The 72,089-nt window shown below is 35.8% G+C and overlaps 5 protein-coding genes across 6 annotated transcripts in view; 2 read left to right on the plus strand and 3 right to left on the minus strand.

Annotated features, from left to right (window-relative positions):
- Positions 1-430: 430 nt before the first annotated feature.
- On the minus strand, positions 431-13,288 carry LOC106062692 (spermatogenesis-associated protein 7 homolog). 2 transcript variants are annotated; one of them, XM_056024878.1, is made up of 7 exons: positions 11,927-11,969; positions 11,208-11,297; positions 9,915-10,070; positions 9,751-9,798; positions 8,609-8,712; positions 3,879-4,708; positions 431-865 (listed from the first exon to the last, which is right to left on the minus strand). In XM_056024878.1, coding segments are annotated over exons 4-7 (1,011 nt in total). In that variant the 5' UTR covers positions 9,752-9,798; positions 9,915-10,070; positions 11,208-11,297; positions 11,927-11,969; the 3' UTR covers positions 431-789. The 2 variants fall into 2 exon arrangements, with proteins under 2 accessions (XP_055880853.1, XP_055880852.1); XM_056024877.1 differs by lacking the exon at positions 9,915-10,070 and adding an exon at positions 13,138-13,288 and having other exon boundaries at positions 432-865; positions 11,927-11,968.
- A 6,613-nt stretch (positions 13,289-19,901) lies between these two features.
- LOC106062697 (phospholipase B1, membrane-associated-like) lies at positions 19,902-36,268 on the plus strand. Its single transcript, XM_056025174.1, has 15 exons — positions 19,902-19,945; positions 20,372-20,467; positions 20,659-20,813; positions 21,299-21,396; positions 21,855-22,062; positions 22,487-22,545; positions 23,980-24,047; positions 24,165-24,208; positions 25,843-25,942; positions 26,772-26,898; positions 29,984-30,138; positions 31,809-31,989; positions 32,312-32,410; positions 33,726-33,797; positions 35,699-36,268. Exons 3-15 carry the CDS (start codon positions 20,744-20,746, stop codon positions 35,975-35,977), a joined length of 1,560 nt encoding a protein of 519 aa, XP_055881149.1. The 5' UTR covers positions 19,902-19,945; positions 20,372-20,467; positions 20,659-20,743; the 3' UTR covers positions 35,978-36,268.
- A 6,869-nt stretch (positions 36,269-43,137) lies between these two features.
- Positions 43,138-45,147, minus strand: LOC129924921 (uncharacterized). The gene is made up of 2 exons (XM_056022356.1): positions 44,513-45,147; positions 43,138-44,458 (listed from the first exon to the last, which is right to left on the minus strand). Exons 1-2 carry the CDS (start codon positions 44,659-44,661, stop codon positions 43,474-43,476), a joined length of 1,134 nt encoding a protein of 377 aa, XP_055878331.1. The 5' UTR covers positions 44,662-45,147; the 3' UTR covers positions 43,138-43,473.
- Positions 45,148-53,452: 8,305 nt separating this feature from the next.
- LOC106057123 (uncharacterized) lies at positions 53,453-60,679 on the plus strand. Its single transcript, XM_013214206.2, has 3 exons — positions 53,453-53,653; positions 55,131-56,225; positions 60,335-60,679. The coding sequence occupies exons 2-3, from the start codon at positions 55,278-55,280 to the stop codon at positions 60,611-60,613; spliced, it is 1,227 nt and encodes a 408-aa protein (XP_013069660.2). The 5' UTR covers positions 53,453-53,653; positions 55,131-55,277; the 3' UTR covers positions 60,614-60,679.
- Positions 60,680-62,143: 1,464 nt separating this feature from the next.
- The window catches only part of LOC106057124 (kynurenine 3-monooxygenase-like), an 11,361-nt gene continuing 1,415 nt past the window's right edge, over positions 62,144-72,089 (minus strand). Inside the window, exons 2-15 of the mRNA XM_013214207.2 lie at positions 69,861-69,940; positions 69,327-69,396; positions 68,793-68,980; positions 68,466-68,514; positions 68,032-68,119; positions 67,637-67,805; positions 66,881-67,074; positions 66,028-66,085; positions 65,398-65,487; positions 64,960-65,017; positions 64,701-64,783; positions 64,512-64,613; positions 64,362-64,421; positions 62,144-64,244 (exon numbers count right to left, since the gene is read on the minus strand). Coding sequence (XP_013069661.2) covers positions 64,104-64,244; positions 64,362-64,421; positions 64,512-64,613; positions 64,701-64,783; positions 64,960-65,017; positions 65,398-65,487; positions 66,028-66,085; positions 66,881-67,074; positions 67,637-67,805; positions 68,032-68,119; positions 68,466-68,514; positions 68,793-68,980; positions 69,327-69,396; positions 69,861-69,914 — 1,404 coding nt within the window. The 5' untranslated portion in view covers positions 69,915-69,940 and the 3' untranslated portion in view covers positions 62,144-64,103. The remainder of the gene's footprint in view (positions 64,245-64,361; positions 64,422-64,511; positions 64,614-64,700; positions 64,784-64,959; positions 65,018-65,397; positions 65,488-66,027; positions 66,086-66,880; positions 67,075-67,636; positions 67,806-68,031; positions 68,120-68,465; positions 68,515-68,792; positions 68,981-69,326; positions 69,397-69,860; positions 69,941-72,089) is intronic.

Genomic DNA, 72,089 nt, shown 5'->3' on the forward strand with positions numbered 1-72,089 from the left:
TAGACTGAAGACTTTGATCAACAATGTGATGTACAGAGATGCCTAGAGATTTAGTTCTATAGTAGACTGAAGACTTTGATCAACAATGTGATGTACAGAGATGCCTAGAGATTTAGTTCTATAGTAGACTGAAGACTTTGATCAACAATGTGATGTACAGAGATGCCTAGAGATTTAGTTCTATAGTAGACTGAAGACTTTGATCAACAATGTGATGTACAGAGATGCCTAGAGATTTAGTTCTATAGTAGACTGAAGACTTTGATCAACAATGTGATGTACAGAGATGCCTAGAGATTTAGTTCTATAGTAGACTGAAGACTTTGATCAACAATGTGATGTACAGAGATGCCTAGAGATTTAGTTCTATAGTAGACTGAAGACTTTGATCAACAATGTGATGTACAGAGATGGGACATAGCAGAGGATAAAAGCTTTTTAGACCAGTTAATCACTCCACTATTACTTACAGATGAATACTTTATCAGTTGTTACTAAGTCTTACTAAATGATTAATATATGAGACTAAAATGTGGTACTACAATAATGACTGCCTGGTCATGTGGCATGGACCTCAAACTGTCCTCACTATTGTCATGAATTCAAGCACTGCCCATTGCCATCTCCTGGCATCTTGCATCAGGTTTGGTCTAGGACATAATAATCTTCATTTCTAAAGGAACATCCCAAATGTATAAAACAAAGCAATTTAATAGATAACAACAAATAAAAATTTGTTAAACAAAAAGAAATTAAAATAAAATGGTCATAGAACAATGTGTAGATGACTCACTCCTCTAGCAGTCTTTGGCTGATCCAGGATGTTACAGAGTGTTGAGACTCCACTGATTTAAGGGAATGCCAACTTTTACAACAGAATACACAATAATATAAAAATACTGATCAAATGAGCAACAAAACAAAAACAAACAAAAAAGAATTTGCTTGGAGCCATATTTCTAGCCTTTTCCTGCTATAAGAAGAGAGATAGAAAGCAGAAGTCAAGAAGAACATGAAACTTGTTCAAGAAACATACCTCAAGGTTATTAATTTTATAATCAATGTTTTAACCCCGCCCCCCCCCCCCCCAAAAAAAAAAAAAGTTTAGTTTTATTTTAAATTCCTAAATGGAAACAGTTTACACAATTATAATTTCAGAATTACAAGAAAAGAAAAACTAGGACACATCTTGTTAGTTTATAATCTAATGTTTTTTTAACATAACATATAAAAGATAATGAAAAGAAGTTTGAGATCTAAAACAGTTTCAGATGGACACCAATAAAAAAACAACCTGAGAACCACTTTCTAAAGAAATGAAGCTCACAAGGAATGTGGGTTACAATGACAACAGCCTAGCTGGCACATCTGGCAATGACTCCTTAGCTTAACTTGCCAGGTAAAAGCATGGCTGATGGTATGCAGGGCAATACAATGTGAAGATCTTTGCCACACATACTTTAGGATCTGGCACTGATATAATGGCAGCATTTTTTTTCTTTCATCTTTCTGGTGGCTTTTTTTCTACCTACCCCCACCCCCATCAACACACACACTATGATCTCCTCTCCACTAACATTTGTTTAAACAAAAAAGGAGATAAAGAGAAGGTGATAATTTCATAAAGGGCAACTAATTCAGTGATAAAGGGCAACTAATTCATAGATAAAGGGCAACTAATTCAGTGATAAAGGACAACTAATTCAGTGATAAAGGGCAACTAATTCAGTGATAAAGGGCAGCTAATTCAGTGATAAAGGGCAGCTAATTCAGTGATAAAGGACAACTAATTCAGTGATAAAGGGCAACTAATTCAGTGATAAAGGGCAGCTAATTTAGTGATAGTCTAACTAGCAGTATTAAACCTCTCCATCAATGAAAAAAAAAAGAGAATTGTTTTGGACATTTAAAATTAATTCTGTTGTATTCCCTTAATTAAGGAAAGACAACTTTGTTCCAATGAATTGTAAACTCTCTATAGGATGATCAGAAAAAAATTAATTACAAAATTAATGGCATTAGGCAGATTCTTTTACACAACAGCAAAGTTAAGTTTTTAAAAAATACTTTAAAAAAAGCTTATATTGAGTGAAATTGCGTAAATTACTTAGAATCAATCATGTCATTTCTTTTTAAAAGATCTAGATCTTTTTCAAAAGCTTTTTTTAAAAAAAAAAAGTTGCTAAAGTTTGAACTCCATGATGATTGCTTACATGATGAAATGCTTGAGATGTCAGCCACTGAGCTTTACAAGTACTTATAAAATAGTAAGTTTTATAGTATGAAAAAAGTCTATTTAGCAAAAAAAATTAATTCTCTATACAAGGCTTATCTTCCCGTAGCATAGAACATTTCGATATAAAACAAAATTAATTAATTATGACTAGCCAAATAACTAATTGGTTATTTTTTAAATTGATTGGTGTGTTGTTAGAGACAATGAAGTATTGTGGCAAAGTTTCAACTTGATCTGAGACTGGGAAGTGGCAGAAATAACATGTACAAGATTCCACCCAGACAGACAGACAGACAGACAGAGTGAGCTTATAGAGGCTTTGTACCAGACAGACAGAGTGAGCTGATAGAGGCTTTGTACCAGACAGACAGAGTGAGCTGATAGAGGCTTTGTACCAGACAGACAGAGTGAGCTGATAGAGGCTTTGTACCAGACAGAGTGAGCTGATAGAGGCTTTGTACCAGACAGACAGAGTGAGCTGATAGAGGCTTTGTACCAGACAGACAGAGGGAGCTGATAGAGGCTTTGTACCAGACAGACAGAGGGAGCTGATAGAAGCTTGGTAAAAAAAAGCTATTTCATAATATAAAATAGACATAAAAGTATACATTCAGCAGACACTCAGACTACAATGCAAGTGGAAGATCATAAAAAGATGAATTGTTTGTTTTGTTTGTAAAATGTTTGACATGTTTCAGATGTTCCTTCAGAGTTGAATATAATTTACTTCCTAGTCCAAAGCTCCTGCAGGGATGACAGGGGGGGGGGGGCAGCAGGCAGGGTATGAACTCACGACCAAGTGTTTATAAACATGTTCCAGGTGATGTCAATGTTGCAGATAACTTTTAACAATATTTTTGTTCAATTTATTTACACTCTACTCCTGCATTTGCTGGCTGCAATGGAAATCAAAGAATGTGATAAAAAGTACTTCTGGAGTTCTAGTATACCAAGGCTGCCAGGTATACCAAGGCTACCAAGTATACCAAGTACAGCAAGGATACAACAATCAAAGTTGCAGAACTATACCATTTTTATTACAATATTTAATTTTTTTTTTTATTTGCTTGTTTTGCATAATAGATGGACAATAATTTAAAAAAATCACTCTCAAATAAAGGCAAATTACTTGTACAATTATCTGTCCTATATATTGCAAGGTCTGAAAGGGGAATTTTACTTTTACTTATTGTAAGAGACGTTGGCTGAGTGGTAAAATCTGGGAGTCTTAGGTGAAGGCTGGGCTATTGAATTTGGAATTTTTAGGATACACCAGAGTCCACCCAACTCTAATAGGTACCTGTGATTAGTGTGGGAAAGTAAAGGCAGTTGGTATTTGTGCTGACCACATGAAACCCATTAACAGTTGACCACAGAAATAGATGACCTTTACATCATCTGCCCTATAGATTGCAAGGTCCAAAAGGGGTACTTTGATTAATTTTTTTTTAACTCAATTTATTTATTGTTTAGAAAATATATCTAGTTAATTTGGAAATATTTCAGCTAAGAGAAACAGAAAAAAGGTTAATGGTTTGATAGTAAAAAATGAATATTCTATTATGTTGATATCTATACTCTATAGTTTGTATATCTTTTATGCCCTAATAAATATTACACGTTTTTTACTCAGTCTACTTACTTGTTTGTCTTTTCCAGTTTAATGGCATCTCTCAGGTCAGTATTCTTGGACTTCAAAGTCTGCACTTGACTATCTTCATCAGAGTGAATGGAGGACCTCAGTTTACCTTGACTCCGTGCTCTGACCTCTGCTTTACTTGCCTGCTCTTGGAGCCAATTCATGTGGTCCTGGTCCATGGAGATCGCCAAAGGGGGAACCATACCCTTGCCCTCATGTTGTTGGTGTCCATCTCGACTTTGTAGAGTGATGTCCATCAGCATAGATTCAGAAAGATGTGCAGTTTCTGGAGCATCCTGGAGATCTTGATTTGAAGCATTAGGTCTGGGCGACAAATCAGACTTTTTATTCCTGACACTTGAAGGCTTAGATCCAGTGTTCTCCATGGAAGCTCTCGACTGACTGCTGCTCCTACGAGGTGGGTTGTACCACTTGGAGTTCTTTAATTTAGACTCGTGGTTGACTTTAAGTGTCCTCGGAGTGAACGCTCTATCTGGCTCAGTGAAGAGGTGAGGCCTTTTGTCCAGCAAGTCACCCTGGTAAGTCACTTTGGCAGGGTCATGAATGGACACTCTTGAGGTCAGGCTGGTCACAGAATGACCAGACCTTGCTGATCTTAAGGATTGGGTGGACCTGGCTGAAACAGGGCGAAAACTTCTGCTTCCCATCTGAGTATCTCCACCTTGTTTGAGCAACATACTGCTCTCTAGATTATGTGACTCATTCAAGGAAGTGGAGCCATAAGTAGCTTTGTTGCTGGTTCCAGGCTGACCAGTAAGTGTGGCTTTCATGATGGAGTGTACAAGTCTACTATCCTCATCTTCTGGCTCATCCTGGAACCAAACAAAAACATAACAAATCATCTTCTGAAGAAACTATAACACCATAATATTTGTAAGACAGTAATTGTTTTTTTGTTTAATAAATTTGACATGTTTAAAAACAATGATTATTAGGTCATAGGTCAAAACTGTAGGGCAGGGTTCAAACTAGGGACCATTGTGTCCAAAGTGCGAACCACAAAACCAGTCAGCCATCCAAAGTCCTGTTCAAGACCAGCAAATCTGTAAGGCAGGTAATGAACCAATATTATTAAAGAGAACAACAAGTGGCCAGACTATCAATTATTCCCCTTTACTTTGTCCTTAGAGCTAGCTGATGTAGTCAAATCTCCAATGAACCTTTAAATGAGATGTATATCATAACCCTTCATTGATAAATACAGGAGTGAAAGTGGACAATTAGTCTAAAATAAATTTGTCAATGATTGTTCTGTTGTCACAGATTAATAATACATTACTGTAGACGTTACTAATTAATAATGATAATAACGAGACTGTCTTTATCAAGGTAGACATATATAACTAACTTTTCATTTCCGTCCGATTCTTTGCTTTCGCATAAAAGATAAACAACAAACAATGACGTAATATCTTCTAATATTAGCACATCCTTCCTTTTGAAGCTATTATCACATCCTTCCTTTTAAAGTTCTTAATACTTATATTTACAAGGAATTTTGACAACTCGACCACTTCTGGTTGTCTTGACAGGCACAGCAACACTTCTGGTTATCTTGACTGGCACAGCAAGTTCTCTAGATGTTGGTTTATAATTGTCTGTTTCTTTTATTCTAACAGTTTGCTGTTCATTGTCTTCGTCGGTGTCATAGTACCCAGAGATGTCTTCTTCATAGCTCTTGTTTAAAAACCGTTGATTTCGTCTGTCTGTTTTCCCTTCATTTGTCTTTATGATGTAAGATCTGGGTGATGGATGTTTCTTAATGACGACTGCTTTCTGCCATGTTTGTCCTAGACAAACTCTCTCCTTCTCCCCGACAGAGTAGTCTTTGGGTAACCTTGCTTTTGAATCGTATTTCACTTTGCTTTTCCTCTGTCGTTCGTTGAGTAATGTCTCTGCATTTTCAGCTACCGATGGTTTCAATAGTTTGGGATCAGTTGGAATGATGTCCCTGAGTCTTCTACTCATCAGCAGTTGTGATGGCAAATAAAGCAGTCCGCTTATCGGAGTATTTCTATACTCGAGCATAGCGAGATATGGATCTTTCCCACTTTTGTATGCTTTGTTAAATATCTGCTTTACGATACCAACATACACCTCACTTTGTCCATTTGATTGAGGGTACCTGGGACTTGATGTTGTTATCTCCCAGTCAGAAGCAAACTCTCTATATTGATAGCTTTTGAATGGCATATTGTTGCTCACTATTTCTTCTGGTATGCCATGTCTAGCTAAAATACCTTTCATTGCCCTGATAACACATTCTGCTGTTTTGTTCTCCAGTCGTTTTATTTCAGGGTATTTAGAGAAATAGTCCACAACAAGCAAATAGTCATTGTTTCGCCATTCAAACAAATCTGTCGCAATCTTTTTCCATGGTCTGTCTGGTACAGCATGAGGTAGCAATTTTTCCTTCACATTATTTCTTTTGAACGTTGCACATGTTGCGCATTTCATTATTGTCAAAAAAATATCTTTGGACAATCCTGGCCAAAACACACTCTGTTTTGCCTTGGATCTGGTTTTCTCAAGACCAAAATGACCTATGTGCAACTTGTCGAGAATTTCATTTCTCATACTTGAAGGAATTATAATTCTGTTCTCATAAAACAATATTCCATTCTGTCTTTAAATGACCAATACACTTTCACTGTTTCATGAACTTGAGTTTTTATCTTTGGCCAACCTTCTCTGACATAATTCATTACAAGTTTTAATTTAGCATCGGATTCAGTTTTCCTTCTAATTTCAATAATCTTCTGATCACTTCCCGGAAACTGTGCTGTTGCGCTATGAATTCTCATAACCATGTCATCATCTGAATTGTATTGTTCTTGACCATTGATGTACGCACGCGATAACGTATCAGCTATTTGCATTTTTGAACCTGGAGTGTAAATTACTGTTAATTGATATCTCAACAGTCTTAACATCATCAACTGAAGTCTTGGTGAAATCTTATGTAAAGGCTTAGTCAATAGTTTGCAAAGGTTTGTGATCTGATTGTACAGTAACAGTTCTTCCAAAAATATAATGGTGAAAATGTTCAGCTGCAAACACTATAGCTAACATTTCCTTTTCTATTTGTGCATATCTGCACACTGTTTCTGTCAATGATCTTGACGTATACGCAACTGGTTTGTCTTCTTGCATTAAACATGCTCCCAACCAAATCTGACACCATGTTCTGTTGTCACAGATTAATAATACATTACTGTAGACGTTACTAATTAATAATGATAATAACGAGACTGTCTTTATCAAGGTAGACATATATAACTAACTTTTTATTTCCGTCCGATTCTTTGCTTTCGCATAAAACATAAACAACAAACAATGACGTAATATCTTCTAATATTAGCACAGATTGAAATTGTAAATGATATTTATTAATATATTAATTTATATGTTAATAATATTTTTTATCAAAGTTGTTTATTAATAAGCGCAATCCCTAGTCCACTGACTGATGACTAACTTATTCACTCATTACTAATTTCCCCATTGGAGACACACACCCAAAGACACTACGTTGAAGAACTAAGCACTTTTCACATTCAAAGCCACAAGCAATCAGTATAATAAATGAAAGACTCATGGAATCCCCACATTGATGAAACTATCAAAAAATCAAACAAAGCATTAGGGTTTATTAAAGAAATTTCTATAAATCAAATAAGAACATAAAACTAAAATGTTATTTAACCTTGGTTAGGCCAATAATAGAATATGCATCCTCCGTTTGGGACCCCTCAACTCAAGAAAACATTAAGAAACTGGAACAGACACAAAATAGAGCACATATATGCACATTTGACTAGAGTAAAACCTTTAGTAAAATCACTAAATTTAGAAAGCCTTAAGGATAGAAGACTTAAAAAGTAAAGTTTCAATTATACATAAAACACTAAACCTTAATCTTCAAATACAAAAACAAAATTTAATAAAATACTCAGAAAGACACAAAGATAAAGGCACATTCCTTGTTCAATATGCTAGGACAAATCTATACAAATGCTCTTTCTTCCCTAGCGGTATTAGAGCATGGCCTGAGCTAGCCAGGAAAACCAGTGATTTGGCAGAATTTAGGTCATTGGTTAATATGCATGACTAAATGCATGACGCGTAGGACGTAATCATCTTCTTTTTTGAAGTAACGTTTGTATCATATAAGATAAGATAAGATTTCCAAAGTCAATGTTTTCTTCCCTTACTCTTCCCAATATATTTTAACAAGCATGAAATACAAAATGTTTAATAGCACCAAATGATACTTCCTTTAACAAAATACTGAATTGCACACTTAGGCATATAAACTCTTCGTTAAGAAGATCTTATGAAAACAAACTGATATTTCCTCTTTTATTTTCAATACCAGTTTAGCTATGTGAACAAGTATGTTTCAGAGTACATGTTATTAAAGTGTCTAAAGAAATGTTAGAACACCAAGATCTAGACTATATCTAGACTTAGAAGTGAGCACCTGAAGAATAGTCAGAGAGTGTCTACAGCATTTTATGTGGGTGAGAGGGGACTAGCATTTAGAGAAGCCCCCCCCCCTTTACCTGAGGGTTAGATTCAATCTTTTATTGTATCAACCAGGGCCAAGTCAGCTTATCTAAATAGTGTGATTAGCTGGCACATTAAAAACAACACATGAAATAAATCTTGACAGTAAACAAAACAAAATAAATAATAAAGCAGTTACTAACATTGAAGAGGTCATGGTAACTTTGGAGATCACTGTGAGAGCGAGAGAAAGACTTGTGCAGAGTGGGAGTGTTCATACGTGACTCTCTGTTCCTTCTGTCTCGCACTGACATGGAGAGGAAGCAATTACAATAATATAATAGAAGTTTTCTTACAATAATAGTAGTTTTCTTAAAATAATAGCAGTTTTCTTACAATAATAGAAGTTTTCTTACAATAATAGCAGTTTTCTTATAATAATAGCAGTTTTCTTATAACAATAGCAGTTTTCTTATAATAATAGCAGTTTTCTTACAATAATAGCAGTTTTCTTACAATAATAGCAGTTTTCTTACAATAATAGCAGTCTTCTTACAATAATAGCAGTCTTCTTACAATAATAACAGTTTTCTTAGAATTTTTTTTTTCAATTCCTACTTACTTCATAGTAAAAGAAATCAAGGTGCAAGGTCAAATTTTGAACATAATAGTAGCAGCTCAATTTGTTTAGGGACATTCTAAATCTCAACCTCCATTTTTTTCTATTAAACAACCTAAGAATATAAAATCTGGGCATGTTTAATTGTCTATCCAATGTAGGGTGAATGCTAGCAACCCAGCAGATACGCTTCTTTTTCTTGCTTTATTCTTTGTACATAATACCAAAATGTATACACACTATGTTACCTGAATTAATCCAGTCCTAATAACCAGCTGGTTGAATTAAACAGATTCAATCATATAAAAGAATTGCTTTCTATCTGAATAAGCTTCTGAACTGATTAACTGGTGGTTCAATTAACTAGATTTGACTGTATTTGAATGTATCACAAACATTCACATATTTAAAATTATGATTATTTTGTTTATAACTAGGAACCAACCATTCAGACTTTTAGATCATGGGTCATTATTACAAATAAAGAAAGAATTTAAAAAAAATTATTAAAAATTATTTTTTTAAAATGATAATGAATAGATCTTGTATTATCTAGAGATACAAGCAACTTATTGCGATCAAATTCACACAGTTCATCAACATGAAAGAATACTTCTTAAACTTTTGGCAATATTATTGTTAAACATGCTTTCAACTGGATATATCAAGCATCTATGAATTTCAATAAAAAATTCTGCTGTTAAATTATTGCAACTAAAAACTTACTTTTCTGACTAGTTGTTAAACTCTTTGGAGGCTTGGTATCAATAACAGCTGCAAAACAGACACAGTTGTAGAAAATAGAATTCAATAATATAAGTACTTACAATAAAAGTAGTAATTCAGAACTTTTTACATAGAGTTTATATTAAACCTCAGACACTACTTACCACTTTTTGTTCACATTGTAAAAGTTGCTAGAGTGTTCCTTCAAATTAAATAGTTAAACCACTATCTGCTGTAAACATATTAGAGTCACAAAAGCCATTGCTCAACCCTCTGAAAGGCTCTAATGGCAGGAGTTTTGAACTACTATCCGGAACCACCTACAATAAAAAGCTTAATGATAATCTAGTGATTACCAATCATCATCTCATCAACTGTCCCTTGACCTTTTCCTGTCAGCAACTGATCTTATGAGGATATCAAGAAAGAGGCCACTCCATTCTTTTATGTTGTCTAACCAGATTTTTTTGTATCACCTTTCTTCATGCTCCATCCACTGTACCTTGAAGGATGACTTTCAACAATGACTAATGAATTACAATATGACCAAACCAGCTCAGCTTTTTTTCTCTTCACAGAATTGAGGAGTTCCTCTTTTTTGCCAAACCAGTGTTGACTTGTAACAGTACAAACTCAATTGTTTTCTATTCTGGTATCTGATACCCAGCATTTTTCTGTAGTATTCACTCTGAAAGGCTTGAATTTTTTTTTCAGCCTCAGCATTCAATGTTGAACTTTCATAACCATATCAGAGTACAGAGAACACTAGCAAAGAATACAGTTCTAGTTTTACTTGGAAGCTGATGTTACTCTTTCAGATTTTCCACATTTTGCTCATGACAGCAAATACCAAGCTTAAACAGGTTTTTATCCTGATCCTCTATTTCTTGTTATGTTGGAACTTAGGTATTTAAATGAATCAACTTCTTCTATGCCATTAAACTGTATGCAACATCTCATACTATCTGCACCACAAACTAGTATTTTTCTTTTTTCAGCACTAATTTCCATGCCAACTGCTCTAGCTGAAGCTTCTATTTTTGAAGTATGATCTACATTTTCTTCAAAAATGTTTCTTATTTAAGGTAAAAAATTATTTGTCCCATCCTGTTGAATTTTGTGTGTGTTTATCTTATATTCCAGCAGGACACTTTAAACTAAAATGGTCTCTAGTTCTCCAAAGAGTTTTAATTTGATAGGAAACTTCATATCAATTGTGCTGAATAACACAACATATAGTTTGAAGGATGTGAAAAGAATTTATTAAAGCAATTCCACAAGAACATGTGTTGCAAGTCTTCAATTCAGAGATTAATAAAAGAATTATACACATTAAAAACCTCTCATCATTCTCTTATATTTTAATTCCAGACATTATAATATGAACAATGGACACTGCATTTTATTTAGTTCTTAATAAATGTACTCTTTAGTAAAATCAATTAAATTTAACTTACACCTTGCTTTTGCAATCTTGTTATAATGGTTGGTCATATGGTCAAGGACCAAGTACTGAGTGGACAACTTGCAAGCAGTAGGGGCCAGGGCTAAGAAAAGATATATGTAATAAAGTTAATGAGTATTTCAAAAATAATATTATATACATAAGCAAAAGGACCTGTTTGTGGCATGGCTGGTAAGTTAGAGGGAGGAGTCCTTTATAATTATCTAGTAGTTGTACTCATTGTTTATCTTGCCAACCCCAGAAGCTCTTGCTCCCCTTTTTCTAGAAATGAGAAGAGGATTTAAAAAACACACAATGAAGTCACAATTTTGTGAGTCAGTGTGAGACTTAAACAGAAAAGTCAGCAATTTAAATGGAGGAAGCTTACAATACATATGCTGCCCGGTCATGCGGTATGCGAGCTGAACCGTCATTCAGTTGTCTCTATGGTCCCAGGTTCATACCCTACCCGCTGCCATCCCTGTTATCTTGTAGAATGTTTGGATTAGGAAGTGGATTACCTTCTACTCTGAAGGAACATCCAAAACATGTTTTAAACATTTTCTACAAAAATTTTAAATATTTTTTAATTGTAATGTTATTTAAACTATTAACATATTTTTATCTTATTCATTACAAGTTTTAGTTTTTAAATAATAAAAAATATTTCAATGTCAAAAAGCAGGATCTAAAATTAATTCTAAAATGTTATAGGCCTAATCAAATACGTACGGCTACTCTTCAGTCCCAGATTTCCTCTTAAACTTTCTGCCATCTGAAATATTTTACAACAAACATTGAAAGTTACTAGATCTATAAATCTCTAGACATAGAAAATAGTTTTATCATTCATGTGACTATTTTATTTTAATACTATTGAAATCTATGTACACTTTGTCTATTATTTTATTGGCAGTAGATTAGGCAATGATGTTATACATTGTGCTAATCTTAAATCTAGATCTAGCAACACAACATGAATATGACTAGATTCAGAACTATTTAAATGTATTATGTACTATAATATAACTAATTATGATTGTCTAGATTCTAGTATGTGAAAGAGAGAGAGAGAGAGAGAGAGAAGGAAAGAGAGAGCAGGCTATGAAATTTCATTGTAACAGATACTTTTAATTATACATTGGCTAAAAAGTATTTTAAGTTGATGGTTAAAATGTGGCCATTTAATTAAAATTGAAAGAAAAATTAAATAAATAAATGGGTGTTATTGGTCATAATAAACAATATAAAGCCTTGGAACAAATCAACAGGAGTAGCCGGTGTGTACATCTAGTCTAATATAGATCGAGATCTAATCTGGATCTAGTATTCTTAGATTATAGAATGACTATTAATACTTAATAATACTTTGGCTCCAGAATTGAAGACATTGCCATTGTCATTACTTAGATTCTGGTCTAGCTCACTTCATGATCTTATCTTATCTTATACTTATATGATACAGACGTTACTTCAAAAAAAAGAAGATGATAACGTCCTACATTTAGTCATGCATATTAACCAATGACTTAAACTCCGCCAAGTTACTGGTTTTCCTGGCTGGCTCAGGCAACCCATTCCATGCTCTAATAGTAGTAATAGCGCTAGGGAAGAAGGAGCTTTTGTACAAATTTGTCTTACCATATGCCGATGATATAGCATATATTATACATACTGAGGACATACTCATAGTCATATGGTCATGGAACGAGGAATGTCACAATGTGCCTTAGTTAGACTTATATAGTTATAGCTCTAAGTGGTAAGTTTTATTTTAATTAAAGTAAAAGTTTAATAATTAATTTAGTCTATTTAATTAATATAAAATTAAAGCCTGGTTTTGTAAAGACGAAAGTTAATTAAAAGTTAGGTTATTTTATTATTATTTGTGTTCCTTTAAATTATTTAATTAATTTATTAAAAGTTTGGTAAAGGTGTGTACTTTTTTTTTTTAGTAGACTTTCCGTTTACTTTTTTGCTTGATTTTACTTATAGATCTAAATTAGATCCAGATCTACACGTAGACCTAGTAAATCTAGATCTTGTTATTGTCATATTTCATGTTTCGTCCAAACTCGTCGGCCACCATTTTGGTTACTATAAACGAAGTATGTCGCCCCCTACTTCCTATTTTGCACTGAACTAAATTTTATATAGATCTATCAGTTGATAGGGAGTGTCCATTTCAGACGTTCAGAACTACAACCCAGTATCACTCACCAGCATCACACGTAAAATACTAGAACACATAATACGTAGCAACATCATAAACCAATTAGACAAACATAATGTGCTCAACATGGCTTTAGGAAATATTGTGAAACTCAACGAATAGGATTAATTGATTTTTCAAAGGGATAAGAGCAAATAGATGCAATTTTATTAGACATTTATATGGCATTCGACAAGGAACAGTCTTGGACCCACTACTGTTTCTAATTTACATAAATGATCTACCAAATAGCATTAGTTAGGAAAAAAGGTCAGATTATTTGCAGATGATTGCATATAATATATAGAACAATAAAACAACACTAGATACAGAAATTTTACAAAAAGAATTAGAATAATTACAGAAATGGGAATCAAAATGGAGTATGTCTTTCCACCCAGAAAAATGCAAGTTATTAAGAGTAGGCTAACAAAAACATAACACCTAAACAAATAAAACTACTTACTTCATTAATGGTAAACTGGTCACACAGACTAAAACTAAAAAATATCTAGGTGTAATAATAAATGACCAGTTATCAAAGAATCCCCATATGTAAATTAAGTTATGTAAAAATCATGCAAAACATTAGTGTTCATTAAATAATTTTTTTACAAATCAAACAAGAAGATAAAAGTAAAATGCTACAAACTTTAGTTAAGCCAATACTAGAATATGCATCCTCTATTTGGAATCCCTCAAATTAAAAAAAAAAAACATAATGAAACTAGAATAAATACAAAAAAGAGCAGTGAGATTTATAACAAACGAATATTCCAATTTGATTAGAGTAAATTTAAACCATTGGTAAAATCACTAAACTTAGAGACACTTCAGGGCAGAAGAATAAAAAATAAAATAGATATAGAACATAATAAAAACTAATTTACAAATTTACAAATAAAAAAAAGCCTAATGAAATACTCAGAAAGACACAAAGATAGAGGCACATTTCTTATTCCATACGTTAGAACAAAGTCGTACAAGGGCTCCATCTTCCCTAGCGCCATTAGAGAATGGAATGGGTTGCCTGAATCAGCCAGGAAAACAAACGACTTAGCAGTGTTTAAGTCATTGATTAACATGGGTGACTAGATGCACACGTAATTATCTTTATTTTTAAAGTAACGTCTGCAATGTAGGCTATAAATTTTAGAGGATGATAAGAAGTATGCTAATAGGTCAACATTTAATATAAATTAGTACATACTTTAAAAGCAATCAGAAATAGATATTTGATAAATTATTTGGTCAGCCACACCGTATATATAATTTTAGATTTATTTGTAAAGAAAATAAGCTTATATAGTCTAATGTATGTGCCTAAAACACGCCAATGTGATTAATGCAGAATTAAGACTTTGGGCATTTGAAATTAAGCAGAAAAATTATAAACTATTCATATTAAATTTAAGTAGATTCAGAAAAACTACCATTGATTTCTCTTTTTTTTCTTTCGTAAAATACACAGCAACGAAACGATAGTAAAAGTGAACGAAATAATTTAACCAATCGGTGATCAGTATCAAAATGCGTGGAAAGTGTAGCGTCAGTTTAATGGTATAGAAGAATGCAAAGATGGGTATTGGATGCCCTATTACACGATGTTGAAAGTTGTATATTACCTCCTCCTCTCAGTCTAATAGAAAGTATTTGAATCTTTTGCATCTCAAAAAATATCAATATGTTTAGGGCAGATATTATAGCTCTCATTATGGAGCTCCGAATGTAACGATAGGAATAGTAATGCACCAAAAACACTAACAATATATAGGCACTACCAATATTTCACTGAAATCTTTGGCCCTCGAATGCAGTTTTTCTTTGAGCCTCAAATGTATGAGCCACGTTTTTTTTTGTTTTTTTTTGGTGTCTCTTCTGACACGAAGAGAGAGAGAGAGAGAGGGAGAGAGAGGGAGAGAGAGAGAGGGAGGGAGAAAAAGAGAGAGAAAGAAAGATTAACGATAGAAGACGAAGACAGTAAAAGGGTGTAAAAAAAAAAGGGCAGACATAGATGCTGATAACACATAAAGATTGTATGAGAGAGAAACAGACACAAGGGAGTTCACAAATGGAAAGACGTTAACATCCTTGTAGAGAGTAGAGCAAGTCGTCTTAATTCAGTTGTATTTCAAAACTATCATACATATTTATGAATGGCACTGTTATCGATTAACAAGACTAGTGTGTATGGGGTTAGTGGGTGTTAGTTATAAAGGCAATAGCACACTGAATAACACAGGAGCGCTTCAACACAGTGACTCCCAAACATAGGTCACAAAACTAGATGCTCGATATTGGCTACATACATAGCATAGCCATAGAACATCCTTCTGTTTGTTCTAATCATTACTTATGGGCTAACAGTAATTCCTCACAAATTTCAATGTAAAGATTCGTGAACGTGAAATACATTTGATTGTTTTTCCTTTTTTTTTTTTGTCCACTAAGAAATCGTTGTATAATGATCAGCAGCAGTAACTCTCTGACTGGAACAAGAATCTTTTTTCAGGGCACCTCCATAGTTGTCTCTGAAATAGTTGTCTCTGAAATAGTTGTCTCTGAAATAGTTGTCTCTGAAATAGTTGTCACTGAAATAGTTGTCTCTGAAATAGTTGTCTCTGAAATAGTTGTCTCTGAAATAGTTGTCTCTGAAATAGTTGTCTCTGAAATAGTTGTCTCCAAGATCACAAAAGGCCACGTTTCTCAGCCTGCATCGGGAACATGACTCAAAATGTTCTTTTGAAGAAATTTCAAGACGTCTGAGCCAACGAAATTCTGCCCGTCTTTCTCACAACAAAACGATCGACGATCTCTATGGTCTTCAACCATCGTTTGTTGACGTTTTTGGTGTAAAAGCTCGCAAAAAGAAGTCTTGAAGTCTTTATTTAAAATGAAGGCTATTTAACGACGTTCATGCCAGTTACAGTCATACATATGTCAGTATTTACTCACGTCTCTTTATATTTCATTTATTTTCATTTCATTTCGTAAAAGAACTCAACAAAGCCATAGAGAACATGGCTGCTGGCAAAGCACCTGGATGCGATTGCATCCCCCCACCCCCAGATCTTCTAAAACAATGCAAGGAGGCCAACTATTTACCCATGCAGCCGTCTCTTTATATTTCATTTAACCTACACTTTTTGTTTTAGATACAATGATTTACTGTTCATGCCAGGATAATGCATTTCTGCAGGTCAGCATGATAAAAAAAAAAAAAAAGCTTGGCGCGCGCGCTGCGGCGCGAACGTAAAATTCTTTTCGTATTGGTTGTTGGAGCCACAAGCGCGAGAGAAGCACTGCGATAAGGCATATTGTTGTTGTTTTATTCACACTCACTTAGTCTTCAAACCTAAATTTGCATGTTCTTATTAGAATGTTCACTTTCATAGGTTTTTACAAAGCTTCTATCATCTCTCTCTGTCTGGTACAATCTTTATGCACGCTATTTCTCCCACACCCAATTTCTCCCACACCCAATTTCTCCCACACCCAATTCTCTCACACCCAATTTCTCCCACACCCAATTTCTCGGATCAAGTTGAAACAATTATTTGTTGTACCTAACACGAATGGATAAAAAAAAAGTTAGTTAATTATTGCTAATTAATTATTTTTGTTCATCAACGCAAAAGGGAAATAAATGTTACTTGAAAGATGTGACAATGACTGTATTGTCATTTTCCTTATTACGTTTTGTACGTTTTTTTCTCCCAATTCACATTCTTACATCAAGTTTATTTTATTTGCATAATTATCCAAAGTCAATAATAATACACTTAGTGATTATTAATTAACTGTTTTATATAGAAAAAGGAGCTTAGTTTTGCAGTATTGAAATGTATGGCAGTGGTTTAGCGATTGTTCCCCATAGATACTGGTAAGCTTTGTTTAAAAAAAATTATATAACTTGACTTGAAGTTGTCGTGAGATTGTGATACTAAACTGTCAATACTTACTGCAGACTTAATTTGTCACTAAAAACTAGGTCGATTTGGTCAGTTATTATCTGCTGCTTGTAATACCAGTCTGTAGGAGAGGTTGTGGCAAGTCAACTAGCAATGCGTTTTGAGTGTGGACAATCATGGCGGGTCTAGACCAGGGGTCGGCAACCTTTTGAGTCGGAAGAGCCAAAAATTACAATTTACAAACTTTTTTACATTTTAAAGAGCCACAACGGTTTTTTTTTTTCTTTCCAACCATACGTAGTACTCACATTACTATTTTTTTAATGAAAAAAAAAAAGAATCTTCATTAGACAAAATATTTATTTATTCATATATAGTGTGTTTTCACAGCAAAAGTAGATAATATATATATATATATGGCATTATTAGATAATTGCTTTGTTTATGTTGGTAGCAAATAAAGCAGTTAAACATTTATTAGCAACACTAACTTGTACTTCAATAACAAGCAATTAAGCAAACAAATTCAATGGGAGCGATGGCTTTGGTTTTAGAAATTTTGTATACATTTGGCTCATAACTTGTTGTTTTTAGTTTCAAACACGACTCTTAATTTTCATTTGTTTGTTGACTTCTTACTTTTAATAATATCATGCAAGAGAAAGCTTGCTTGGACGAATATGTAGATCAGAATAAAGCACTCGAAATGCCAACATCTTCACCTCAATGTTGCAGACTGGAAGATTATTCCTTGCGCCGAATCAACTCGAGGCATTTTTTTAAAGATGTCCACTTGTTGCGTTACGTACATGCATTTCTGGACTTTCAACTCTTCCAACTTGCTTTTCAACTCTTTAAATTTTCAACTCCACAAAGTTTTACTTTCACTCAATGGCATTTCTAGAAATCAATTATCAATTTCAAATGGATCAATGTGGATTTCGTTACTATATATGTTGATTTACTAGTAATGCTAAAATGATTGTGTTAGTTTGTAATTCTTTATAACTGTCATATAAAACTGTCAACATCTTTGAATTATTTTTTTTTCTAACTGTGCTGAAGTAATTCGTGTCAACAGTTGCACTGATCTTATCGCGATATTTCTTTAGACATTTAATAAAAAAGTAACTTACCGCCTTTCTGCAATAATATTTTTTTTTAAAAGAAGCCAAATCTTCTACCCAAACATCGGCTGGGTTTCCATTTCTTTGTGGTTTAACATTCAGCTCATTTAATTTCGCTGTTATGTAAAGTTAACATTTTTGCAACCTTTTGCTGTTCTCTAATTCAGGGTGATAAATATCTTGTTTTATTGAGGAATGTATTTAATTCATTCAAGCACAAACCAAAACGTTTCAACACCTTTGGAAAGCCATCTCACACTTTATTGTGAAGGAGATCGTAATATGGAGTTTCCATTTCGCTTAAGAATTCTTTAAACTGACGATGGTTAAGTGCTTTTGACAAGATGCTATTAACAATCTTGATTACCAAACTCAACTATTTCGGCCTGAATCGTTTGGTCAAAAAGCGCTTCTTGGTGTATTATTCAGTGAAACGTAAGAATTTCGCAATTTATTTTGCTTCGAAGAATCGTAATTGCTCCTTTATTTTTTCCTGTCTGGCTCAATCAGTTGTTATTTAAACGATTTTAATGTCTTCAAGGTATTTTTGCTCGGCATACGCTCTATCATCCCCTCTAGTTTGTCTCCAGAGCGGTAGCAATCCAAGTTCTTCTTTTGGAACTTGGGAAGACATACATGACAAAAGCGTCAACTTATCCTGTCTTTTATGTTGCCAATTCAACTATAGCAAGTGACAAGACAGAAGAATATTGAATATCTTCCACCTGCAAATATGTTACATTTAAAGACATTTTAGCTATTCTATCTTATACTGTTTTAGCTTTGATTTTGTTGAAGTTTTTTTTTTCGAAATCATGAAAATATTTTCCAGATGCACGTATAAAGCAATCTTTGACATACCATATGTAAATGGTTTGCCTTTTTGTGCAATTTCTAGTGGTACGTACTGGTATCCAACCCAGATCAGCATTACTTATAGATTGCTTCTAACTTTGAGAAGATAATTCGCTTCTAACTCATTTACCTGAAACAATAAACTATACGTCACAGCCAAAAGCGAATTAAAGCGTACATAGAAGCATCAGACGACTGCGTCATTCAAGAGCTTCCGACGGACTGATTACAGTGACGACGCGTGTAATGGGGAAGGGGTGTGGTGAAAAGCGAGTACAAGTGGCTGAAGATAGAATCAGTGCTTAATCCTCGTTAAACGATTCAGAACTTTTTGAGAAAAAAAAATTCGATGAAATAAATAATATTTACGTATGGAACGAAAGAGCCGCAGCTTCACATCCAAAGAGCCGCATGTGGCTCGCGAGCCGCAGGTTGCCGACCCCGGGTCTAGACACAAGATGGTTGCCTATTGCCTTTAGGCGTTCGAAAACAAAATGTTCATAAAGCTCTTATGAACGCTTAAAATATACAATTAAAGAATTAAAACATACATTTACATTATTCTAAATAGCCGTGAACGAATCAATATGTACTCAGAATCCACAAATGTTCAATATGACATCTTTGGTGTTGGTTTTATTTCTCAGTTAGTGTAGCCTAGACTTCCACGTTTTTCAAAAGAGTTTTTGTTTAAATATTTTGTTATTGTTTTCTTTTTTTTTTAAACTATCTCTTACCCTTAAACACTCTGTCTCCTTCTCTCTTCTCTTTCTGTGTTTCGCGTACATTCTCTTCTTCTCTCTTCTCTTTCTGTGTTCCGCGTACATTCTCTTCTTCTCTCTTCTCTTTCTGTATTCCGCGTACATTCTCTCCTTCTCTCTTCTCTTTCTGTATTCCGCGTACATTCTCTTCTTCTCTCTTCTCTTTCTGTATTCCGCGTACATTCTCTTCTTCTCTCTTCTCTTTCTGTATTCCGCGTACATTCTCTCCTTCTCTCTTCTCTTTCTGTATTCCGCGTACATTCTCTTCTTCTCTCTCCCTATTGTGATTTTATTTTCCTCCACATTGACAGATGTGTTGGGTTGAAAACTTTCTCATATGTATTTTAAAGTTTAAACAACTATTGATATACAATTCAGCTGGTCCTATTAAAGTCTCTGTATTGAAGGTAAGCAAGTGTGTGCTTCTTTCTTAAATATATATATATAATTAGAACTCATATTTGCGCCCTTTCAAGGAGATTCATTTGAGCATTATTACCTCCATTGTTTTTAGTTCTTACTAGTTCCGATGTATGTAAGAAATCATTATTATCCAAGTCAGCTGTTACTAAAAATAACTTTGTTTGTTGTATGACAGACGACTTGTTGAGATATTTTCAATAGCATCCAGCGGCAGACATCTTTCTTTCTTGAACAAAGTCATTGACAGCAAATAATGAAAAATGTCAACATTGAAGTTCATAGTTCTTCTGATAGTGATCATGGTTTCTAGTGTCAAGGGACTTAGCGAAGGTAGGATAAAGATTGGATTTTTAAAACATACTTTAGCCATGTGAACTATAAACAAAACTGTTCTGATTAGCCTGCATTTGATACCGCAAACTACTAATGTATATTTAGTCTTTAAATGTTACCCTTTTCTTCTAGACTCTGTGCTAATAGATCTAGAGCCAGAGTCTAAGAGTCTAGGTTTTTATTTTTAAATCTTAGTTTTTCTTATTCGTCCTTTTCAACAGGCATCTTTGGTTCACGTTCACCAAAGAACAATTACTCTGATTAATCTTCAGTTCGTTCAAAATTAATATAATAATAAATTTATAACGCAATTCAAAATGTATATCAATATAACACTTTTCATAATTGTAATGACTATAACACTTTTCAAAATTAATGTAATAATACAACTTTTGAAAATGTTTACAGTCATAACACACAAGTTTCGAAAAAAAAAAGCTGTTATAACATTCTGTTACTATGACAACGTTGTTTACTACTAGGTGAAGTCGCCTCTGCTGTAGAAGAGTTAGGCAAGAATGAGACCTTTATGAAACTTTTAGAAAGGTTTCTGATTGAACCATCCATCTCTTTAATAGAAGTAGGTGTTCACTGGCTGTAATATACATAGAATAAGAAGCTGTAGGTATGAAACGACACACCAAAACTTTTAATAACTTAATTCACTTTTTCCGAAATCAAAGGTAGTAATGGATTCAGTAGTTCTGTAAATAATGGCGTTAACAATGTTTTTTTTATGATTACTAATAGCCTTTGTGGTGTCGACTTCATTAAAAGTAACATTAACGTTTATTTTACTTACACTATATATATATATATTTCATTGAACAATTTTAATGGAAGAAATACTTTTGAAATAGATAACTATTTACTGAGCTTATTTATGACCTATTATAGTCTAATCAGTAGCGCACTTTTCAAAGATTATATAAGTCTAATATTTAAACTTTTAAATAAATCATTAATGTACTTGCAAGTGTTAGTAGGCCTATATTACAAGAAAATACGTGAGCTGTCTTTTTAACATTTTAATATCAGAATTTTCCTTGTGAAGAGCTCCAGCAAGTTAGATCTCTAGAGAGTACTGAGGAATATGAGTATGAGAAGCAATTAAATGATTTTAAAATCCAAGTGGACGAAACATTTGAAAAAGAGTTCAACAAGGTCAGGATAGATCTAAACGACACTTCAGTTGTGAAGAGGGACAATGGCACATTGAAGAATAAAACAAGTACAGCTAAATCGGGTAAATGGATCTTCCATTCATTATAATCTTATTCTGCGAAAGTATTTCTCGATATTCATTATTATCTTATTTTGGGAAAGTATTCCTTTGAACTCGTTCAACTTGAGTGTCTGGTTCATCTTCCTTCATATTGAAATAGTGCCCTTGCTTTTGTTTTCATTACAAGTAGAATAAATCATTTACTTTTGTCTCAGTGATAGTGTTTGAAATCCTACGAACTTGATTTAGAATGTTATATTGATCCTAATTTTAAATGTATAATTCCATCTGATCCTTTTATATTAACAACAAAAACATTCCATAGAAAAAAAACCCAGAAGAACAGACAAAATACACAAAGAAATTAATTGTCATTCATCTACATCTTTATCAAATGTGAGAAAAAAAAAAGATTTAAACAAAAAAAAAATTGTTTTTTCTTAAGTTCATGAGCTACGACCATCTGATATAAATGTCATCGCTGCTTTGGGAGACTCATTGACGGTAAGAAGAAATTTCTAGAACTGCATTGGTCAATAAATAAATCTACGAGACTTGAAAATCTTTTTAGAGCATTGTTATAATTTGATGAGCAATGTTGTTTAGTTCTTTAATGCCCGGGGCGTCAGCAAACATTGGACAGGCCCTGTGTTCATATGAGACAAATCGTTAAAGATGGCCTGAACACTGACCTGCAATGTCACAACCTGCGGCCAGTTTAGGCCAATAGCTCGTTGCAACGTCACAGGTCTGTATGACGTGGCAAGGAGCTATTGGTCTTAACTCTCCACAGGTTGTGACGTTGCAGGTATGTGTTCATGCCTTCTGTATCGAATGGTCTCGGCTCATAAAACACAATATTCAACTATACCCATCAATTAGGAATGTTTTATAAACTAGATATTAGAACATTAATTTAAAAAAAATATGGACTTGTTAATCAGGCACTACTCAGATTGATAACGTTCGCAATGCGAAGACTGGATGAATTGTACAGGCATCTAGCTAGGGCAGTGATGGGCAAAAACTTAAAGGAAAAATGTTGGCGGGCCATAATATTTTTTACTGAGAAAAATACAGAAAAATGTAGTATTTGAATTAATGTTAGCAAAACTAAACTATTGCGATCCATGAAGAAGCAATTTAAAAAAAATAAAAAAACACATAATTTGGTTCAAATGGAAGTGAGGTAAATTTACTTAAAAAGCTGCTTTCAGGTGTATGATATTGAAAAACTGGATTTCTCCAGCTAAAGCTCAAATTATATTCCTATTTCTTCATCTTGTCTTCATATCAGTCAGTGAATTAATCCTCATCAAGTGAGACATGTCATTTTTATCTTGCTGATTGACAAATAGAAGAAACAATATTTTCAACACATTTGTTTTTTGGTATTTTAACATTGAATGTTTCACTGTGATAGATCTGTGATAAATACGAAATATTTGAGACCATGCTGAATGGTCAAATATTTCATGTTAAGGTTTCGTTTTTCAATCCCGAAATTTCCTCGAAAACGCGTGCTAAGTGCTTACTACGTATAGTAAGGACATCAGAGTATTCATATTGGATGGAATCAAGTTACTCTTGAAAGTGTGTGTGTGTGTGTGTGTGTATCAATATCTATATATAGTTATGACCTCATTGTTTTCGGCTTTTGGCATTCTTTTGTTGTCGGTCTTGGATTCCTAAATGAGACACAGGGGTCTGCCCTTGACTATGTATGAAAAACTACTTCTACGTACACTTGTGTTTCAAACCCAAACCGTGTACTTAACCCATCAGTGAGATAGGGGAGTCCAAACGTAAAGTTCTGTTCACTAAAAACTTGCCAAATGTTTAACAAAGAAACAGACGTTTTGAAAGCTTTTTAGAAATTAAATCCTTATGAAAAACAAATTATTACTTTCATTCCTGACCTGCTACTCTTGTCTTTAGGCTGGTCGTGCTGTAGGGAGTAGACAACTTACATCTATACTACATGACTTTAGAGGATTATCTTGGAGGTAAAACTCTTTTAAACGCAGGGGCTATAGTTATGCTAAACCTCCATTTTTAGTTGATTTTTTAAAAAACAATTTCCATTTTTGTTTAGTTCAACTCTAATATTTGTATCCTTTCAGTATAGGGGGAGATGAAACATTTCTTACATTTCAATCCTTACCCAGTAAGTAGATTTAGTCTCTTTAATAGACTGCTTTTTAGTCATTCTAAAAAACTATTGAAATAGATTTTTTTTCTAATTTTTTAAATAGCAAAATGTCAAGCAAGAAATTGGGTTCTTATGTTGAAACTGGTTCCAAAGATTTCTTTAAAATTTTTTTTTCCTTTGAGCTGCAACATTAGGTCAGAATAACCTTAAGAGCAACAATTCGACGTTTTCTATTGAAGGTCTTATTCTGCAAAACAACCACAACAACACATCTATGGAAGAGTCATATGCCGAAAGTACAGGAAAAGTTTAGTATTTGAATTCATAGCCCGTTGATTACACGGCGTATTATTGTCAATTGTTCAAAGCCTATGATCGAACTGTCCTGATATAGGCAGCCAAGTTAAAAGAGTTTCTGGATTTGATCCTCACACTTGCTGGTCTTTTATTTATTTATTTTGTTGAATAAAGCGATGACTGTTTCGTGTATCATATTATTTGGAGATATAGGTAATATGTTGTTTCCAAATTTAAAAAAAGTATATAACACTTGTTTATGTTCAAAATAACTATTAATGCAAAAATAGTTCGACCTATTTAGAATTTTTTTCGTAGACATCTGTAAATCAAGATTTATTTTTTCAAACTTGTAGAACTACCATGCTAGGTTGTCATATGAGAACCAAAGAATGATGTGACACCTTTAGTCATGTGAGAACCAAAGAATGATGTGACACCTTTAGTCATGTGAGAACCAAAGAATGATGTGACACCTTTAGTCATGTGAGAACCAAAGAATGATGTGACACCTTTAGTCATGTGAGAACCAAAGAATGATGTGACACCTTTAGTCATGTGAGAACCAAAGAATGATGTGACACCTTTAGTCATGTGAGAACCAAAGAATGATGTGACACCTTTAGTCATATGAGAACCAAAGAATGATGTGACACCTTTAGTCATATGAGAACCAAAGAATGATGTGACACCTTTAGTCATGTGAGAACCAAAGAATGATGTGACACCTTTAGTCATATGAGAACCAAAGAATGATGTGACACCTTTAGTCATGTGAGAACCAAAGAATGATGTGACACCTTTTGTCATATGAGAACCAAAGAATGATGTGACACCTTTAGTCATGTGAGAACCAAAGAATGATGTGACACCTTTAGTCATATGAGAACCAAAGAATGATGTGACACCTTTAGTCATATGAGAACCAAAGAATGATGTGACACCTTTAGTCATGTGAGAACCAAAGAATGATGTGACACCTTTAGTCATATGAGAACCAAAGAATGATGTGACACCTTTAGTCATGTGAGAACCAAAGAATGATGTGACACCTTTAGTCATATGAGAACCAAAGAATGATGTGACACCTTTAGTCATATGAGAACCAAAGAATGATGTGACACCTTTAGTCATGTGAGAACCAAAGAATGATGTGACACCTTTAGTCATGTGAGAACCAAAGAATGATGTGACACCTTTAGTCATGTGAGAACCAAAGAATGATGTGACTTCTTTAGTCATATGAGAACCAAAGAATGATGTGACACCTTTAGTCATGTGAGAACCAAAGAATGATGTGACACCTTTACTAGTCACAATTGAACAATTCTGTTTTATTTTCTCTTTCCAAGATATTTTAAAGAACTACAACCCTGACATCTACGGCTACTCTACTGGAGTGGACAACATAGATTCCAAGTTGAACTTTGCCATCAGCGGAGACCTGTCTTTGTACGTTTAACTAGAGTGACTTTTAACACTCAACGCAAAAAGATTTTATTGTTACACGATAAATCTGTGCGTCTAATAATACTTTAACCCATTGTTTTTTTTTAGCGCTATTTGATGCTTTTAGCTTTCCTACCACTTACCTGGATCTGTTGGGGAAATGGGGGGGGGGGGGAGAAAGGTATATCTGGGTGGATTTCAACGTTATTGGTTTTTAAAAACATTTTTATATAAAATAAGGGAGGAACGACCTGAACTCGTGGCTTACGCCTCCAGGGCCGACGTGCTAACCATTCTGCTAGTGAGGTACTAATAACTAGAGATAGTTATAGAACTTGTCCAATTTAGAGCGGTGATCTATAAAGGGGACTAATTCAACATATACCATCTTAGCAGTCCAGTACTATCTTTCCCTTTTTTGACATACCAAACAAAGTAACTAATTACCAATAATTTATAAACTAATTAGTTAATTAAAAAAAAAAAAGATTCTTGTGTTGTCAGTTAAAAGAAATAATTGTGCAAAATTTCAGCTTGATCTGAAATTGGGTGTCCAAGAAATTGCGTTCAGTAACATTTTACCAGACAGACAGAGTTGATATAAGCTTTGTAAATGATAAAAAACGAGTATATGTTAATTATTTATTTAAATGATTGTTTTGTTATCATTGACTTTAACTTTGTAAAGTTCTGCTGGCATAGTAAACTGTTTGTTACATGTTATTATTGACTATATAACTTCGTAAAGTTCTGCTGCGATAGTAAACAGATTGTTACATGTTATTATTGACTCTTGTAACTTTGTTGAGTTTCTGCTCTGTTTCTAACCCAGCAACATATTGAGTCAAGCAGAACGCCTGGTGATGGCCATGAAAACCAACAGAAATATTGACTTTGATAACGACTGGAAGCTTATCACGGTATTCATTGGTGCGAACGACCTCTGTAAGAGATGTCATGTGAGTAATCAAGAAGTGTGAGCATGGCATATGACATTTCAGAAACAAGACATATGACATGACATTTTAGGAAAAGATACAAGATATTTCATGAACAAGACAGATGACTTGACCTTTTATGAACAAGACACATTATAACATTTCATGAATTAGGACACTGGATGTGACATTTCATGAGCAAGACACATTATATTTCATAAATATGACTTATAGTATGAAATTTCGTAAACAAGACACATAACATTTCACATACACGACACATGACATTTAATAAATAAGACATTTAACATTTTACATACAAGACACATCTCATTAAATAAATAAGACATTTAACATTTTACATACAAGACACATGACATTTAATAAAAAAGACATTTAACATTTTACATACAAGACACATCTCATTAAATAAATAAGACATTTAACATTTTACATACAAGACACATGACATTTAATAAATAAGACATAACATTTCATAAACAAAACGTATGACATGTTAAAAATGGTACTTAACATTTTATAAACAACACATAGGCCTAGATCTATGACATTTCATAAACACAGTATATAACATCTTATCTGAAGGAACCAGATACATCTCATCCTGGAGCTCTTGCTATTTGGCTTTCTTAACTATCTATGACTGCCGTAAGCCGCATCAACTCACTCTATTTGTCTGTCTGTCTGGTAAAAAGTTTAACCATGCTTTTTCTTTCATTTCCCATTCTCGAATCAAATTAAAACTTTGCACGATTATTCATTGAACCTGACGAGACATGAATCAATCAAAAATGCTAATCAGTTAGTTATTGGTGAATAATTATTTTTTTGAAATCGAAATAAGGGGAATAAATGCTACTAAATGAGAGATGTGGATGATTTAATTCCCTTATTACGTTTTGACACTTTTTTTCCCACTTCCCATGCCGGGATCAAATTGAAATTTTGCATTATTATTCATAGTGGAGGACAAAGCATGAATTATGAACATGAAAATATGAATCAATCCAAAAGTTAACCAATTAGTTAATCATTTAAGATAAACCAATTCATTTTGTTTTTTATAACAGAAAAGGAGCTAAACCATGTAATTTTCAGATAACTGGCAGTAATTAGCGGTTCTTATTATTGGTTGTTAAAACAACTGTTGGTAAACTAGTTCATAATTTTGAATGCCGTATTTAATTAACATTTGATATTCTATACTAAAAATAAAAATTACTTTTTAAAAACAAAGCTTATCTAAGGGTAAGAACTGATAAAGCACTTCCATATCTATCAATACTGCGAGGTTTAACTCCCTTTTCTATCTTCAGCAAATTTAATAAATTATCACTTATTGTTTAACTTTTGTTATTGACTCACGTATTGTCACCTACTATGAATAACTGCAAAACTTTGCTTGAGCCTTGAATGGGAAGTGAGAGAAAATACGTGCAAAACAAATTGTACAAGATAGACTGAGCTTTGTAAAATCAACTCTTTGGTGTCAAATGTCCAAGTAATGGCTAACGCTTCAACAATGACAGTCTATCTGTACATTTTAATTAATGATAAATAAAATAAAGTAAAATAAAATAGTCACCACCTCCATTATACAACTCACAGAGCAATTATCTTGCTCTTAATAACTAATGAATGTTAGATGCAAATAAAAAGGGACTTTACCCCTCCCCTTCCCTTGAAAACAAATATATAAGATAAGAAGATTAAACTCTGTAATGAATAATGTATACATGAGGAAATACTCGAAGATCTAGAGTTTGTTCAAGATCAATATTTTCTAGTTCCCAAGCCAAATTTAGATGAATTTCTTTTGATACTTTGAACAGCGAAGATGTTTCCCAATGTGGACAACGACATGCACCAACACACAGCAGGTATTCCCACAGGTATTCCCACAGTATTCCAACAGGTATTCCCACAGTATTCCAACAGGTATTCCCACAGGTATTCCCACAGGTATTCCCACAGTATTCCAACAGGTATTCCCACAGGTATTCCCACAGTATTCCAACAGGTATTCCCACAGGTATTCCCACAGTATTCCAACAGGTATTCCCACAGGTATTCCCACAGGTATTCCCACAGTATTCCAACAGGTATTCCCACAGGTATTCCAACAGGTATTCCCACAGGTATTCCCACAGGTATTCCCACAGTATTCCAACAGGTATTCCCACAGGTATTCCCACAGTATTCCAACAGGTATTCCCACAGGTATTCCCACAGTATTCCAACAGGTATTCCCACAGGTATTCCCACAGGTATTCCCACAGGTATTCCAACAGGTATTCCAACAGTATTCCAACAGGTATTCCAACAGGTATTCCCACAGGTATTCCCACAGGTATTCCCACAGTATTCCAACAGGTATTCCCACAGGTATTCCCACAGGTATTCCCACAGGTATTCCAACAGGTATTCCAACAGGTATTCCCACAGTATTCCAACAGGTATTCCCACAGGTATTCCAACAGGTAGTCAGGAGTAAAGAGTTCAATACATAGAAAGACGCTCATTTTGCGAATCTCCTGGATCTATATCATTAGAATTGTAGATACTCTAAGTAAATTTATACATTCGCTTAACCAGGACGTTCTTCTTTGAGGATGGGGGGGGGGGAATTGGGGCGAAGTAAATCGTTAACCGTGGGCCACAGAAACAGATGACGTTTACATTATCTGCCCCATAGATCGTAAGGTCTGAAAGGGGAACATTTCTTTTTTTTTTTTAATGTTCCTCTTTTAAAAAAGATTCATTAGTGATTAAGAACAAAATAATGGCTCTTACAAAGGTTGGTCAGCCTTATAAAAGAAGAATTACAAATCAGCTCACTCTGTCTGTCTGTCTGTCTGGTAAAAAGTTTGTACACGTTATTTCTCCCACAACAAGTCTCGGCACAAGCTGTAATTTTGCACAATTTCTTTAATACCTGACAAAACAAAAATCAATCAATAAAATTATATATCTATATCTATATCTTATTCTGACTTTGGAATGGGCCACAATGTTTTTTTCTTTTCTTTCGTGCACTCCAATCTAATTGTATTTTTTAAAAATGTGTCGTTCATTGACATTGCAGGTAGAAACATCCCCTGAAAGCTACATAAGGAATCTGAAGGCCACGCTAGATATTTTGTACTCCATACCTCGGACATTGGTCAATTTGGTGGAAATCATGAATGTTGATCAGCTACGGCAGCTTAAAAAAGATCCAATGTGCATGATGGTGCAAAAGTAACTGTATTTGAAACGTAATCTCATTAAGTCTGTTCTGGTTTGAATAGATCAACGCTGATTTAAATAAGTCCCTGATTTTGTGGAGGCACATCTCTAGTTTCAATAAAAATGGACTTGAGAAATAGATCTAAAAAAAAAAAAAATTACCTGTCCAGGCCTGAGCAAGCTATTATAGCACAGTGCAGGACAGGCCACTGTCCTGTTGGCTCATATTTCTCGCGGCTATGGCCTAATTTTGATTCACGGTGCCCCCGTTGCGGGGAAGAAGAGGAAACTGTGCCTCATATTCTGTTTGACTGCCCCAGATTTGCTGATCTCCGTCTCGACAGGTCTGGGAAACCAAAAATTATCGACCTGTATGGCGACATTTATGCATCACGCAAGACAGCAGGGTTTCTGTCCAGGGCTTTTGCAAGAGAGGATTTGAGCCTCTCAAGCCCTCACTCTAATGGAGTTTGATGATGAGGATGATGGCCTGTAAATTTAATCTTCTTTTACTTTTTACAAAGCTTATATCAACTCACTTTGTCTGTCTGTCTGTCTGTGAAGTTTCAGCTTGATCCTAGAATGGGTGTGGGAGAAATAACGTGTATAGATGGGGCGTGTATAGATGGGCGTGTATAGATGGGGCGTGTATAGATGGGGCGTGTATAGATGGGGTGTATAGATGGGCGTGAATAGATGGGCGTGTTTAGATGGGGCGTGTATAGATGGGCGTATCACTTAATGTTCTCGCGTCAAATAAGTATGATTTTTAAAGACATGAATCTTGATGTTGAAGATAGACTTGTCCATTGTTTAATTAACCCAGAAAATCAATCAATCAGATTATTTCTGTCATGTTATAAATGCTCTGAGTTCTCTATGATTGCATGACTAAATGCATGTCCAATAAGCTTTATAACACCTAGAGTAGTATGTGTCGCTATTGAATAAACCACTTCCTATCTCCTACAGACTTGTCTGTGACTGTATTGAATAAACCACTTCCTATCTCCTACAGACTTGTCTGTGACTGTATTTGAATAAACCACAATCTCCTACAGACTTGTCTGTGACTGTATTGAATAAACCACAATCTCCTACAGACTTGTCTGTGACTGTATTTGAATAAACCACTTCCTATCTCCTACAGTCTTGTCTGTGACTGTATTGAATAAACCACTATCTCCTACAGACTTGTCTGTGACTGTATTGAATAAACCACAATCTCCTACAGACTTGTCTGTGACTGTATTTGAATAAACCACTATCTCCTACAGACTTGTCTGTGACTGTATTGAATAAACCACTTCCTATCTCCTACAGACTTGTCTGTGACTGTATTGAATAAACCACTTCCTATCTCCTACAGACTTGTCTGTGACTGTATTTGAATAAACCACTTCCTATCTCCTACAGACTTGTCTGTGACTGTATTTGAATAAACCACTATCTCCTACAGACTTGTCTGTGACTGTATTGAATAAACCACTTCCTATCTCCTACAGACTTGTCTGTGACTGTATTGAATAAACCACTTCCTATCTCCTACAGACTTGTCTGTGACTGTATTTGAATAAACCACTTCCTATCTCCTACAGACTTGTCTGTGACTGTATTGAATAAACCACTATCTCCTACAGACTTGTCTGTGACTGTATTGAATAAACCACTATCTCCTACAGACTTGTCTGTGACTGCATTTCCTTCCCACAAAGCGAGGAGGATTTTAACCACTTGCAAAATACTCGTGAGGAGTTTCAGAAGAAGACTGAAGAGCTCCTCATGTCCGGTGTGTACGAGACACGTGATGACGCAGCTGTTGTCCTGCAGCCTTTCTTTAGGGACGTGACTATACCTTTACTGGTAAGAAACTATTTACTATTCAATTTGTGCCCTTCAATTTTCTTTCCTTTTTCCTCAAAGAAAAGGAATCTATGGTAAGAAACTATGTATTCCCTCTCTTGTCTTTTTTACGAGATATTTTTTAAAAATGTTGAGACCAAATTTGCCGAAACCCCAAATGGCATTATGAAAACTTTGACCACCGCCACAAATTGGATCTAGGAAAGAGATATCCCAATCAACTATCAGTATTATTATGATTTTAAAAATCTAAATGACATTTTTGATGAACAATTTGTTGAATAAACTAGACTCTATTTTAACGCAGTATTAAACCTTACAGGACAATGGTGACATGGACATGACGTATTTCGCCATTGACTGTTTTCACATGAGTAAAAAGGGGCAATCAGTCATGGGTATAAACTTATGGAACAACATGGTGAGTCTGAAATGTCATATATAGCAGAGTCAAAAATATACATATTTATCTAACCATTTATGAAGACAATATTCTTTTAAAATCTGATCATATTTTTTTAATCGAAAATTATGAGGATCGGAAAAGAAGCCGTACTTCCGTACTTTTTGAAGTCCTATTTCTGTAAGCAAACGTTTATGGACTTCTTGTTTTAGAATTTTAATGCAGTAGATAATTTTCACATTTCTTTTGTATGTTCATGTATATTCTAGCATGAAATAACTATTTATCACAGAGCTGTCAAATGGTAGGCCTACTGGCTACTTCATTGTCCTGTGGTTTGCATCCTAGACTGTCGCCACGATAGTTCCGGGTCGTCTTGCAGGAGCTAAGTTTTTATGTCAGTGTTTCGCCACTGGCGATCCAATGCATGCTCCAAATAGCTACTACTTTTCTTATTTCAAACTGTTGTTTTAATCGCGAATAAATACCAAAATTTTGAGCGGTATCAGATATGTCGGTAGACACGTCAGCGGCAACAAAAAATAGAAATGCAACAGACTCATTTTCTTCTCATTTTAGGTAAATATTCTCATCCATCCTCCACTCCAGGTGTAATCTATCAATCTAACCTAACTATCGCGTCTCAAACCAAGAATGACGCCTTATTTATTTATTTGTTTGATTTCTTAAGCTGTTTAATGTTACGTTTTTTTAAAGAAAGCTACTCTTTCTTAAAAAAAAAACAAATATATAGGCTTACTATCGGTACCAATCTATTTACTCTAACGTAGGGAAAAATATTTTTTAAACTTTTTTTTTGTACAATGGAGTTTTTACACTTTGTGCCGACGTTTCGGCGGGCCGGATAGAACCACGTCGCGGGCCGGATGTGACCCGCGGGCCGTACTTTGGGCATCACTGGTCTACACGATCTTAAAGATCGATGAATCTAGTATATAGGTCTGTGAAACTGTCATTTTAAATTCTATCTTTGGTCTCAACTTTTAGTTGACCTCTACACGATTTTTAAAAAAAGTGAATCTATATAGGTCAGTGATAGGCATTGATAGCATAATTTTAAATTCTATCTTTGGTCTCAACTTTTAGTAGACGTCTCCAGGATCTTTAAGATCGATGCATCTTAGGTCTGTGATTTTACACCTCAATATCTAAGACATAGAATCTGGCTATAAATATAAATAGAAAGTTGATATAAATATAGATAAATGAAGTATTTTGACTCGAGGATCTGTAGAATGTATCACCTAGTAATATAACACGTATGGCTCACTGACCTATGAAATGTACGACCCCACCCCATTCTAATCCACAGTTAGAGCCCGTGAACAACAAGACCACCAAATCTGACTGGACGAAAGCATTTCAATTAAAATGTCCAACAAAGGTAAGACGTTACATCAGTTCTCAAAGTGTTGATAGTGGAGCTCACCTCAAGCTCATCCTACGTTCAATTAGACTGTTGAGTCACAAAACATCCTATCTTCTAATCTTCAAAAAAGAAGTAACCACATTCTTACATTCAAAAGTCGACATTTAGATCAAGGCCTTCTTACTCTTTTCACCTAAATATTTGCACAAAAGACTTACATCAACATTTATCAATATTAAATCCTAAACAAAGAACTGTATCAACTTTTAATCAATTTACATCATAAAATAATAATATAACGTTGAATAATCTCTCTCTCCTCCTCCTCCTCTCTTTTTCTCTCCTTCTCTCTCTCCTCCACTCTTTCTCTCCTTCTCTCTCTCCTCCACTCTTTCTCTCCTTCTCTCTCTCTCCTTCTCTCTCTTTCTCTCCTTCTCTCTCTCTTTCCTTCTCTCTTTCTTTCTCTCCTTCTCTCTCCCCTCCTCTCTCTTTCCCTCCTTCTCTCTCTTTCTCTCCGTCTCTCTTTCTCTCCTCTCTTTCTCGCCTCTCTCTTTTTCTCTCCTTCTCTCTCCTTCTCTCTCTTTCTCTCCTTCTCTCTCTCTCCTCCTCTCTTTTTCTCTCTCTCCTCCTCTCTCTTTTTCTCTCCTTCTCTCTCCTTCTCTCTCTTTCTCTCCTTCTCTCTCTCTCTCTCTCTCTCTCTCTTTCTCTCTTTCTCTCCTCTCTTTCTCGCCTCTCTCTTTTTCTCTCCTTCTCTCTCCTTCTCTCTCTTTCTCTCCTTCTCTCTCTCTCCTCCTCTCTTTTTCTCTCTCTCCTCCTCTCTTTCTCTCCTTCTCTCTCTCTCCTCCTCTCTTTTTCTCCTTCTCTCTCTCCTTCTCTCTTTCTCTCCTTCTCTCTCTCTCCTTCACTCTCTCTCTCCTCCTCTCTTTCCTTCTCTCTCTCTTTCTCTTCTTCTCTCTTTCTCTCCTTCTCTCTCTCTCTCCTTCTCTCTCTCCTCCACTCCTTATCTCCTTCTCTCTCTCTGCTTCTCTCTCTTTCTCTCCTTCTCTCTCTCTCCTTCTCTCTCTTTCCTTCTCTCTTTCTCTCTCATCCTCTCTTTCTCTCCTTCTCTCTCTCTCCTCCTCTCTTTCTCTCCTTCTCTCTCTCTCCTCCTCTCTTTCTCTCTCTCCTCCTCTCTTTTTCTCTCCTTCTCTCTCTTTTTCTCCTTCTCTCTCTCTCCTCTCTCCTTTTTCTCTCCCTCTTTATCTCTTGCTTTCTCTCCTCCTCTCTCTTTCTCTCCTTCTCTCTCTCTTTCTCTCACTCTTTATCTCTTGCTTTCTCTCCTCCTATCTCTTTCTCTCCTTCTCTCTCTCTTTCTCTCACCCTCGTCAAAGTCAATCAGGATGAGTGTAGAATTGAAACCCTTTTATTTTAGCTTATAAATTGTTAGTACTAAAAGCTACTTTCCCAAGATATTCCTGCTTCAGTTACATTAAATAATGTCATAATATAGTGCATTTGATCATGACCTCGTTGGTTAGCATTTCAGCGGCTCAATCAAACAGCCATTTCACATTTATAACAAACGAATATTCTTTAGTAAAATCATTAAATTTAGAAAGCCTTCAGGATAGAAGACTTAAAAGTAAAGTAGCAAGTATACATAAAACACTTAATCATAATCTTCAAATACAAAACAAAAGGCACAATTTTCATACCATATGCTAGGACATATTTGTACAAATACTCCTTCTTCCCTAGTGCTATTAGAGCATGAACCTGCCAGAGAAACCATCGACTTGGCAGAGTTTAAGTCGTTGATTAACCTGCATGACTAGATTGACCAAGGGACACCTGTAGGAAGTAATCATCTTCTCTTTTGAAGTAACGTCTGTATTTTATAAGATAACAAAAGATCAATGAAGATTTTTTTTCCCCAGGAATCGCCGTTCTTCTATACTCACCGCAATAGTGGATTACGTCATAGACAAAGTTTTGTTCACAAAGCAGACGAGAATGTCACTAACACTGTTCTGGAGAAAACCTTGAATCAGAAAACGGAAATGGTCTCAGCAGACGATACTTCTTTCCTTCAAAACATCTCCATTTTCGTGTCGTCTGCGATCGGAATGGTTATCCTAGGTGTCGCTGTGATCATATATAAATACAACAGGAAAAGAGCAGAAATAAGATGTAGCCTTGGATACCAGGAAATTTAAATACCCTCTATGTGACCTTGAGTGTCCTTTGACCTTAATTGTACAATGTACAAAGCTTAAAAAAAAAAAAGATTAAAGAGATTTTTATCACAAAATATATTTTACTCTAATTTTAGTTTCCTTTCAAGTGGTTCCAATGTAGAGGTAACGTGTATTCTGCCAGGCACCAAAGAAAGAAAATTCCCCCTTCTGGGCCATGTCCATCTTTAGCTATGCTTTATGGCAATAGTTCTCAAAAGTTTGACATATGCGTACCTCTTCCATAATTTCTGTAACACTAAGTACCTTCGCCCCCCCCCCCCCCCAAAAAAAAAAAAATATGGGATATCAGATTAGTTAATGAGGTGCAGCGTGTACCCCCTTCAAACTCCTCTCGTCTCCCTGAGGGTACGCATACCACATTTTGGGATACACTGGCCTATGGTTAACAAGAATTAGTTACACCCTTGAAGGTTTCCGAAATGCAAATATCCCAGTCGCAGTCGACCACTACGTATCTATGCATTTAATCGACTTTAAGCATTAGACCCAATTAAAGACAATGAGTTATGGAACTTGGTTATTGAATCTCTTTAAAGACAATGAGTTGTGGAACTTGGTTATTGAATCTCTTTAAAGACAATGAGTTGTGGAACTTGGTAATTGAATCTCTTTAAAGACAATGAGTTGTGGAACTTGGTTATTGAATCTCTTTAAAGACAATGAGTTGTGGAACTTGGTTATTGAATCTCTTTAAAGACAATGAGTTGTGGAACTTGGTTATTGAATCTCTTTAAAGACAATGAGTTGTGGAACTTGGTTATTGAATCTCTTTAAAGACAATGAGTTGTGGAACTTGGTTATTGAATAAAGACAATGAGTTGTGGAACTTGGTTATTGAATCTCTTTAAAGACAATGAGTTGTGGAACTTGGTTATTGAATCTCTTTAAAGACAATGAGTTGTGGAACTTGGTTATTGAATCTCTTTAAAGACAATGAGTTGTGGAACTTGGTTATTGAATCTCTTTAAAGACAATGAGTTGTGGAACTTGGTTATTGAATCTCTTTAAAGACAATGAGTTGTGGAACTTGGTTATTGAATCTCTTTAAAGACAATGAGTTGTGGAACTTGGTTATTGAATCTCTTTAAAGACAATGAGTTGTGGAACTTGGTTATTGAATCTCTTTAAAGACAATGAGTTGTGGAACTTGGTTATTGAATCTCTTTAAAGACAATGAGTTGTGGAACTTGGTTATTGAATCTCTTTAAAGACAATGAGTTGTGGAACTTGGTTATTGAATCTCTTTAAAGACAATGAGTTGTGGAACTTGGTTATTGAATAAAGACAATGAGTTGTGGAACTTGGTTATTGAATAAAGACAATGAGTTGTGGAACTTGGTTATTGAATAAAGACAATGAGTTGTGGAACTTGGTTATTGAATCTCTTTAAAGACAATGAGTTGTGCATTTAAAAAAAAAAAAAAAGCTTGCATAAGGAAAGAACAACTCAATCACTGTCATATAATTTAATGCTGCGGGATTTATATCCTTTTTTTCTATATTAAAATAACTAACTAATTAATTAGCTAAAAGGTTGTGTTTTTTTTTATTTATTCACGTATTGTCTTCGACAATGAATAATTGTGTAGTTTAAACTGAATCCAAGGGTGAATTTTGTTAAAAGAACAATTAGCAAAACGTCTGCCCAATTTTATTGTTAGAGTACACTAGGTTTGAAATAAATTGAGTAATTTTGTTTTCACTGTTTATTTTAAATTCATTTTTCATTTGGGGCCACCAAATTCACTTCGCCTAGGGCCTCCAATTTTATAAGGCCATTTCTGCCCCAAAATCCTCACAATTAAAACAATGTTAAGCATTGTATTCGTTTTATTGACACTTTAAAAAGAATTCAAAAGTAAAATTATCGAAGATCTCTTCCTTAAAATAATAATAATAATAGTAAGGCTTGTCTTCGAGTCCGAAGGTTAATGAGAAATGCAGTATTTCCCGTCGCTACGCAGCCCCAGCTGTGACCTATATATTTTGCCACACAGAGCAAGCAAAACCAGTGTTTCTTTGTTGGTTTTTTTTTTGTTAAAAAAAAAAATAGGTGCCGGTACTCAGTAGTTTATTAACTATCTTTTAGCAACTAAAAATTAATAATATACGTTAAAATACAAGAAAAGTGATAATTTTTTCAAAAAGGTGCCGGTACGCCGTACCGGTGCGTTCGTCACAAAAAAAAAGCCCTGAGCATAACCATTGTCCGCCTGTGGTCGATTAAGATTTTTCTTTTGCCGTCTGCATCTGTTCTCGGCAGCGTATTTTCTTTTGGTCTCCAATGTGTATCCCGCCTTTGTGAGTGTGATATATCAATGATATATATATATATATATATATATATATATATATATATATATATAGTGTTATAAACTTGGTGGTGGCACAGAGAGGGGTAGTGGTGTGTGTGTAGTCAGCCGACGCAAATCGCCCCAGGCCAGCGCTAGACGAGCGGTCAACCGTGACGAGCTACGACGTTCGAGTAGGATCGGCGTCGTGAACAGAGCTCAGGAGCGTCACGAGAGTCGTAGTCACCTGACCACCCAGAAACGTCGAGCGGCGTTCTGTCCGGTTCTAGAAGGCCAGTAGGGACCCTTTATAAGAGCGGAGGTGTCGCAGTCAAGACGGTTCAGAAAGCGGGTTCACGACAGGAGTTCAGAACACGGTCGACTACAGCACAGTTCAACGGTGTGGTTCTGTACGGAGCATTACGACGGTTCAGTGCGGAGTACTGTCAAGTACAGTTGAGACGAACGGCGTCTTGATCTTGGTCTGTGATCGAGTCCGACACAACGAGCCCAAGTGTGTGAAGTCAGTCCCGAACTGTTGAACCCAGTGCAAGCCCGGAACGAGACGGAGAGGCCAGTGCAAGACTTGATACGGCGGAACGGTGTTATTGGAGAGATATTTGTACTGTTCTACGTGCTGCCAATTGTACAGTATTGGCTGTTATTTATGGACATTAAACCTTTACGTTATTTTGGAGCCCTGACTTGTCAAGTTCTTTAAGTTGGTGGTGTATGGTGCAGTTTGCAGAGAGCCTAGATAGTGAGATTCATAACAATATATATATATATATCTTCCTTCTCATTTCCCACATCAATTATAACTATAATTTAAATCTCTAATACAATGTAGGACTTTTGAGGACTATAACCCTATCATTATAAAAATCGAAGCTCATAGTTTTTTTTTAGTTATTTTTTTTAATAAAATGTAATTTATGGAAAATTAAATTGGATTAAAAATAGAATTTTTCTTACTTATAACTTGGACCATCACGTACATTCAAGTATCACTTCCCCTCCTCAACTCTCCGCCATAACAAATAGTTCTTCTTTACACAATCTGACCCAAATAGTTCTTCTTTACACAATCTGACCCAAATAGTTCTTCTTTACACAATCTGACCCAAATAGTTTTTCTTTACACAATCTGACCCAAATAGTTCTTCTTTACACAATCTGACCCAAATAGTTCTTCTTTACACTATCTGACCCAAATAGTTCTTCTTAACTCTATCTGAACCAAATAGTTCTTCTTCACACTAACTGACCCAAATAGTTCTTCTTTACACTATCTGACCCAAATAGTTCTTCTTTACACTATCTGACACAAATAGTCTTCTTTACACTATCTGACCCAAATAGTCTTCTTTACACTATCTGACCCAAATAGTCTTCTTTACACTATCTGACCCAAATAGTTCTTCTTTACACTATCTGACCCAAATAGTTCTTCTTTACACTATCTGACACAAATAGTCTTCTTTACACTATCTGACCCAAATAGTCTTCTTTACACTATCTGACCCAAATAGTCTTCTTTACACTATCTGACCCAAATAGTCTTCTTTACACTATCTGACCCAAAAAGTCTTCTTTACACTATCTGACCCAAAAAGTCTTCTTTACACTATCTGACCCAAAAAGTCTTCTTTACACTATCTGACCCAAATAGTCTTCTTTACACTATCTGACCCAAATAGTCTTCTTTACACTATCTGACCCAAATAGTCTTCTTTACACTATCTGACCCAAATAGTCTTCTTTACACTATCTGACCCAAATAGTCTTCTTTACACTATCTAACCCAAATAGTCTTCTTTACACTATCTGACCCAAATAGTCTTCTTTACAGTATCTGACCCAAATAGTCTTCTTTACACTATCTGACCCAAATAGTCTTCTTTACACTATCTGACACAAATAGTCTTCTTTACACTATCTGACACAAATAGTCTTCTTTACACTATCTGACCCAAATAGTCTTCTTTACACTATCTGACCCTTTCTTCCTTGTTACATCTTCTCCGCCCCCCCCCTTCCCAAAAAAAAACAACTAAAAATTGGCACGGGCCATTTTATAACTCTACCCCTCCCAACCATATTCTTTATACCCTTGAATTCGATATGACCTTGTATCACTTTAAATTCGGTATGACCTGGTATAACTTTGAATTCGATATGACCTGTATCACTTTAAATTTGATATGACCTGTATCACTTTGAATTCGATATGACCTGTCTCACTTTCAATTCGATATGACCTGTATCACTTTGAATTCGATATGACCTGTCTCACTTTGAATTCGATATGACCTTGTATTACTTTGAATTCGATATGACCTGTCTCACTTTAAATTCGATATGACCTTGTATAACTTTGAATTCAATATGACCTGTATCACTTTGAATTCGATATGACCTGTATCACTTTGAATTCGATATGACCTGTCTCACTTTGAATTCGATATGACCTGTCCCACTTTGAATTCGATATGACCTGTATCACTTTGAATTCGATATGACCTGTCTCACTTTGAATTCGATATGACCTGTTTCACTTTGAATTCGATATGACCTGATCACTTTGAATTCGATATGACCTGTCTCACTTTGAATTCGATATGACCTGTTTCACTTTGAATTCGATATGACCTGTATCACTTTGAATTCGATATGACCTGTCTCACTTTGAATTTGATATGACCTGTCTCACTTTGAATATGATATGACCTGTATCACTTTGAATTCGATATGACCTGTCTCACTTTGAATTCGATATGACCTGTATCACTTTGAATTCGATATGACCTGTCTCACTTTAAATTCGATATGACCTGTATCACTTTGAATTCGATATGACCTGTATCACTTTGAATTCGATATGACCTGTCTCATTTTGAATTCAATATGACCTGTCTCACTTTAAATTCGATATGACCTGTTTCACTTTGAATTCGATATGACCTGTCTCACTTTGAATTCGATATGACTGTCAGGTTTAGGATTTATTTGGGTTGTTAACTAGCTGTATACTATTAAGGTCCCGGGGTTCAACCTGACAAGAACATCACTCACACACAGTCGTACATACAGTAAACAACTAGGTGAATAGTTTAAATAACAACAAAAAAATAAATGAATTTTAATTGTATGAAACATATATGTGTATGTACAATGAGGATGATAAATAGACAATATATATATATTAGATATATATATATATATATATAATAGGTATATATAAAGATGTTATACAATAATTAATTTAAGCACCTTTGCTACTGTTATCACTTGTCACCCTGGTTTTATGGTCCACCAGACTCTAACCGACGGGCGTCACAAAACTGCCAAACTCGGTAATAGTAAAGTTAGACCTCAGATAATCGCCAATTTGACAATGACACTGGCAAGCGACACCCACAACTCCAACACTGGCACCCTATAAACGATATAAACACAATACTCTCAACTTCTACACTAAAACTAGAAATAGTGACAACCTCATATAGCATACAATAATTGATATCACAAACGAATAACTCACCCTAAACAGGGGTCCCAAAAATCCAACTGAATAATAAGTCCGAGAAACTGGTACAGACAAATAACGTTTTGCGGGCCAACACACCGTCCGTTACAACCAAACTCAGAGGGTGAACTGCCTCATGACAAAGAATGACCCATAGATGTCACCGGACTTTGTGACGTAGCAAAACAATTCAAAACAAAAAAAATACAAGACACTCTCGCCCCGTACACGTACTACCAGTAGAGGAAATAAAAAAAACAGAGTTAGGAGAAAGAAATAGACACTTGTCTATACTACGCGACATCCCCCCTCCTCGACGAACTGGAAATTTTGAAAGAAATTCCAGTAATCAAAAATCTTTTCGAAGACAAAACTTTGTAGAAAGAACAAGGAAGAACAAAAAGATCATAAGTGCATCTATGTCACATTTCAAAATGTAATAATGGAAGAAAAAAAATGATGGGGAGTCACCAATTAATGAACCAAGGAGACACAATACACGTCAAGATAAAGATCCAATAACAAAGAAAAGTTGGTTACCTTGACTTTAAAGGTGACCCATATCAACTTGGGCCAAGAACCAAGTTATATTACAAAATCATATTTACAAATACAACATTAATATAATATACCAAATTATATTCCTGGTAAATAAATACACATTATATTCTTGAAATTAGTAGCATTTGCATAATATAAAACACAAGTTCAAATGTTATAACACATAGAGACATAATATAAATGGCGGATGGAAGTCTATATCAATCTTAAACAAAGATCAGCCAGCAGATTGTTCTCTCCCTTTACGTGGGCAACGTCCAAGGAGTAGTCTTGTAGCACCAATGCCCATCTTGTGATACGTGCAATGGTAAAGTTTGTGCTCCTGAGATACGATAAGGCCTTGTGATCAGTCAGCAGGTGAAATCTTTTACCTGCTAAATACCTGTCCAGTTTCTTTACAGAATATACTATGGCTAATCCTTCCCGTTCAATAATAGAGTACTTCTGCTCCCGAGGCAACAATTTACGGCTTACGTACTTTATGGGATGTAACACGCCTTTGATACACTGACAGAGAATGCCAGAAATTCCTTTATCTGAAGCATCTGTCTGAAGCAAAAAAAGTTAGAGAAGTATCAGGTAAACGAAGAATAGGATACTTACTCAGACAAGTCTGCAGCCTATTCAATGCCAACGCACACTTGCAGTTCCAGTTTACTCCCATAGGTCTAAATATTGGAACGTTTGACCAACAAAGCAAATATATATATAAATATATATATATATATATATATATATATATAAAACAGAGAATCAAAGTTATCATATCGTTACCCCCGCGCACTTATACGATGTGGGACAACTACAATAGTCCTACCTCCGAGTTTGGACTTGTCTAAATATTTAACTGCTCTCGCAACATCGGCCAGGTTCCTTAACTTTACATGACCTACGCCCATCGACTTCCCGTTTGCCATTAAAACCTCCACAAATCCCACTAAACCAACATCTCTAAATCTATCTTTTAACTTCTGCCAGTTAACATTGAATGGCAAATTTTGAACAGTTACTGTGTAGCGATCCGGCACTAACTTATACCCACGGCGACCATCCGAATCGCGACGACATGCTAGTCATCTATGTCTTGACCTTTGATCTTGATCGCTGACAATATCATTAGAGTTCACATCTTCAACATCAATCTCGTTAGACGGGGAAACACCTTTACGGCATTCGGTTGAATTATGCCCCTTTTCACCACAACTGAAACACACAATTACCTTTCTTTTACCCACAGGTTCACAACATGCTGCCGCCATATATACACTCTCTTCCTTACAAATCGGCTCATCTGACCCAGCAACCTTAAAGCCTTCTATAACTTCCAGCATGTTCTCTACTGTTCTGTGCTTGCTCAAAACCAGTTTCCTGTATACACGACTCGATACGCTTTCTAAGATCCTATCTTTGATCAACAGATCTTTTAACTCCTCCACTGTTTTACCGACTTCGGCCATCTTGCACCAATTGTCTAAGGCCGTTTTCAATTCTGTTACATATCTCCTAAAGTCATTTTGACTAGGTCTCACGCGATGGAATCTTTTGCGGCAGGTTTCCGCGTTGATATCTGCATGGCGAAGAAGTACAGTCTTGACTTCTTCATAATTCTCGCTAAGGAACAGACTGTCCCTTAGCATGAAGTTTCTGAGTGCGGTGGTCAGTTTATATGACAACAGCAAAGACCACTCTTTTCTCTCTATTTTGCACCTTGCTGCAACGGCCTCAAAGTGTGTTAGGTAAGCTAGGAGGTCGTCGTCATCTTTCATTCCCTGGAAACTCTTGTCAAGCCTGTCTAAGACATTCTTGTATCGCACATCCCCTGACTGTCCTGCCGCCCCGCCTGCCTCTGGCGCAGACTTTTCTTTAAGCCTAGCAAGTTCCAACTCCTCTTTCCTCTTGATTGACTCCTTGGCATCTCTTTCCTTCCATCTTTCGTGTTCCTCGCTTTTGGCCTTCTCATCACGTTCAAATCTCGCTTCTTCCTCTTTCTTCCTAGCCTCTTCTTCTGCCTTCGCCTCTTTCTTTCTAGCCTCTTCTTCTGCCTTCGCCTCTTTCTTTCTAGCCTCTTCTTCTGCCTTCGCCTCTTTCTTCAACTTCTCCTGCCGCTCAAACCTAGCCTCTTCCTCTGCCTTCGCGACTTCCTTATCTCTATCATATTCAGCTTTCCGTTCCTTCACATATTTCTCTAACCTTTCCCCTTCGTACCCCATAGCACGGCCATCACTAATAAACTGTGACCTTACCGTTAACCTGGTTTCCATGGTCTAAGTGCCGTACTGTGTTCAGCAAAATCAACTAATACTATTATTATTATTACTATGATATACTATAATATACAGACATAAGATGTAAACTAAAACTTAGAGTGTGTCATATGGCAAAGAAAGAGAAAACCTATCTGAGTAGTATCCAACGTCGGAGAGAAAACGCCTCACTCCAGGCCGATGCGTAGAAAGATAGCTGCTACAGGGACTTCCAACACACCAATATAGGAACGATGGCCTCTAACACCGGTATCAACGGTCAATCCCCACACACTTGCCTGTTGCCGGGAGCGAGAAGACACTCGTCACTCGGTGGTAGTGAAGGACAAAATAACATGAAAGAAAAATTAAATAAATGAATATAAATCACAATCTTGAAATATCAACACCTATAGTCATATGATGATGAGTTCAAAATCATAAATGATGAATTTAGCATTGGTACAATCCTCACTATCAACAATCAACACATATAATAATATGGCGGTGAATTCAAACAAATTAATGATCAATTTAACAATGTGTCAAGCCTATGCTACTTTTGATGTACCGGTACATGTCCAAACAATTGCGGATGTTAAAATAAACAAAATGCGGGTTCCAGAGAGCGAAAGTTTGAGAGAGAGATACACCGAAGAAAAGAGAGAGCGGGCAGTAACATTTGATTGTAATTAGTAGCGGTCTTAGGGGGTGGCAGGTGGGGCAACCGCCCGAGGCCCCGCGGCTGGGGGGGGGGGGGTGATCGAAGATTCCCTTGTCATCGTCAGCTTCGAAAACCCAGTCAGTTCTAAAAACAATAACAACAAGGACTTGTTACTTAATACTTTGGAAACCTTTTCCAGGTTCTGTATGATAACTATTGCAATGTAAGCATTTAACATGACATTTGTGGTTTCAAAATACTGTTCAGTTTCGTTAAAGACAGATTCCTAGAAACTGTCGATTCCAAGAGGCTATCAATGTTTTAAAAGTTCACCTTGGCATAAAAAAAAGCCCATCCGGAAGAAACCAATCAAAATCGTTTATTTCGTAGATAAACATCGACGTTAAATCGATTTCATTAGAAAAATGCGCAGTGCTCAAGTTTGAACTAGTTTCAAGGATATGTGTAATTTTACATGAAACAGTCATCGGTCAGCTTTTAAACACTCCTTAGATGTTCAGTAATCTTTACAAGTGTCATACAGTACTGTTATGTAGCATTACAGTATAAAAAGACTCGGTTCGTACAATCAATGTACTGTTACATTATTCTGTCATAGAAAACAATAGACGAGGGTACGTGAGAAAGACTCACTGTATTGTCCTGTGACCCACCTAGCATTGAACCAGTTGATGTGCTAGACTGCAATTCAGCATCCAGAAAGTTTGGCGATGACGTATCTCCCCACTAGGCTACTGTGCATATGCATCTGGTGGCCCTGGGAAAACACGTGTTCGATGTTCAAAAAAGGGAAAAAGAAAAACGCGGGAAAATTTTTTCCCATAATTTTTTGGAAAACCCATGGTATAGCCCTCCCGCAAAAGTTGGATCTGTGAAAGTCATAGTAGCTCCTATCGCACTATTTGTTCTTATAGCACCCCAATAAGGCTCCGGCGTTCGGACCTCACACAGTGAGACAGGATACATAATATAGTGCGCGAGTGTTTTCCTTTTTATTTGTTTCTGTTAGTTCGTTTGTTGGTGTGACAGGTGGGGAGATGTGACGTGTGTTTGGCGCGTTTTATGTCTAGGGGATGATTATTTTTTAAGCTATCACACACCAACCTATCAGCATATGAATCGGGAGCAGACACGCAACGAGACAAAGCAATGAAAGATAGATACAAAAGTTAAAAATGAAGAATATTTATTTACATAAATATACATATAAGAATAAAAAGGGGGAGGGTTTGCTTCTATCTCTAAATACTACTAGACTTAATCATCACTCCTGCACCTAATAAGAGAGTATGTCACTTTGTCCTCTGACTTAGCTGGTTTTTCCTGTTGATGTCGCAGCTGGCTGTGTCCTGGCTTGAGGTTCTGCAGCTGGAGGTGGCGCTCTAGCGGATAGAGGGACGCCGGTGATATAGTTCTTGTGGAGTTTCAATCCCAAAATATAATATCTGTAGTGGGCACAGTAGGGCGGGTGGCCGGCTACCGTGGGCACAAGGTTACTGCGGGCAGAGCTAATCTACCGTGGGCAGCGTAGTTGACAGGATGAGTCCAGTGAGTTGCAGAGGGTTTGGCGTAGCTATGACGTCTCGCACAGATCTGAATCTATAGGGACGTCGCACCTAATAGCTTGACAGGTGGGCTGTCGAATAGGCGGGCAATGCCGATAGCGCCGAGTAGTAGAGTTGAGTAGATCTCAGTAGGCAAGTGCAGTGCTGAATAGCACTAAGCACATAAATAGGGGCAGGTCAGTGAGCTAGTGCAGTGCTGAATAGCACTAAGCACAAAGATAGGTGATTCTTGATATCAAACAAATAGGCAGGTAAATAGATCGTTGATCCAATAAATAGGCAGGTCAGTGGGCTGGTGCAGTGCTGAATAGCACTCAGCGCATAGATAGGCAGATACCTGAGGGAGGCTGCGGATAAATAAAGGCAAGTTAGGACATGTCTCTCATGCATCTTATCGATGCCCTCGACTGAGGTGCATTCGTCAGATTGGTAAAATTGCTTTAGAGCACAATGGGGAGATGATGACAAATGGGATTTGGAAAATAGATGGCAGATAGTAGCAATATAGAAATGTACATAAAAGGGGAAATAATAATATAAAAATGTACATAGAAGGGGAAATAATAATCTCAAATAAACAACACAGGTGAATAGAGAAAGAGAGGGGGGGGGAAATGGGCTGTGGTCAGCGACCCAGACGATTTGTTTACATATGACCGTGGGTCGAGAACAATGGGGCGCGCTTGAATGGAGAGGGTGTCCGTTCAAGCGGCGCAACTCTCATTAGAGTAAAATGAGTAAAGGGGAGATAATTCATAACTCCTTTCTAGACGCAGTATTAGTGCGCTAGTAAGATTATCACGGTTGTCAGCCGAGATGAAGAAAATAAAATAAGACGTACAAATATATACATGGTTGCATCAACGATCAATTGAGCAACGTAGCATTAATAGATTAATGCAATTCATAAATACATACATAGGACATGTCTATGTTCTCTACTTACGCCAGTGTGAAATACACAATGCACTAATTAAATATAAATGAACTATGCAAAATACACATGATAATATTCAATGGAAATATGCACAAAGTAATTAAGATGGAACTTGTAATTAAGTTCGGCTTACCACCAGGTATTCCTCTAGGAGTAAGAATAAATGAAGCAGTCCAGACTCGATAGCTCAGCTCGAATGAGAAATGAAAGAGAGTCTGGCCTGATTTAATTTACCTTATATACGGGCCTGGAGAATGTGGGCGGAAACAGGAAATGTCCTAGGCTAAGAATTATCTTACACGTGGGTGAATTTAGACTTAAGATGGGAGCGTCGAGAGGCGCTTCGACTCGAGTAATCTCCTAGATCAAAGAGAGTCGTAGGAGAAAGGGGGGGGGGGAGTGACTTGCATTCCACACAAGGTGGTGTCCACTGCGGCTGTCAGACATCCTACCGATAAGATCAAAGAGTCTGTGCGTATCTTTGCCCCGGTCAAGGGAAGATAAATGAAAGGACTGGCCTAGTTTTCTCTAAGGTGGTGGACTAAGGTCTAGCCTGGAGAGAAAAGGGTGGGGCGGGTGGAGAATTCAGGGGTAGGATGGGGAAATAATTAAAATAAAATAAATAAATAATGAAAAATAATAATTAATGCTGTGATACATTTGAGGGACTCTAGCGAGTTTTTGACTTGTCACAATTGGGTAGGGAAAACCAGTGACCGCCATGAGTGGCACTGGAAGAGACGAGAGTATACTGACGAATCAACAACTTCTCCTGAAGAGGCTTTCAGAACAGGATAGTTCTTATCTCAACGGGAAGAAAAGATTCGAACAGCTGTAGGAGTATGGTTAAATCTTTGGATTTCTGTACAACTTGAAGATATTATTGGCATTGAACTAAGATGATTTGTGGAAGTGCTGCATGGATTTGGACAAACTTTGACATGAAGAAGATTATGCGATGTGGACGTGTGTGTGTAGAACTTAAGAAGTTTCAAGAAATGATTCCTGATGACCTCAATGCACTTCAAAAGAATCTTCCCTATACATTTGGCATTTCGAGATTCTACTCCCAACATTTGCTGCTGCATACAGAATCTAATTGACAATTCCAATGACCGTTGCGAATGCGAAAGAAAATTTTTCAAAGTTGAAATTTATAAAAAAAAAAAAAAAAAAAATTATCCACGGTCCACAATGTCGCCAGACTCCGCAGCTCACCCATTTTGTGCATCGAAAAGGAACTTGTATCGACATTGGACTGCGTGGATCTTATCAACTGGTTTGCATTGCGTAAAGTCAGTAAAGTGAAAATCCGAGACTAAATCCGTCTGTGACCGTCTTAGCCACTATTTAGTAAATGTTCGTTTTCTTGCAAGTGTTCTGGTTCTCCTGCGTTATTTAGTTACTTTCCGACTCCAGCTGGTTGAGCAGCAGACATTATTCTCTAGTTGTTTGTTGTTGTTTTAGTTTTCGTGCAAAATGTTTCTGAATCATTAGTAACGGTTACTAATCTTAATTTAATGTAGTCAAACGGCTTATAGTACAGTAATATATTTTGTAACAAAACTAAGACCAATGGGGTTAGAGGCAGATGAGCCCGTTAGCTTTATGTGGTATGGTATTTTTTATGGCTCACGGCCCCGCATATGACACTCGCCCAGGGGCCCCGCTCACTGCTAGGGCCGCCTCTGATTGTAAGTCATTGTAACCGATACACTAATTCACAGGCTAGAAAAGTATGTTATGTTGATCGTTCAAATGTGGTGGGCTGTTTATTGAAATTAAAAAAAAAAAGTGGTTGATCAGGCCTTAATAAAGAATTGAAGTGACTCATTCCCTTACAGCCTTACAGTGCAGCTGATTAAAATAAATGTTGCATTGTCAGCAGAAGTTCAAGTTGCTCTACACTTGCTGCTTATCAGTGAAACACACACAAATCTATTTGATGACTATATTGACTTAATGTCGCCACATACTGACTTGATCAGAAAATATTGGCTTATTGGAAGTGACTTCAAACAATTCAGCTTGTTTTTATTGGAAGTACCTGTCTTTTGGCAAGACGCATGAAGCATGTTGGATAAAAAAAATTACAGACCGTATTATTTACATAATACATAAATAAATCAGGTGTGTTTCTACAGCCAAATGTAAAGCTGCTGTGTTTCTACAGCCAAATGTAAAGCTGCTGTGTTTCTACGGCCAAATGTAAAGCTGGTGTGTTTCTACAGCCAAATGTAAAGCTGCTGTGTTTCTACGGCCAAATGTAAAGCTGCTGTGTTTCTACGGCCAAATGTAAAGCTGCTGTGTTTCTACAGCCAAATGTAAAGCTGCTGTGTTTCTACGGCCAAATGTAAAGCTGCTGTGTTTCTACAGCCAAATGTAAAGCTGCTGTGTTTCTACAGCCAAATGTAAAGCTGCTGTGTTTCTACGGCCAAATGTAAAGCTGCTGTGTTTCTACGGCCAAATGTAAAGCTGCTGTGTTTCTACAGCCAAATGTAAAGCTGCTGTGTTTCTACAGCCAAATGTAAAGCTGCATAAATTCTCTCTCTCTCTCTCTCTCTCTCTCTCTCTCTCTCTCTCTCTCTCTCTCTCTCTCTGAGGTACAACAGAACATTTTGATTTCAACTTGATCCGACAATGGGGGTAAATAACGGGTACAAGTGTCAAGGGGACAAAACTTCACATATCTAGCCATATCTATATTAGTACTGAAGGATTAATTCCCTGCTGTTAATTTATTACGACTATTTATTACTAAATGTTTTTTTTTCATGTTTTGTTACGAGCATTTCAATAATTGTGAAATGTTTGAATTTGATGCCAGAAAAGGTGTGGCAGAAATGTTCACTAGCCAGACAGAGTTGATAAAAGCTTTGTACAAATACTTTTTAAAAAGAACTATATATTGGAATAGCCCCACATTTATTACCATGTCTATCGATACTGCAAGATTTATCTCCCTATTTCTATATAAAGCAAAATTAGTTGGTTAATTTTATTTTCTTGATTCGTGTGTTGTCCTCGGCAATGACTAACTGTGTAACGATTCAATTTGATCCAAGATTGGGAAGTGGGAGATGTGTACAAAATATGTACCAAACAGACAGCGTTGATATACGCTTTGTAAGAATACAAACAAAAATACAATACTTGTTGCTTTAAAAAAAAGAATCCTTATTATATTTTAACTCATTTAAAATTCACACTTTTATTAAAATACAGTTACCGGTATTCTATCTAGTTCATATATTACCTAATCCAGACTTTATTGGTTGGCCCTTTGTTTATAGAATGTCACATTTGGACTCGACATGACGACAGTATAGCAACTCAGCACTGCGTGAACCAAATAGCGCTCCTGGAGTGGTCTTCATTTTGTAATATTATTCTTATCGTCTGGAGGAAATAAAGTTCCTCGAGTGATCTCCGCTTTGTTATAGTCTTGTCTTATCGTGGCTTTGCCTAGTGGGAAGGTGGCTTAGCGGATTAACAAGACATCCCGCCCCGCAACACACACACACAATTCAACAATGGTTGCATGTATAGATCCATAGGCTATAGAAAGTGGATCAAAACTGGCCCATGTATTACAACTTCGTTTGGTAGATCTTTTAGGACTCTGTTAGCTCATCTAGTTTCGATATGTTTTATATTACTCGGCATCTGTGTGATCCCGTCACTTGAAGTAATCGATCCTCCAAGAATCACTGTGACCGCAACACATTTCCAAGAAATGATTCGTCAACGTAGAGGCTACGTGTGTTGTTTTGTCTGGCAATACAAACTGGAGGAACTTCCTGTGATTAGAAGCCAAAAGATTATCAGTTATCTGGCTACTTTGTTGACACCACTTACTAGTACCAGTAACCATGTTACTCTGTTGATACTAGTTACCATGATACTCTACTGATACTAGTTACCATGATATTATGCTGATACTAGTTACCAAGATAATCTGTTGATACTTGTTATTATTTTGTTATGTTGATACAAGTTGCTATGATATTCTGTTGATACTAGTTACTATGATACTCTGTTGATACTAATTACTATGATACTCTGTTGATACTAGTTACTATGATACTCTGTTGATAAGAGTTACCATGTTATGCCAATACTAGATCTAGTTAGTGATTCCCTAAGCTAGTATTTGCAACTGGTTTTCTCTATTAACGTGTTTAGTGTCCTGTTAACTATCAGTTCCACTGAGTCATGCTGAAAGTTGGCAGATTCCACAAGTGATACCAGTTACTCCTTTTCTTTGTTTAATCAAAACGTTTGTTTGCACTAATTACAAGGATTCGACTTTATTTATTTTAATGAAGGTCATCTGTCAACTTCCTAGAGCAGATTTTTGTGTGGCCCACATGTCAAGGCTATCAACTTTACACACAGACGTCAGCCGATAGGCAAGATTTACAAACAGGTTTAAGTGACACGGTTTAACTGCAGACAAGTTAACATGTTAATTACAGAGTCATTCCGTTTAAACGAGAATATTTGCTATAACGATTGGTCTCGGTCCAAATCACTTATTGTGTTCAAGAGTTGGGTGAAAGTTTGTTTAGTGAAACATGAACGCTATCTAGTAGCTACCTACGACGCTCTCAGTATTTCGATTCTGATTTATCATAACATTCCTTGCCTAGCTCCTTCAAGATTCCATCTTTTAGTTTGTATTCTTAGTCAATGTTTTAAGTGTTTCCACCTAAGTAATAGGAAATGTTTCTGTAAGCAATACTAAGTGTCTAAGTTTAAAAAGATCCATACAAGTGTGTTAGATATTACTGGATAGATATTATATAACTATTGCTACATTAAATACACAAAAACACAAGAAAACAATACTTGTCACCCCTAATGTTATATAAAACTTAAAAACCTAAGCAAATGATTTTATGTCTATGGAAGCGTGTTACTTTACCTAGAGAACGAAACAAAACAAGTTTACAAGATGTATGTATTAGTTGGGTCATAGATTATAGTTGGGTCATAGATTATAGTTGGGTCTAGCTTTTTGTTATAATGTACTTTTACAGTCTCTTACATCTTACCCACACACCTCGAAACACTTATGCACACAAACACACACACACCTTTTTTGTTCCTCTTAACTCTTCTTTAATCGACTATTTTATGGGATTCAAAAAGGACATAAATGAATATATATAGATTCGTTTTTTTTTTAAAGAGTATCGCCCCTGTGCATAGCCTCGTCTATTCCACACCGCTCACTGGTCATAGTTCTGGGGATTAGTTTAAGTGCTAGCCCTGGCTGCGATTACATAAAGTGAAATTTGATTGAGTCCATTCAGCCTTTCGAATGTATTTCTCCAGACAGACACAAGCCCCGCGCAATAAATGGTGTGAAAACGGTCGATTGCGTTTAGGATTTCTTTTCATTCTTTTCTGTGTTATTGAGAACAGATCGATTCTCTATTTACTTTTTGTCATTTTTTTATTTACACATCGATTCTATTATGGAATCGACAAAATAAAAAGGGACGAGTAAGTATAGCTGTGTGTGGTGGGGGTAGTGCGGAGTAAGGTGCGTAATGATTTAGCTTGTGGGGTGGGGGAGGGGAGATCTTATCGCCCCCCCCCCCAAGTAGCAGCGCAAGAAAGAAAGAGGAGAAGAAATGCATGTAACAAACTGATTGCTCTGTATTCATTCGTATTAGGAAAATATTCAGAGTTGGCAGCTCCGATTAGAAATTGTCTAATCGAGATTGCGTATAGAACAGAAGTTTTTGAGCTAGTCTAGGAGATATCGGCCTCCTTGAAGGTGGCGCTTCATGCTGCTCCTACTGAACAGTTCAGGTAAGTCACGTAAAGACCTTTACATAACTGTACATTTTTCGGTGTAAGAATTTCTAATCACATTTGAAATCTAATGGGGGTTTTTTGGCTAAAAAGTTATTCGATTCGGACAAAATTGTATTTTAGGAGTCAGTAAGTCAGTTTGAGTTTCATACAAAGAGGTTTTAAAGAATCGCAACATTTTCAAATCATTTGTTTTTGTTGTATTAAACCCAATAACAGAAGCGTGTATGAATGAACATTTTGTTTCAACATTGTATACACAGTGTGGTGAAGAACATTTTTGTTTCAACATTGTATACACAGTGTGGTGAAGAACATTTTTGTTTCAACATTGTATTCACAGTGTGGTGAAGAACATTTTTGTTTCAACATTGTATACACAGTGTGGTGAAGAACATTCTTTAAAGCTTCCAATGTTCTTTCAAGGAAACTCAAAACGATGTTGAGAAGTCAATTTTCCCCGTCACATAAGTCATGCGTGTAATAGGTGCAACAGCTTTACTTTTGATCTCTGAAAGCGAACACTTAAGTCGTGCGTGTAATAGGTGCAACAGCTTTACTTTTGATCTCTGAAAGCGAACACTTAAGTCATGCGTGTAATAGGTGCAACAGCTTTACTTTTGATCTCTGAAAGCGAACACTTAAGTCGTGCGTGTAATAGGTGCAACAGCTTTACTTTTGATCTCTGAAAGCGAACACTTAAGTCGTGCGTGTAATAGGTGCAACAGCTTTACTTTTGATCTCTGAAAGCGAACACTTAAACATTAACCTAAAGTAAAAATAAATAGTACATTCTACTTGGATTCAAATCTAGGGCCACGAGCTAACCAGTTAATCACTCTAACACCCAGCCACTCTTTTCCTTTACAGGTGTTTCTTTCATGCGGGAACCATAACATTTCAGGGTCAAAGGTGTGTGGGTTCTGTGTGTTTGTGTGTGGAGGGGGTTGGTCTGGATACGCCACTGCAATAAGGTCCTTCGAGTACATTTACTACAGAATAGCAAAATGGTGGTGTGAAAAGCTGTACTAAACTGTCAATCACTAAACAAATAACAGACACATAGAAAAAGAAGAGAAAGTTATATGGAGAACTATAGGAGGGGCGATATAATGTATTCTAAAAAAAAATTTAAATAAAAAGCCTTTGAGAGAAACTGGAGAAACTAAATGCTAGAAATTTGATTTTACAGTGCTAAAAAGTGCACAATGGTTACCTCCCTTTGAACATCCATAGCTTATCAACCCTTCCTTCATAGAGTAGGCCTACATCAGAAACACTAAAAGAACTACCAATCACCAATACCAAGAACCATGTGTTGACTTCAAAGACAAGCATGACATCTTTTTCTGCAAGGTCTTTCTTTAGGCATCAATTGTTTCAGCTTTACTCGTGTATCAGATTTAAGTTATTTTCTTTTTATGTAAAAACTAAATAGTGACCTATATAATTTTTTACTATTGTTATTCTTTAGGTCTTAGTCGAAAAGGTTCAGACCAAACTATGAAATGTGATTCGCATGGAAACTATTTCAATTCGTTACATACACTATTACAAGCGAGATACAACCTAAGAATTCTCTTCAAACAGCCGAGGAGTTAAAGAGTTAATTGTGATAGTTATGGGGGACATGGACAAAGCATCCCTTCGTGCAAACATCGTGGAAAGAAAAAGATTTGAACAACTAGTAAGTATCTACGAAAGCTCAAAACGGAACTTGATTTCTGACATGCGCAAATCGCAGGCGTCATACCGGCGGAAGTTGAAAGTTTACCGGGAAAGAAAACGAGAGATAATTATGTCGAGGTCTAAGAACTCGGACTCCGCCATGGAAGAATTATTTTTGGAGCAGATGAGATCGCGAAATCATGTCGGCCCTAGACCAATGATCAAATCATTGACCTCAATCAATGGAAACGAGACGGTGGAACCTTTGTCAAGGCACACCACCTTGGTGTCTGATTCCATAGAGCCGGACGATGACGGTTTCAAAATATTTAAATCTAGACTTTCGGCATATACATCAGAATTGAATAACTCTTCTCCAAGAAGCAAATCTAATTCTGATTCGGGAACAAAAGAACAGCTGACATCTAATGAATTAATCATCACAGTTGAGGGTGTCGTCAAAACCTCAGAAACTGAGGGATCCCCATCTGATAGAAAACATCTACTGACAGTGAAAACATTACCAGGCAGAAAAAATGCGACTTCATTACCTTCACCTTCCCAGACGTCAGCCGATACACAAGATTTACAAACACTTTCAACAGCAGACGTCAAGCCCAGTACAGCTCCAACAACAAAGGCCAATCCAAACTGGGAAAAGGGACACGTAAGATCATCTGCGCTGCCATCGATTCAAAGAGCTGGTTTACGCGAGAACTCGGCTAATCCAGATGAGATTGGTTTTGAAATGCCAAGGTCTTCTAGCAGACAAAGGTCAAGACTAGATCTTCGTCCAAGAACTGCCTGGGAGCTTTTGAATTTGGAAAGAGTAACAGATGATAGAAGACAAGCTGGCAATAGGGAGAGATTTCAGAAAAAGCTGGCTGGGAACTATCGTCAGGTAAATATTCTTACTCTTTTTCATGCCAATCATTTTTTCTAAAATAGCTTTAACAAATAAATTTACACTTTTTCAGGTTTGTCACGAGATAGACGAGATGGGGCTAAAAGTCACATGGGCCGGTTGTCACAAACACTCTGCAGACATAATAGCCCGAACAAAATTGTGAAACTACATTTAAGATGCTTACCTAAACTAAAAATATGCAAAGAGTTGCAAAATGAAGTCGCTACCGCTTTCTGTTCCCCAACTATCATTGTTTGACTTGTTTGAAAAGTGGACTTTGGCCTAACTTTGTAATCTCAAGATCAACTAAACAATGGCAATGGCGCTAAATTGAACTTCACTGTTGCCAACTTTATACCAAAGAATTGAGCTCTAATTTGAACACTATATTAATGCATGGCAATCGATCTTCGTCTCCAATCTCCTTTATCCCCTCTAGTTAGTTGCCCATTTCTTTCAAATACGTTTCAAACCGTAGAGTAACTGCTTCCTTCAGAGTGACATGATTTTGTGTTTTGTAGGAGACATCTCAGAGCATTTCATTGTGCAGTGCTAAAAGGTGTACGCAGATGTCCGTTATGTACGCAGATGTTCATTATGTACACAGATGTCCATTATGTACGCAGATGTTCATTATGTACGCAGATGTTCATTATGTACGCAGAAAAAAACAAACAAACTTTGATAGTTTTGTTCCCGCCTTGTATGAGATTCTCCTATAATATTGTAATAATTGCTCCGTTTGAGACCATGTCATGTCTAGATGCATTAGTGGCTGTTCGTATCAAAGCTCAGCCTTATAAAAAGTTACGGTATTAAATTAAATGTTCTGAAAATGGTTGCAGAGCAATTTATCAAATTGGATGGGGTTAAAGGTCACAGTTGTGCCTTTTAGTCTCAGTGAAGTAGGCCCTATGGTGAAATGAAACACTCTGTGACCTCCAAGTGAAAACAATGAAACACTCTGTGACCTCCAAGTGAAAACAATGAAACACTCTGTGACCTCCAAGTGAAAACAATGAAACACTCTGTGACCTCCAAGTGAAAACAATGAAACACTCTGTGACCTCCAAGTGAAAACAATGAAACACTCTGTGACCTCCAAGTGAAAACAATGAAACACTCTGTGACCTCCAAGTGAAAACAATGAAACACTCTGTGACCTCCAAGTGAAAACAATGAAACACTCTGTGACCTCCAAGTGAAAACAATGAAACACTCTGTGACCTCCAAGTGAAAACAATGAAACACTCTGTGACCTCCAAGTGAAAACAATGAAACACTCTGTGACCTCCAAGTGAAAACAATGAAACACTCTGTGACCTCCAAGTGAAAACAATGAAACACTCTGTGACCTCCAAGTGAAAACAATGAAACACTCTGTGACCTCCAAGTGAAAACAATGAAACACTCTGTGACCTCCAAGTGAAAACAATGAAACACTCTGTGACCTCCAAGTGAAAACAATGAAACACTCTGTGACCTCCAAGTGAAAACAATGAAACACTCTGTGACCTCCAAGTGAAAACAATGAAACACTCTGTGACCTCCAAGTGAAAACAATGAAACACTCTGTGACCTCCAAGTGAAAACAATGAAACACTCTGTGACCTCCAAGTGAAAACAATGAAACACTCTGTGACCTCCAAGTGAAAACAATGAAACACTCTGTGACCTCCAAGTGAAAACAATGAAACACTCTGTGACCTCCAAGTGAAAACAATGAAACACTCTGTGACCTCCAAGTGAAAACAATGAAACACTCTGTGACCTCCAAGTGAAAACAATGAAACACTCTGTGACCTCCAAGTGAAAACAATGAAACACTCTGTGACCTCCAAGTGAAAACAATGAAACACTCTGTGACCTCCAAGTGAAAACAATGAAACACTCTGTGACCTCCAAGTGAAAACAATGAAACACTCTGTGACCTCCAAGTGAAAACAATGAAACACTCTGTGACCTCCAAGTGAAAACAATGAAACACTCTGTGACCTCCAAGTGAAAACAATGAAACACTCTGTGACCTCCAAGTGAAAACAATGAAACACTCTGTGACCTCCAAGTGAAAACAATGAAACACTCTGTGACCTCCAAGTGAAAACAATGAAACACTCTGTGACCTCCAAGTGAAAACAATGAAACACTCTGTGACCTCCAAGTGAAAACAATGAAACACTCTGTGACCTCCAAGTGAAAACAATGAAACACTCTGTGACCTCCAAGTGAAAACAATGAAACACTCTGTGACCTCCAAGTGAAAACAATGAAACACTCTGTGACCTCCAAGTGAAAACAATGAAACACTCTGTGACCTCCAAGACTTTCATCGTTAGGTCGGAAAGTTTTCACAACACCCAAGTAAAGGGGGGGGGGAGGCAGTTTTCACAACACCCAAGTAAGGGGGGGGGGGAGGCAGTTTTCACAACACCCAAGTAAAGGGGGGGGGGAGGCAGTTTTCACAACACCCAAGTAAAGGGGGGGGGGGGGAGGCAGTTTTCACAACACCCAAGTAAGGGGGGGGGGAGGCAGTTTTCACAACACCCAAGTAAAGGGGGGGGGGAGGCAGTTTTCACAACACCCAAGTAAGGGGGGGGGGGAGGCAGTTTTCACAACACCCAAGTAAGGGGGGGGGGAGGCAGTTTTCACAACACCCAAGTAAAGGGGGGGGGGGAGGCAGTTTTCACAACACCCAAGTAAAGGGGGGGGGAGGCAGTTTTCACAACACCCAAGTAAAGGGGGGGGGAGGCAGTTTTCACAACACCCAAGTAAGGGGGGGGGGAGGCAGTTTTCACAACACCCAAGTAAAGGGGGGGGGAGGCAGTTTTCACAACACCCAAGTAAGGGGGGGGGAGGCAGTTTTCACAACACCCAAGTAAGGGGGGGGGAGGCCTATATGTCATTCTTTCAAATCGAGCAGACTTGGAACTGCTACAAAAACAAAGTCTTGTCTCATTTTGTTTCTTGCTTTTAGTCAAATCAAACTATTGTTATGTTTGTATATGTGACTATTTACCCAATGCCATGTATCAACTTTCCTCATGTCTGGGGTAAACTGTCACAACCTCAGCCCTACCACTTTTTTGTTGCATAACTCTTGTAAACAATGAGATTTTTTTTTTTCATTTTTTTATAGTCGTAGTCTGAATTTGTAAGTTACAACTTGAGAGGTTTTGTTAAGAATCGATGAATTCTAAATGTTTGTAAACTACTGGAAATTGTAAATTACAGCCCCACCTTCCCCCGACTAGCTCCAGAAGAGTGGTAAGTCACTAGAATGTTGAGCCAGAAGTCCAAGGATTCAGTCGTCTGATGCTCAAGAGTTTTACTCTGGATTAGCATATGTTCCTCAATGACCTAGCTGTAATGGCTAGCTTGATATATTTGGGGTGAACAGATGTCTAAATACTTAACTGTTTTTCTGACTATACAGTAGACCATTAGCCAAGATTAACGGATGATCTATTTAATATATTTTTTAACTGAATTGGGGGAGGGAAAGACACGGCTGGTAAAGCGCTTAGCCTCTGACCCGAGGGTCCTCGAGTTTAAATACTGGTGAAGACTAGGATTTTGAACTTTGGGATTTTTAGACCGCCCCTGAGTCCTGGGCACATGACCTCCGTATCGAAGGTGTTAGCTGGCACACGTTGGGGCAGTAATTGAGGCTAACCATAGGACATTCTCATTAACCACCGGCCATTCTCTGCAAACTGCATGCAAATGCCCTACTTAGAGCATGGGAATGCACCCATGACGTATGAAGGTATTGTCACTATGTGAGATGAAGGACAAATAGGCCTATATAGTTCACATTATGATGAAAAGTATATGTCAATTGTTTAGATTTACGTCTAATGCCCTAGATAAAAATGCAGTTTTCAAGGTTTCAGGCTAAAATTACCGTGCACTAGTGCTGAACCAAATCCGTCCAAATATATCTCACTATGTGAAAAACAACAACAACAACAACTCCAGAAGGCAAAATGCATTTAAGTATTTTATTATTTTATAGGATCTACAGATCTAGATCTATGCTGCATTCCACATTCGTCTTACTTGTATACCAGACTTGATGTGTATGTGTTTCTATTTGACCACAGATTGTTTACTTAGACAACGACGAGTTACAGGAGCGTGGGACATTCTACAATTACTTGCTGAAGGGTCGTCTGGAAAGAGAACATTCTAGGTTCGCCGACATCTGCCATAAGGTCCAAGACTTTTGTCGTAGTCCTGGTTTGTTTCTGGTTGTCAAGGACGCCGACACTTTGCCTGTCAATACTCTTGGAGAAAGACCGCTATCTAACAGACGCTATTCCATGACGCCAACTCCAAACACAAAGGGCATGCCAAGGAGAACAGCGTTGAAGCAATTCTAATACGAGAAACTGCTAAAGTAGCTTCTCTTGCAATGTATTAAAAAGAAAAAAAATGTCAACGTGTTACATTTCTAGGCTTTTTTTTTTTTAATTCGTTTATATGAATCATAATATCTGTTCCTGGATGATCGCAGTTAGCTTTGAAGTCTGCAGGCTAACGGCTAACTCTAGTTTATGACCTGTTACGGTACGAGTTTGACCAGACATCAGCATCTACTCCAGAAGTTTACTTTTGTAAGAGACCCGTCACAATCACACATTGGTCACTTTAGCTTTCATCGTATTTCTATTTTGAATGGTTCAGGCCCGAAAATTTAGAAAATCGTTTTCTATTTCATTTTTTTAAAATTAAAATACGCCCCTGGAGAAATGATTGCATGCCATCCCTGGAACAGCTGTAGTAATCAGGCATAACCACCCAACAAGAAATTTTGAAATCAAAACATTGTAAAAAAAAAAAAAAAGTGCGGTAGAAAATATTTTGTCTTGTATCAAATAATGAGAAATAAACACTAATGACAGGAGAACAACAATCAAGTAAGAAAGCAAACATTGTGACTGTAAATACTAAATAAATGGTCAGAAAAATTATCTGCCTGCGCACTCACAAGGTTCCTGAGCATGCTTGAGTGTGCCAGAACAACACAGGGGAATATTTTGTTTAGAGCACATAAAATGAGCTATTACACGCCATATTTCTGTTATAAAATAAAAATAAAATGTTTAAAATTACTGAAATTATGGGCATTTCATTTGAAAAAAAGATTAATAATATATTTAGATATGTGTGACGATCATTCAGTCTTTATTTTTTGGAAAAGGGGGGGGGGGGAGAGAGGGCCATCTATAGGGGATTCTTCTAAAGGCTATGGCTTAGTTTACTTATAGGTAAATCCGGCACTCAGTCTCAGAGTTTGTTAATGATGATAGTGATAGTTAATAGTGACTTCCTGCAGGGATAAGCCTTTTTTCATTTTTTCAAATAGATTTTGTTGCAAGTGGAGTCACTGACATATATATTCAATGCTCTTCCTCTCACTTTGTTGTGTTCACATTCCTTAGGGTTGCTTATAAAAAAGGTTCAGGGTTCACTGTGAACAAGGGTTCAAGTACATTAAAAGGAGAAAAGCTTTTGTATTTTTTAAAATCTCTTCATTCTGATAAGGTGGACCTTTCCAACAATCTATTGCCCAATTGATAAGGTAGACTTTCCAACAATCTATTGAGTCCAATTGATAAGGTGGACCTTTCCAACAATCTATTGTCCAATTGATAAGGTGGACCTTTCCACCAATCTATTGAGTCCAATTGATAAGGTGGACCTTTCCAACAATATATAGTCAAAATAGTCAAACTGGATGAAATGTTAATGTCCATCATCCAGTGCATTTCTTAAATTTTAACTTCAGTCACTTATTTCTCTGTACTCATGTAATGGAAACACATTTTCAACCTAAAATTGAGAGCTTAGTTGAAGGAAAATAGCACATGAATAAAACTGACTTTAAAAAACATGAAAGAATCACAAAATATTTTCTTAGTAAATATAGAGATTTATTTCAAGTAAAATTTCCAGATAAAATCAGTAGATAGTAAAAATGTAAATATGTAATAATGTCAACATTGTGACAGACTTGAACATCACTATAACCTTCAGCCAGGAAGTACAAGAACTAACTAATGTAAATAGCAAGCAGATCTTCTTATAATACTTTATACAGTAAATAGAGGTGGTCATTAAATGATGTTTGAACACAACTAATACTAGCAAATACTGAAGCAATAAAAAACAAATTGAAAGACTGAATTGATAACAACAGCTGTAAACATCACATCCTTTAACTCAGTACTTTATGGTAATTCATTATTGTATTTCCTTCAATATGAAAGTATGTTGACTAGTATCTAGTAGAAACAATATGGTTATAAATGAGTCCATGAAATAGTCATGCATCAAATCAAAACTTTCTGCAAACCAATGCATACAATGGATGTCACATTACAATGTCTAGAATAGCAAATGTCCAATAATGAGTTGCTATACATTAATTGAATAAAAATCAAAATGTGTATTTACATCTATACACTTTGAGCACTGACATACCTTCTTTACACTTTGACCAACACATCACAAGTGAGTTGTTTGTTTGTTTTTTAAATGTATAATCTGTCTGCCGAATTTCAGGTGACAGTATTTAAACACACACAATACATACCAGGTACTGACAGCAAACAACACAACCAATGTCTATGCAAGTTACTTGCTTAAGGAACATGTATTACAATTACAAAATATCAGAAAATAAATAAATCGATACAAGTATCTTGTCAACAAAATATTGTCATCCAATACATTAAATTTTACAATCAAATTTGGCAAAATTAAAAGCAAGAAAAATAAATAATTTTTTCACAGACTATTCCTCATTTTATACATCTTATAGGGCAATTATTTCGCTCTTAATAACTAATGACTGTTACACTCCCCCCGAAACAAATCCTGGTCAAGCAAAAGTATGAATGTATTAGACATTAGAATATTCCAATGATAACCCTTTAGATGTAAATTTAGAAGACTGTGCGCAAAATGTTCCTGAACATTAATTCATTAAATTCCTTAATAGGTTCTACATGTGGAAATACCCGAAGACAAAGTCTGTTCAAGATAAATATTTTCTAGTTCTCTATCCTAATTTTATATAATTTATTGGAAAAAATTATAATGGTCAAACTAGAGTTTTCCCAGTGTGGCCAAATAGCTACTAATTCTTTTCCCAAAGATGTAGATCAACAGTCAAATTTTTAGGAAAATCGTTAGAGATGTTTTCAAGAACCATGTCCACGTTTTTGATATTTGATGCTTTTGCCAATGAATGTGCAACCTGAATAGAGGAATTGTAAAAAAAAAAACAACAACTAAAGGACCATTAGTGTCTTTTCATTAAAGAGGTATAACAGTTATAAATATTGTATTTGTAAGACCAGGTCTATTAAAATGGTCTCTAAGCTATTTTATTTCTTTTAACTTGTACCAACAGAAAAAAAAAACACCCCTGAAAGCAAAAATGACAATCCAGCATTTTTTTTTTTTACAATTCAACAACTGCCTCTATTGTGTATGACACTAAAATATTTATCAATTTTTGGCTTAATAAAATAAATACTGCTTGTCTGTAATTCTAAGTAAGACTTTTCCAACAGACAAATTCAACTTTTTTCCCTAATTGAGTTTACAATAGGTTTAATATCTATACACATTGAAAATAAATTTTTTTTTTAGCTTTTCAGCAAAACAAACTATATTGTATTCATTGTAATAATCATAAGCATTTAGTCTTTTTGAAATGACTTAAATCATTATTTTCCTTAAGTATTGATAGTGTAAGTAAACCAAGGGGAGTCATGTGACTAGATTAAACATGAGATTAGGAAATTAAGTAACATAGTTGTACTCATCTGGAATGTTTAATAACACCATTAGTTCACCAAGTTAATAGACCATTCCAAATTGACTCAAAATGTTCTGCACCCTCTCAGACCAGTGAACATAGTTTTGACTGAGCTGATAGGTCATAACCCCTAGGCCCACTACTCCAGTGATGCCCAGTACTGTTAAACATCGAGTCAGGACCTGTCAAATGAAAAGAATATCATCATAATTGGAATAATAAATTGCAGTTAATGAGAAATAAATGTTCTATATTCATTGACTGATGTAGCTATTTCAGTGTATAGTCAAATCAATTACCTGATCTTGCCACTCTCTGCGTTGGATGGCCTCTTGATAACCAATTCTTGTGAAAGAAACCTGAAAGTGAATATAGAGGTAGTAGTTCTGAATGTCAGCTAATTCTAAAATATTTCTAAAAGTCAATCACAACAATTAGATATTTCTTACCATAGTGTAGAGAGGCACCCATGTCTTTGGGAATATCTTGAAAAGTAAATTATCCAGTTTTTTTCTGATCAGGAAACTTGTAGTGTTAACCTTTGACCTCATCTGAAAAATATGTTTGTAGCAAAACATGAACTTGTAGAAATAAACACTTATCTGTTAGGAATGTTATTATAAATGCCTAGTAATTACCTCTATGTAGTTGTACATGGCTAAATCACAAATAGCCTTAGCATCAGGGTTTCTCTTTTTTGTATAAGCTGGCAGAGCTTTAGCTGTGGAACAGGTTAAATGAAGTGTCATTTGATTCTAGATTTGATTTTACAAAATTTAAAAATTATTTAAAAAAATAATAGATTGATACATGAAATTTTTTTCCCACAAATATGTTGAAAAAATTTTAAAGCTTTTTATTTTTGTTAAGTTAAACACTGGAGAAAAAAATACTCACAGAAATCATTCTCATATGCATCCAATATTTCATCCAGAATGATACAATCTTCCATACCCTACAAAGTGAATGAAATGGATCTAAATGAACATTTAAAGTATGCTCAATATTTCAATAGATTTTTTTTTTATTTTTTTTAACTTTTTTTTTTTTTTTTTTTTTTTTTTTGCAAAGTATTTATATTTTAGGACAGCTTAAAAACATGCATTAGTTTCTATGGTAGCATGATAAATTCCAATGACCTCACAAAAAAAAAAAAGATCCTGCAAGTCACAATACCAGAAGATGAAAGAGAAGACTAAAAGTATAACTTATTTTAATATTTTGATACAAATATGTCACGAGTGGACAGTATAAAGAGTTAAATTTAGAAAGTATCAAAAACATTAGCTCTAAAGATTAAAGGTATTAAAAAAAAATCTTGAAGTCTTTACTCACACAGTTCATCCCTTGTCCATAAAAAGGCACCATGGCATGGGCTGCATCTCCAAGGAGAACTGCTTTGTTATTCACATGATAGGGATGGCACTAATGAAAAACAAAAATGTCACTTCACTTTATTGAAACTGCTTACTGGAGGCACAGCACTTAGAAGCCAATCTTCTAAAACATTGTATTAAGAATTGCTGATATTATCTTGATTTCTGTGTGAGTGAAGTGACTTAGATCAAACACTAAGTTGATGAAGCCATGTTTATAGTTTTAGAGCTTAAGCATTTCAAAATATTAATTCAAATACAATTTTCAAGCATGAAGCACCAACATGTTCAAACTCTGCCCCTTAATTGTTTCATTTAGTGATAACATTGTCAAACTAATACAACAAATAGATTAGAATCTCTGCATTCTCAGTGTCAAGCTCCCTTTTAAAAACTGTCAATCTATAAAGATTATTATATTGAGAGATATATAATGAAAACGAAATGCTATCTACATTGTAACAAAAAGCTATTTTCATTGCTAAAAAAAGTTACTTAATATAGAGGTAATTTTTTCTTTAAACAAAGATCCTGTTGACACAAATGTAACAGAAGTCTGTTGTAGTAAAACAAAAAAAAATATTTTTACCTTGACAGTAATGAGAGGAAGAGCTTTGCTGGACATAAATGTTTTGATCAGTTCCTCTCTGAAGAGTCAGTAATACAAACAAATAGTTTAGACAAAATATTGAATTTCCATTCAGTTAATTTCATATTCATACAGTTTTTTTTTTTATAAACGGCCAATAATTTAAAATTCATCTCTTTCTGTAAGCAACATGTAATGAGAGTGTCAACCAGGACAAGGACTGTCACTCTTTATTAATGTATCATAGTGGGGCCTGTGATGAAACAGTTGCAAGAGGAGATGACTAGGTCAATAGGGCAGCAAAACAAGACACCTGTTGGGGTGCCTAAAAACTTTGTTCATTGCACTGGTCGGGGATTGAAAGAGCTCTAACAGCCATATAAAGGTCAATATGCCATTCCTCAAAGGACTCTACACATGCATGGCCACTGTGGTACATTGAAGAAAAAGAAAGTTTCCCTGTGTACTCAGCTTTCTGCCTTAATCTCTAGTCTAGAGAGTCTTGAGGTACCAGAACAATTGTTCAAAGGGGCTGGGGGGAGGATGCTTTCATTAACCAAGAGTTTCAAGAGTCTAAGACTCGACTCTTTCAACAGTTACAAATTTGTTGATTTTAAGAAATGCAATCAGTGATAGCCTTAAATCCTATGATTACAAAAACCCAAGTCTTCATGGAGATTAGATCCCAAGAGATGGAAAGCAAGTACATTAGAACTCTCTCCACCTTTGCTTATTGTTTTATGTAAAAAAAAAAAAATTATCAACAGTTTCAGTAAGTGCTAATCAGAGATATGCTCAGATAAAATAAGCTTTTTGCTAATAAAAAGTTTGTTTGTTTTAAATTGGTACTCACTGTCCTAACAAGGGAAGAGCATCAGGAAACTCTTCTTTAAAAAACTGGATGAGCTTTTCCTCAGTGGTGATGGCTTCAAACATTTCAAAAGGCATGAATAAAGTGGTTGTGAAAGATTTATCCAGATTTGGTAGTGCTATCATCATATATTCATTTCTTGGCCAAATGTGAAGATAATTTATTTCCATTGCAAACTAAAATCAACAAATTGTAATAGTTTAGTTTTTAAGAAGTATTTTGATTTTGGTTTTTAAGATAGATATGTTTTAGCAAAGTCTCTGAACAAGACAAAGAAAATCAAACAGGCCAAAGAGACAAAAGAAAGACAGCATCAATGGACTTGAGATACATTAGGTGAGACCCTGATGATGATATAGAAATTGATTGTGGTGATCTATATTATCTTAGTGGACTTGTCAAAATTTAAGGAAGATTTTTTTTTCTTTCCAGCATCCAGGTTCTTTAGTAAAAAAAGAAAAGCATTCTAAACCGAGTACATTACACTAGTGGTTCTCAAACTGTGGTCTGTGGAACCACAGAGGTCCACAGAAAGTTGAAAATTGTACACAATTAAAATAACTTCTTGGCTAAAAACCAGTTTATGTGATCAGATAATGTTAATAATAATCAACACGCCCCTCGCTACTGTTTAATATGTCTATTACAAACTATTCTATGACGACATAAAACAAAGCATTCTTACTTGGATATTCTGACTGGGTTTTAGTTTGAGAACTACTGCATTACACTACCTACTTCATTTTGACTGTTTGGTGGGATATTGAGTTCCATGTAGCCATGGGGTATGTACGTCTGCTGATAGTCAAATCTGCTTAACTTCATCATCTGTTTCCTGACAGCTGAGTATGCTCCATCACAGCCAATAATCAGGTCAAACTGTTTGGTTACTTTGTGTCCTTGCTCACTGAGACAAAAATAAAACCACTAGATTTTTTTAAGAGAAATAACAACCAGATTCTCAAATTAAAATAACATAACATAAAAGACAATCTGAACTAAATGCTTCAATTCAGACTTTTTCTAATTAAACAATCACTCGCTTAGTTAATCATTTCTACAAATATATAGTGGTTACATAGTAGATTAAATTAACTAGCTTCAATAAATACTAAAATAATGCTAGTTTGTACTTCTCAAAGGTAGCCTCTCCAGTCTCAAAGTTACATGTGGTCAACTTATGAGAGAAATGTATCTCCACATCAGGAAACTTCTCAACAGCTGATTTTAAAAAAAAAAATTTTTGGAATAAGAGTTACCAGATTTTTTATTGAATTTTGAGGTCAAATATCGATTTCCTTTACACAGTTCTTGAAAATATAATAGACTAGTCTTGAATTAACTATTAAATACAATTGAGTCTGGTTAATTGGACCACTGATTCATGGGACCAGCCACTTATTCAGATTTAATTCCTAGGTACCAAAACAAATCTTATTATACAGTCTAATCCAGTTAATTGGACCATTTGGTTATTAGGACCAAAACAACTGTGTCCAAGATCCCATTAACAGGATTAAACCGTAATAGCAGAAGCTAGAAGAGACCTTTAAATTGATTAACTGACCTGAGAGCATAATTTCATTCAACAGACGTCTGTCAATGGACATGATGTACTGGAGAAAATGTAAAAGCAGTTGAAAACAACAACATTGGACTCTACAGTGACTGTCATTAAAACATAGTCTCAATATATTAGTGTAAAAAGAGTCAATTATAAGTTGAGATTTCTTTTTTTTTTATTTAACTAGAAATTTTTTTTTCTCATATATGCATTTCAGCAAACAAATCTTTTATGTAAATGATTCCTAAGTGAAAAGCCTACTATGAACTCTGTGATCTGCACTGGACTTCTACATTTTCTACATTTTTTTCACAGCTGCTAAAACTCTACCTGATCTTTTGTGCCATATAATATTGGTCGTCGTCTCCCATTCAGGTCATGGATCATGCGTGCATGCATAGGAATACCATACTTGGTGACAGCATCCTCAAGTCCCACACGTTTTAATGCTTCTCTACCTCTACAAGACAAAGCCAGGTTGATACTCTTTCCTCTTACCACTTTCATGGTTCTAATATCTGAAACAGAAAAACAATAACATCTCGGATTTTATCAATATAAGCAGCATATTATTTTGAAACTCTCTCTCCCCCCCCCCCCCGAAAAAAAAAAAGGATACAACACATAGAATTTTTTAAGTTGCACTGTCTTCAATATTTATTAAATTGTTATGTGCTTATTATGTAAAAAAAAAAAAAGACTGCCTAATTCCTCTAGAACAAAAAGGTCTAAATATCAAGAATGATTTTAATGAAACTCTACTTTAACTAAGTCAAGATTACATTCAGTCAAGTTATGTTTATAGTGCTCTGAACAAAAATAGTTTATAAAATTCTGGACTTTGAACTTATTTTAAGTATTTACCTGGTCGCATTTCGTATAGATCCACCTTGTAACCTCTTCTGGCCATGTAGCAAGCATTCAGAGCACCCACCTTGAAAAAAGATTTTAATATTTGATCTATCAGATCAAATTTAAGCAAAACAAACTTGACCAACTATCCAACACATTTTTAAACATTAATTCATATAATTTGTGTATTTGTCTATACATTTCATGAAAGCAAGAAATAGTGACTAATTATATCTTACTAGACATTTAAATCAAGAGCATTAAACTATAGACATTAATGAATGTTTACTTTAGATGAGACTAGATCTGGAACTTGAATAGTTTGTGCTCTCTAGATTAGAGATGAAAGGCTTAGGAAAGACATGAATGGAAGGATGTGTTGAAGCAGGCCAGAGCCCTCCATGTAGCACCACTGGGATAGATGGATGCATTAAAGTCTAGATAAGATTCTATAGATTATTTAGATATCCAGACTTGTACTACTCTAAAATACTCATGATATCTAATTATGATATCTGCTAAAGAGAATTTATCTAGGCTACTTACCAGACCTCCACCACAAACTGCCACATGTTTCTTTTTTTCTTGGTGGAATGACATTATAGATTTCTAGATGTGATTGACTTCTACAGAGTAGAAGAGACATGCAAAACTATAATTAGTAATCAATTAAGTAAGAGGTAAAGCCCTAGATCTCAGCAAATAACTTGGTACATAAAATTTATTTCAACACTATCTTTTAATGTTAAACTTTATATTTCTCTCTCTTTTTTTTTTTAACTTTTCAGATTTGAGATTTTCCTTTGTTTTGGTAAAATTGGATGCAGGAACAACATGTTTAATAAAAAGACAACATTGAGTTAGTGTTTCCTCTTTTTCAGTATATATGAAAATAATTTCTTACTTACTTACTGCATTTGTTCATCTTTTATGAAATTGAAAGTGATAAAATATGTTTAATTTTGTGATTTTTAAATATAGGTTAAATCTTTCAGTATATATCAATTTTTAAAGAATTTGTAAACATATATTTCCTTTTTTTGTGCTCATTTTAAATAAAATTTATGTTCTTCAATGTGATTAATATTTTTATTACACTTTTGTAGCCAATTTATTTTCGTTTAAAATAAGTTCTAATTTGGTGCTTAGATTATATAATAAAATAAAAAAAGCTATGTTAGTTATAGTAACTCTACTCCATTGAACATTTTTTGTTTGTCCAGGAAAAATCCATTTTTACAATCAAAACAGTATGCACCGAAAGAGTTAACTGACAATTAATCTCTAAAATGTTCCACATTGACTCTGATATCACATTGGCTTGTGCCCCTTGCCAACATTCATTTTTTGAGTATTTTCCCACAATATTATTATTAACTTTAATGACTTTAAAATCAATCATCCAATCTTCTATCTACCAAAACAAAAAATAGCTATAGAGGTCTGTCTACCAAAAATATTAGCTCTAGATCTATCTCTTCAATAACACTTGCTTATTAAATATTTAAACTTTCTTTTTCTGCCTTCTCATTTTTATATTATTAGAGGTTACAGCTAGGTGACTAGTTCAATATATATATATGAGATGAACTGCACTGCAGTCCAGATCTATCATATAAAAGTTTTTCTGCTACAGTGACTACAGGCTATGGGTGTTTTGAGTGTATGAATATTGTTATAACCTCGCCATGCACACCGCCATCCTAGATAGTGCAGAAGGTGCACACTATTAGTGACTAGACTAGGAAGGTTGTTGACATTAGAGAAGAGAGAACGATTTCCACCCAAGTCTAGAGCCAAGATAAAGATGCTGTGCTCAAGGCAGATGTCCTATGTGTTTGTATGTGTTTGTCATATCTCCATGTAAATAAACATCTATATCTTGTTGAGTTGCCTCCCTTCAGTTATTACATTGGTGTCAGAAGTGGGATTATAGGCAACTCAGCAAGAGGAGGTAGGATTTGATCACAATGGCATCTTTGAAACAACTAGACCAACTCAAAAGCTAAGGCAGGAACTTCATTACAGACGCCTGAAGCTTGGTGCTAGCAAGGAGGCGCATACAGCTCGTCTCCAGCAAGCCCTGATCAATGAAGAAGATCAGGAGACCTACCTATTTGAAATTGAGCTGGAAATTGTTGAGCTCATTGGCAAGATACAGGAAGATATTGATGCAATGCGTAAACAAATTAACAGGATTGGGAACAAGGTAGATGAAAGTGTATTGCAAGTGGAAGGCCAAATAGACCAATTTGATAAAATGGTGACCCAAGCTAAAGAAGGAATAGACTCGTTGGTGAAGGAGCAGTTGCCCGTTGACTCGTTGGTGAAGGAGAAGTTGCCTGGTCAGGACTGTGGTTGCACAAACAGTGGTGACGGAGATGCTGGGGATTGGAGCATCGTCTTGTGGGTGTGACTTTAAAGAGGAGAAACGTGTCAACGACTGCTGCGACGATCTCAACGGGATGTACCGAAACGAACGGAAAGAGACAAATGAAGAAACTGAAGTCTGTTATGTGCCTGAAGCATTTACTCTTGTTGTACCTGTTACAAGTACCTCAATGAGCCTGACAGATCAAGACAACATTGGGTCTGTGTTCATGCCTGTTGCTATGGACCTTAAAGACCTCTGCCTATCTGCCACTGCTTACGAGGGAAAATCGAGGCTCAACAATTGCATCCAGAGGTTAAGCATAAACTGTACGTGCAGTGCATCACACAGAGAATTTAGATGCCAAGAAAACCACCAACAAAAAATGTGTACTTCTGACATCA

The sequence above is a fragment of the Biomphalaria glabrata genome, chromosome 3, assembly GCF_947242115.1.
Source record: "Biomphalaria glabrata chromosome 3, xgBioGlab47.1, whole genome shotgun sequence".
Classification (NCBI taxonomy): domain Eukaryota; kingdom Metazoa; phylum Mollusca; class Gastropoda; family Planorbidae; genus Biomphalaria; species Biomphalaria glabrata.

Excerpts from the sequence above, each read along its gene's own strand:
- LOC106062692 (XM_056024877.1), bottom strand. Across the intron at positions 9,799-11,207 it reads CAAGATTGCAAAAGCAAGGT|CTGTTATTGATACCAAGCCT; the intron begins GTAAGTTAAATT and ends TCTGTTTTGCAG. Across the intron at positions 8,713-9,750 it reads TTTAACAACTAGTCAGAAAA|TGCGAGACAGAAGGAACAGA; the intron begins GTAAGTTTTTAG and ends TCTCCATGTCAG.
- LOC106062697 (XM_056025174.1), top strand. The coding sequence starts at position 20,744 with ATGTCAACATTGAAGTTCATAGTTCTTCTGATAGTGATCATGGTTTCT. Across the intron at positions 25,943-26,771 it reads ATCAGCGGAGACCTGTCTTT|CAACATATTGAGTCAAGCAG; the intron begins GTACGTTTAACT and ends TTTCTAACCCAG. Across the intron at positions 26,899-29,983 it reads ACCTCTGTAAGAGATGTCAT|GTAGAAACATCCCCTGAAAG; the intron begins GTGAGTAATCAA and ends TTGACATTGCAG.
- LOC129924921 (XM_056022356.1), bottom strand. The coding sequence starts at position 44,661 with ATGGAAACCAGGTTAACGGTAAGGTCACAGTTTATTAGTGATGGCCGT. Across the intron at positions 44,459-44,512 it reads AAGGCAGAGGAAGAGGCTAG|AAAGAAAGAGGCGAAGGCAG; the intron begins GTTTGAGCGGCA and ends AGAAGAGGCTAG.
- LOC106057123 (XM_013214206.2), top strand. The coding sequence starts at position 55,278 with ATGGGGGACATGGACAAAGCATCCCTTCGTGCAAACATCGTGGAAAGA. Across the intron at positions 56,226-60,334 it reads TGGCTGGGAACTATCGTCAG|ATTGTTTACTTAGACAACGA; the intron begins GTAAATATTCTT and ends ATTTGACCACAG.